We start from the raw sequence: 72,089 nt of genomic DNA, 5'->3' as shown, positions 1-72,089 counted from the left end.
GACCCTTGAACAACATGGATTGACAGGTGGACAACAGGTCCACTTATACACAGGTTTTTTTCAATGAATATGTCCTACAGTACTACATGGTCCATGGTTGGTTGAATCTGAAGATGAGAGGCCACAGATATAGAGAGCCAACTAAAATATCTACAGAGTTTCCAACCTATACAAAAGGTTGGCATTCCTAATCCTCATACTATTCAAGGGTCAACTGTTTTTGTTAAGTGAATTAATTCTGAAAATTCTAATTCCTTCCCCATGTGCAGGTCTAATTTTGTTACTCAGATTTCATCCCATTGTTTTTATCTCTTGGTCTGACTCCCTAGGAGCTATGCTTGGCTAGCACAAGCCACTTACTGGTTAAAACTTACATGGTTTGGAGGATGCTATCACACTTGAGTTTGTTTTGTTGCCCTGTGTTAAATCAGGGACAAGTAGCTACGAGAATCCCATTCTGATCTCTCCGAAGACAAAGTAGCCTTGGATACACACTGTGACCTAGTTTATTGGTGATTTCTGTGATTTTATTTTTACACCTACCTTCCAAGGAGCAGCCCCAGGGAAGAAGAGCTTGTTGTTCAATATATATTTGATCAGAGTTTATGTTTAAGGCCCTTATTGCAATAAGGGTTCTGCCCTGTATTGACGAACCTTGTGTACCCAGCTTAGGGAAATACTGCTCCAATTGCTACTGAATGGTTACAGCCCCAGAGCATGTGGCAACCTTCCTGACTTCCAGAACTGACTATGGTCCCAGTAGGGCTCTTCTTGGCTATCTTTTTCCCGCATTCCATTAACGTTCTGGTTGCTCTTTCTTAGTTGCCCTCAACAAGAGGTCCACATCTTAAAATCACCCTTAGGTACAGACTTCTCCATGCTGTGCTCTAAATAAAGCCAGTTTCCTCAGCCAGAACTGCAGAGCTCGTTGTCTTCATGGGCTGCCTTTCCTCCTGGGCTGGACCTTGGCACCATGTCAGCAGAGCTTTGAGTAAGGACCTGCTTTTCCAAGACTGACAACTTCGTGTATGAGTGGCCTCAAGGCGGAAGGCAGGGTGGCTTCCCTTTGTTTTCTTGGGTTGCTCCTCCTGACATGGGCCCCTGCCTTATAAAACTGGGGTCCTAGCCTACGGCATTTGAGGTTGAATTCCTGCTTTATGATCAAGGATTGGATAGAGAAAGAGAGACCTATTTCTCTCAGCCACATCTGCGTTGGGTAGGCATTCTGCAACACTGGGCTGGGACAAGGGTGAGAAATGAAACTGCAGCCCCAGACTGGAAGCTCAGGCAAGAGGGAACCCACCTCTTCTGACGGCAGTACCCAGGGATGAGCACCTGGAATAGAGCTTCTGTAACACGGAGCTAGGGGTAGAGTTAAGGGGGCGGGTTATGACTCAACTGCCACAAGTTCAAACTATTCCTACTGAGATTTAGTACATTTTTTTTTTCTTTTATTTTTTTTAAGTGGACATTTCTTCATTCACTCTCTGCCCTTAGGACAATTTCCAGAGACTTAAAATTACTTTTACTTACAATTTTTACCAGTTAAAATGGTGTTTTGCTGGGAAGAGGGTTTATCAAGTACCTTACTCTGCTATCTGTAAGTCCCACCTGCATCACATTCTTTAGCTTGACATTTAACCAACTAGTATACATATATACTCTGAATGGCATACCCTTTTCAAATTTCCTTTCCTACCTTACAAGGTAAAAGTATGAAATGAGAAAAATGGCAGAAGCCTTGTCCCCATAGAGTGCATTTTAATATACAGATAACTCTCATGACAAATTGCAGTCCTCCACACAAATATTATAAATAGGATGGCCATATACCCAATCAGAAACAGGAATCTAAACTATTTCTGTCATGACTTGTCTGTAGAGGCCCCTTCCAACTTCTGGGTTGCCCAAGGCTGTTTAGTAGTAATGACACATAATTTTATCCTATGATTGTGTTTTTCTGTTGTTTTTTTAAATCTGAGATTCTTTCAAATTGATAAATATTTTCTAAGATTGATGGTATTTTCTAACAATGATAATGCAAGTTTGGCTTTTTTTTTTCTTTTACTTTTTTTCAAGAGAATCAAAATACATTAAAGATCAACTCAGCTGAAAGGCATCTCTAGCTAGAATCAATATCCCCATGTATTAAAGATGCTTGCTGACTACTTATTAAAACACCAGCTCACATCTTTGGCAGAATTAAAATGCTTGGAAATGCTTGAAGGAGCCAAGCAGGTATAAGTTTCTACAGAGGGTTTGTTTAGCCATTAAGTTAGGTTGGCTGCCAAGTCTGGTAACCCAGCCTTTAGATTTGTAGAACACTGTATGTTTTGCAAGGACACTGTCTACTCAGTCTCTGTGGAAACCATTTACTCCAGAAATGACTTAGTATAGTTATAAGTGACACCAATGAAACCATGCAGCAAAAGAAAACTCATATTGGTTCTTCAAAGGACAGCAGTTCATTAAGTTTAAAACTGATAGTTCAAATGCAATGTTACTGAATGTTGTATCAAATATTACTCTAAAAATATAAAATAATTACACTTAAGCAATATGGTTATAAAGAACTACTTCTAACCAACAAAGTCATGTTGGTATTTGTCATTACTTATTCTACTAAATATTTACTCCTAGATTCCTGTGAAAATTGATATTCACTGGCAACACTTATATTTCCCACTTTATCTAATTACATCATGTCTCATCAATTGTGGTTGATAAGGCTTTACTTCCAATAGTGCCTTTTTCATGTATTCCTCTATGATTTTAATTACTTTGAAATGAATTTTGTGCTTTAAAAAATGCTATTAATATGCTAATAATGACTGTATATGGTAGTAAAGTATGTTTTTTCCATTTTCTAAGTTTATATAGAAATATTCTTTAATGTATTAGTATTTATTTGCACATATAAACACAAGTAACCAGTAATAATAACAGCAAAATATCAAATATTTATGAACTACATAGTAAAAAATAAAATATGCTTTGCAAAATCCCTTAGAAATGAGAAGATATGCAATGAAGTTTCTCTGGTTTCTTTAAATGAGGCTTTAATTCAACTCTTGGTACACTTTTTAAATCAGCACGGTTCAGTGGAAATTTAATGCAAGCTATATGAATAAATTCTAATTGTCTGGTAGCCACATTGAGGCAGGCTTTTAAAAAAGTAAAATTAGTCATTGTCTTTTCCATTCTTTCCATCAAGAGTTTCTATACAAAAATTCGTCATTTACGAGATCAGATCCTATTACAAGTCATTTAAAAGCTTGTTATGCACTGATTTTTTTCATTTCAGCTGATATGTTTTGTTTATTCTTTTTTTAATTTTGACTTCACACTCCTAATGTCATTGATTTTTTTGTTAAAAGGAAATATCAAATTTACCATCAATTTGTTGAAATCGTCCATTTTATTTTTTTTTTTAATTCTACACAACAATGAAATAGCTTTTTGGTTCTGCTCCGTCCCAGTGACTTGCAATTGCTGTTCACTATGCAATTTATGACCTCTTTTTTTTTCTGCTTTACTATTCTAATTTTAACATTTCCACTCAATGCTACATCCACCGTAAGCCTTCATTTCAAATTTGAAAATCCATACTTATTTTTAGGTAAAATAACAATTACAATTAAAATAATTATTAGTATTTCCTTTTAATTGCCAATTATGAATTACATAGGTATTAATGCATAAAATCTCGAGTAAACATGTCACAATTTTACATGGATGTATAGAAAAAAGTCACATCAAATTGAGTCAATCCATGGATAGTAACTACATGCACACACCCGATCTGCAATCAACAAATAGCAACTGACACAACGCAACAGTTAAAGTGAAATGTCGTTCCACCAAGACAATGAAGTTGTGTTTCATAGAAAAGCATTTTACACTACTTCAGTTCGGAAATTTAAACTTCAGTAACTTAAAATTATAAAATTAAAATTTAGTTCCTCATCACAGTGGTTAAAAGTTGCTACAGTTCCATCTAAATGTTCACCAGATCTTATTCATTAAAACAGTTAAATATTAGACTGAGATATGCCTAGTATTCCTTACGTTATCACTCTGCACTAGGTCTCAGGGCAGAACCACAGAGAGTTTGCTATTAGATCTGGCAACTGCTAAAGTCCTGGTGCAAGCAGACAGATTTGGGAGCTTGCAGGAGAATTTGGGAAGCGAGGCATATTAAGCTACTGATGTGGGACCATGTAATGTGGTCAGGGCCAGTAGTCAGGAGGGTGAGCAACGGACATTGAGGAAAAGCTGGAACATGCCACCACATCTATGTTTCTGACCACACCTCACACCCGCCATCAGAGAACTGCAGCCACTATTGGACTTTCACCTTCCATACACCTCTCTCTGGTTGATTCTAAACCAAGGCCACAGAAGGAAGGGGGTTTGGAGAAAATTAATTCCAGCTTAACCAAGTGTACCCAGTGTAAACTACCATAGACTCTGAGTTCAAGAGTCTCCCCTAAAATAGAGAAAACACTATGGTATTTTTTCTGCTTCATTATTGGAAAAGACAAAATTGCAGTGTCAACCATGGTGTCAACAGAAGTATAGCTAAGGGTTTAATTCATGGTCTCTTACTTGAAAAAGACTAAAACTCCATGCTTCTTCCCAGTTAAAAAATAATTTTAGTCATAATTCTTCAAAAATATTCTGCCTAAAGGACAGATAAATCAGGGAAGAAATCTAAAATCATCCCTTGGTCGGGTTATTACTGTTGAAAGAAGAGCAAGATTGCCTGTCATGGACAATAACTCCTAATCATTGCAACACAAACATTAGCTTCTGTAGGACAAATATAAGTCATTTATCTAAGTAGTACAGAAATGCTAACATAGGTCTAAAAAAAACTATGTAAACAAGATCTCTAAAATGAGATTATCTGTAACAAGCAGTACATACTTCTCCAGAGAGGCACCTGATCTATAATTGACACACTTCTCAGAACATTATAAGTACATTATTAAAGACCAGACTTATTAGCATTTATCAAAGAGATCAAACAAGTCAATCCTAAAGGAAATCAATCCTGAATATTCATTGGGAGGACTGATGCTGAAGCTGAAGCTCCAATACTTTGGCCACCTGATGCGAATACTTACTGGAAAAAAGAGCTGGTGGGAAAGATTAAGGGCAAAAGGAGAAGGAGGCGACAGAGGATGAGATGGTTAGACAGCATCACCGACTCAATGGACATGAATTTGAGCAAACTTCGGAAGATAGTGAAGGACGAGGAAGCCTGACATGCTGCATTTCATGGGTCGCAAAGAGTTGGACACAACTTAGTGACTGAAGAACAACTAGCATGTGTATTTTTGCAGGAATGATATTTCAGGGAAATAGAGCTGAAAGCTACCTTCACCTTCAGAAAGAATGATACTGCAGGCTATTTTAGTTTTCTACCTTCAGAGATTTCTATTTAACCCCAAAGTTAAAGATTTGAAAGCTGCTGTGGATCTTTTAAACATAAATGGTCAGGAATTAGAAAAGCTAATGCATGGTTTCAGAGGAGTAAAAACTTTATTTCTATTTTCTTCTTTGGTTGGGGGAACAGTAAATACATAAAAGATTCTTTAGACTAAACATGCCAGGTAGGTAAAAAATAGTCTTTGGGTGAAAATTCTTCTGCCCAAAATATACTCCTATTCATGAACTAACATAATATGTCTAAATGGGAAAGAAGGACTTTTGCTACTTTGAGGTTGTTTTTTTGCTTTAATATTATTAATTCAGTGGTTTTGTCAGAGGAAAACAATGACTCCCACCAGAAAGACTTCTGCAAAGGGCCAGTGTCAAGGAAGGGGGAAGGGAAGTGTGGACAGATTGAGAGGTGCATGATCATCTCACACCACCTAGACTTCTTTACCCCTACCTACTGTTCATCTCTCCATGCCCTCTGCCATAATGATCATCACAATGGACTTCCTGATATTCCAAGAGCAGCTCTGGGAACACCATAAAGAAGATTCCACTTGGGAGCAGAAGCTACTAGGACTTTTCACTGGTGAAACACCGAGAATTGTCATTCTTTGATGCAGAAAGTCTCAGTGGAAAGATAAATCATATTCTCAACCTTCTTGGGAAGCAAGTAAGAATGGGAAACTAGTCAGCAGCAAGCATGAGCCATTAATTATGGAGAAGGAAAGGTGACTCAGAGAAAGAAGCCAAGAGTGCAGAGGAAAAGCCTCAGAAATCCATTTCCAAGGAAGCAGAACTGAACTCTAGCCGAAAGTGTTAATACGTGCCTAACTAAATTTCAATTAGATTTCCAAATTTCTTGGCACAAGTGACTGCCGTGTGCCTCCTATAATGCCTCTCACCACCTTCAGCACCTCATTTTGAAAAGCAATGTCTATTGTGGTTATTCTATCCCACCACTGGATGTTGGGTATTTTGAAGGGCAATTAATTTGTCTCTTTAGTTCACAGGACTTCAGATTGAAAGGAACCACACTTGCCTCATCCTGATTTAAATATCAAGATTCTGACCTCAAGCCTGAGTCTAAACTAATAATGGGTGAAACTTTGAGGATTTGGATGAAGGAGGAAGTTTATTTCCTAGTTGATCTTAATTCAACAAGGAGACCATTAGACTGAGGTGCCTCTAATGCCTTTGGCAGCCTACATAAGCAAACCAAAATCTCAGCCTATAAATCCCACTAGGTTAAGTCATGGAAACCAAGGACAATCAATCACCAACAGACAACTAGTCTTTTCCCAAACAAGAGAAACACTTAAACTACAGTCCCTCAAATAATGTCCTTGGTTTGTCTTTTCACCTTTTACATAGAAGCCTTTCCCCTAGGTTCTGCCAGTGAGCACTTCAACTATTTTCTGTTTGGCACTGCCCAATTCAAATAGATTTTTGCTCAGATAAACCCTTAAGGTTTTTAATATGTTTCAGTTTATCTTTTAATATTGGTGAGATTATGGCTATTATGGGCTTATTATGGCTATATTGGATGAAGAGAGGGCAATTAAAAGATTGTCGCACCTCTAATAAGTATTTTTAAAATATATATTATTCTCTACATTAGGAAATATCAGTTGAATCAGATCAAAATGGATAGAGTCAAAAGATATACAGGAGGAAAAAAAATTTTAAGTTTTGAAGACTGCTTGGAGATAAGTGTTGAAAGAAAACCAGTATTTTAGGATGACTCTATTTTAAAGTCTATACCTTGCAAGAACTAAGTGGATAGTGATGCTATTCACTGACATAAGGCGGGAAGAAGAAAACTGTGGTGAAACATGCAAGTTCAATTTTAGATATTGAGTTTAAGATGCTTATGAAACATCTAAGCAAAGATACTCAGGACACAATTACATACTGTTGGAATAAAAAGCACAGACCCAAGATAGAGTTACTTATGCTAAGCCCTCATCACCAAACCAAGACTGACTTACAGTTTTGGCTTTCCTAGAAATGGAATCTCAAATAAACCAACTAGGAGTTGCCAAATCAGAACTAGTAAGGTAGTCTACGTGATAATCCCCTACAATCCCCTAAAGGAAAGTAACCACACAAGAACCAATCCATTTTTGTCTAGAACCAGCTTTCTTGTTCCCTCTCTGCTTTGCCTATACAAGTCTCTCTTTTTGTACAGTTTCTCAGAATTCCTTTGCTAGGTAGGATGCTGCCAGATTCTAATCAATTTTCACTCAGACTTCTAGAAATTTTAATATTCTTCACCTTATCTTTTAATACATTGGATAAAACTCAGGAGAGATGTGGGCTACACATCAGTTCAGTTCAGGTCAGTCGCTCAGTCGTGTCTGACTCTGCGACACCATGAACTGCAGCACACCAGGCCTCCCTGTCCATCACCAACTCCTGGAGTCCACCCAAACCCATGTCCAGTGAGTTGGTGATACCATCCAACCATCTCATCCTCTGTCATCCCCTTCTCCTCCTGCCTTCAAGCTTTCCAGCATCAGGGTCTTTTCAAATGAGTCAGCTCTTCACATAAGGTGGCCAAAGTATTGGAGTTTCAGCTTCAGTCCTTCCAATGACTGTTTAGGACTGATTTCCTTTAGGATGGACTGGTTGAATCTCCTGGCAGTCCAAGGGACTCTCAAGAGTCTTCTCCAACACCACAGTTCAAAAGCATCAATTCTTTGATGCTCAGCTTTCTTTATAGTTCAACTTTCACTTCCATACATGACTACTGCAAAAACCATAGCATTGACTAGATGGACCTTTGTTAGCAAAGTAATGTCTCTGCTTTTTAACATGTTGTCTAGTTTGGTCACAGCTTTTCTTCCAAGGAATAAGCATCTTTTAATTTCATGGCTGCTGTCACCATCTGCAGTCATTTTGGAGCCCAAGAAAATAAATTCTCTCACTGTTTCCATTACTTCCCCACCTATTAGCCATGAAGTGATGGGACCAGATGCCATGATCTTAGTTTTCTTAATGTTGAGTTTTAAGCCAACTTTTTCACTCTCCTCTTTCACTTTCATCAAGAGGCTTTTTAGTTCCTCTTCACTTTCTGCCATAAGTGTGGTGTCATCTGCATATCTGAGGTTATTGATATTTCTCCTGGTAATCTTGATTCCAGCTTGTGCTTCATCCAGCCCTGCATTTCACATATGTACTCTGCATATAAATTAAATAAGCAGGGTGACAATATACAGCCTTGATGTACTCTTTCCCAATTTGGAACCAGTCTGTTGTTCCATGTCCAGCTCTAACTGTCGCTTCTTGACCTGCATACAGGTTTCTCAGGAGACAGGTCAGGTGGTCTGGTATTCCCATCTCTTGAAGAATTTTCCACAGTTGGTTGTGACCCACACAGTCAAAGGCTTTGGTATAGTCAATAAAGCAGAAGTAGATATGTTTCTGGAACTCTTTTGCTTTTTCAATGGTCCTGGATGTTGGCAGTTTGATCTCTGGTTCCTCTGCCTTTTCTAAATCCAGCTTGAACATCTGGAAGTTCATGGTTCACATATTGCTGAAGCCTGATTTGGAGAATTTGAACATTACTTTGCTAGCGTGTGAGATGAGTGCAATTGTGCGGCAGTTTGAACATCCTTTGGCATTGCCTTTTTTGGGGGATTGGAATGAAAATTACCTTTTCCATTCCTGTGGCCACTGCTGAGTTTTCTAAATTTGTTGGCATATTGAGTACATATTGGGCTACAGATATGGATTTTTAATTTTAATTGATTTCCTATGAATAATTCCTGTAATCATGGTAATTATTCACAAAGCCTAGAGGGAGTGTGCAGCATAAGTAAATCAAGCCTAAGGTGAACACTATTTAATACCAGAACTTAAGAGTATGGAAGAGAGAGAAAAGAAAACAGAAACAAGGAGTCAAAGAAGAGGAAGGTCATAGTACTCTGACATCATGGAAGACAAAAAATATTCTATGAAAGTGAAAGGCCTACGTCAAAGGGAAGACATAGAATCAAAGCGATGGTAGAGGGAACAAGATTAAATAGGAGAATAAGTTATCCATGGAAATAAAAGAATAGAATGGGAGAGGTACAGAAAATTTACCTACTAGTTTCTACTTTCTCTATGACACAAAAGTCATTGTTGTGTTTTGACCATGAAAAGCATGGGCAAGGGCAGAGATGAGGAAAGAAGAGAGAATTTGACAGAGAGAACTAGAAATAGGCAACCAAACAGAAAATAGAAAAGGCTAGTCTGAGAGCATTTGAGAATCAAGTTTGGGGGCCGTAAATATACAGTTTCACCCTTCCACTATGGAGCGTAAGAAGTGCTGAGTATAGTTAGTAATAGGCAGATCACTGTAAACTTGCAAGGGCCATTTCTGTAGACCAGTGAGAGCAGATCCCATGATTACAAGAATGTGCTCCGGAAACTACATTTCAGGCTTCATAATCCAGTTCTAAACTGTCCACTTTTGTGACCTCAAGCAAGAATTTTTAACCTAATGTTCCTTTAGTTTCTTCATACATAGGATGAAGATAAAACAATACCCACTATGGAGCTGTCAGGATTAAAGTAATAAGTACATGTAAAGAAATTCAAATAGGGTTGGGCATCCATGAAGGATTCAAAAATATTGACTATTTATAGTAGTATTGTTATTCCATTTAATATTAGTTTCAGTTTGGAATCAGTATTATTAATATAGTCTGTGTGAAGAGAGAGTGGTTAATAAGCTATGAAATCCAACCTCAGAAAGATGGGAGGTTACCAGGAAAAGCAGCTGATGCTTTGAGGCAAAGGAGAGGTTTGGTGCACAGGGGGATCAATTCTGAATCTCAACATTACATTAGGTTTGAATAACTGGCTAAATAACTAAGCTTGATGAAAGACAGAAGTTACAAGCAGAGAGCTACTTATTCAAATTAAATTATGTAAAAAATAAAGAATTTCCAAGTGTTGGTTATGTCGAAGGTATGGTCTTGGTAGTGAGTAGCTGAAGTGGGAGAAAAGGGAAGGATATTAGAAGTAAAGATGTGAGAAGTATTGGATGCAATATCTACATGAGTCTGTGGTCACCAAGGAGTATATTAGGACCTGTATATATAAACAATTGAAGGAGAGAATGCAAACTCTGAGTCTCGAAAATCAAATTGTTTTTTTTTAACTTAAAATGCCAAAATTTATTACAAATTTAATAATTAACACAATAGCACACTTGGGTTAATGTGCTTTGCCAGAAGAGGTGTTTCATAAATATTTGATGGCTTCTAAATTTTTAATTAATCTACTCTACTCAGCCTACTGTGAGTGCTTTTAAATCTTTGAGAGTTGAATCTCTAGCCTTACCTAATAATTTACTGCAATATTTTGCTTTCATAGTAAGGAATTTCTTCTGTGTACTTTTATTGATTCAACACATATTTATTGCATGCTTATCATGTGCCAACATTATTCCAGATGCTAGGTATGTACATCAGAGAACAAACCAGACAGATTTTCTCTTGGTTCTTAGGTTTCAGCAGGAGAAATAGATTCATAAATACAGTAAGTGTATGACCCTTTAGAAAGTGATAAATGCCATGAAAAAGGAACATGAAACAAAGCAAGACTACAGATGATGGTGGATGGGTGAGTCTAACTTTAGAATGGGATGGTCCAGGCGAGTTTCGTTATGAAGACACCATTTAAGTAGATACTTGGAGGTCCAGCAGCATTCTAAAAATGCCCCAACAGATTAGATTGTCCTGCACTTTATTGATGTATTTTTTATTCCTTTCTTTCTTCATTTTCCTTTTGATAACTGTGATACAATTTACAGATGAAAATAAAGAATGTTGATGAAATGTCCATCACTTAGAAATAGCTTAGATAGACAAATTCACTTGTGGGATAACTCAAACCTCATTTTTTTTTTCCCATTTGCCCTTCTACTGGAATCCTGATGAAAATGATTCTTGACCTTATAAACAGTATTCTCAATCTTTTGCTGTAAACTTTAAATAAAATAATATTGCCTTAAAGATGAATTTTATAAAATATAAATCTATATCCCTTGCTTGTTTTGCTGATAAGAGAATTGCTAATTTCATAACAGCTTCATTTGTTTTAAAATATCCGATCTGGATTATGCCATGGAAACCAGACACTTTTGCTCCTTGTTTGTTTAGGGTTTACTATTTGGTTTGGTTCTCAGTTACATATGTTTATCAGATACTATTTAGAAACTGAAAACCACCATTATGCATACTGAAAGGATTGTAGAGTTCCTGACAAGAAGGAAAGAAAGACTATAATAAAAACACTTAAAATGTTGATAAACACGCATTAGCCTAAGTAATGTTGCTGCGAAATATTAATTGCATACTTCCTGGTTTTGAATCTAATTTTAGCTAATTTAGAAAGATCAGTAGAAACAAATCTAGATATCTTTGAAGTCTACCCAATAACATTATTTCCCTTTTCTTTTTATTTATAGCTCTTCTTCCTTTTGGTTCAGGCCCCTTGTGAGTTCAAATTATACATGCATGAACAGCCTTTTTTCTGTAAAAGTAAGATCATTGCATCCACAATGCTCTGCAGCTGGCTCTCATCACTTTCATTTCAGACAAACTTCCTTTAACTGTCTTAGAAATTATTTGGTTAATAACATGCAAAGCTTGAAAAAAGTTCATACTGTGCAGTTTCATGTACCTTAAAAGATGTCTCATCACCTTGCAAACCCAATATCTATCCAAAGAACACGTTGCAATAATGCATTCTGTCCAACTCTTTGCAACCCTTTGGACTGTAGCCCACAAGGCTTCTCTGTCCCTGGGATTTTCCAGGCAAGAATACTGGCGTGGGTTGCCATTTCCTTCTCCAGGGGATCTTCCTGACCCAGGAATCGAACCCGTATCTCCTGTGTCTCCTGCATTGACAGGTGGATTCTTTACCCACTGAGCCATCAGGGAAGCTCATTAATTAATACATTATACATTAAAAACTCCAAAAGACCCGTCTGAGTATGTGCCGTGCAGTACTTAGTCACTCAGCCATGTCCGGCTCTTTGCAACCCCGTGGACTGTAGCCTGCCAGGCTCCTCTGTGCATGGGATTTCCCAGGTAAGAATCCTGGAATGGGTTGCCATTTCCTCCTCCAGGGGATCTTTCCAACCCAGGCATGGAACTGGGGTCTCCCGCATTGCAGGATGATTCTTGACCCTGGGCCACCAGGGAGGCCCACATGTGAGCAGATCACTTTTTAAGTGTCTCACCTTTTTGTATTTTAATCAAGAGATTTCACTTATTCATTTGTGAAAGGGTGTTTATTTTAGCATTGCTTGTAATATGGAAACAACTTAATGCCTAGCCACCAAGTCCATTTAAATAATGTTTCAGTCATACAACAGAACAATATAAAGTTATTAAACTAAAGCAGGTATGTGTGTGCTAGATCTCAAAGCTTTGTTATGTATTGTTAAGTAAAATCTCTTCCCCAATGTTCGTTATTATTAGGTTTATTATGGCTTCATTTTTCTTTTTAATTTTTGGGAACAGGTAGAAATATAACTGTTCTTTTTCCAAAGAACCATCATTTGGTCCAATGCCACATAATGATAATTATTTGAAGTCTCACGTTATTATTGTGAAATTCACATTGACATTGATCCTATTTCTTACTATATTCTGTTTCATTTATCCCAGAAAAATCTTACAAAGCTTTCAGTACTGTAAATTTTCCAAACAGATTTCAAAATCAGTTTGTCAAATTTTTAATAAGAATGCCATTTTTTTTTATTTTGAACATCTTTAAATTTAAAAATTTAGAGAGATTTGACACATTTATAGGGAGCCTTTCAATCCAAAAGCAAGCAATGTATTTCTACTTAGCCAAGCCTTCTCCCATAGTTTTTTTTTAATTTAGATTCATTATAATGTCTTAAATTTATTTCTTTATACTTTCAATTTATTATTTGTAATGAGGTATCGTCTCATATTCTTTAATGCATTGTTTTGTTTATACGAATGTTATTGATTTTTTATATCAGCTTTAGAACCAGAAGCTGTAGTGAAATATCTCTTTTCCATATCATTTCTCATTTAAAATTCAATTCTTTGGATTTTTCAGATAAATATTATATCAACTGCAAATAATAAATTTGCAACTTCCTTTCCAATACTTTGAGTTTCTCTAATCTTACTGATTAGAATTTATACAGTGATATATAGAGATGAGAGCTAATGGCATTTTTCTCCCTAGACTTTAATAGAAGTGAATTCATCATTTTGTCACTGCAGGTGACACTAGTTTTGGGTTTAAAATAAGTTTTTATTGTATATGTATGTGTTTTTTTAAAAAGGAATGAACATAAATTTTATCAATTGTTGTTTTATGATCTTCAGAGATGAATATGGTTTTCTTCTTAACTTAAATGGTAAATTATAGATTTACTAATAATGAATTGCCATTACTTTCTTTCTATGAATTTTACTTGGACATAATACCTTCTTGCTTTAATGTGACTATTTTATTTAGGATTCTGCAATGACTTTTTAAATGAGTCTGTTTTCTAATTTTCCTTTATTGTGTTTGTCATATTTTTGTACAAATGTTATGCTGCCTGTAAAAAAGAACACATTTTTCTTCATTGTCTATGCTTTGGAACACCCTAAAAACATCTGAGATATGTTAAAAAATGTTTGATAATGCTGAACAAGTCATCTGGGTTTGGAAACAAAGACAGTAACTGACAATTTTATGTCTATGTTAATTGGTCTGCTAAGCCTTTATATCTCTTCTTGGCTAAGCTTCAGTAACTTACAAAGTTCTGTGGATTTATTTATTATAGGTTTTTAAAAAGTTAATTTGCCTAGAGTTAAGCTAACCCACCTCTTTGATTTGGCAAAAATATTTTGTAACTATGGACATCCATGCTTTACACAGTACTGTGTTCATAGAAATTCCTATTTATAGGAGCTGTGCAAAATAAGACATGGTTCCTATAAATATATATATATATATATGCATATATATATATACACACACACACATATATAAAAACACATAAGAGCAGGGAAACGTTAGGAAGGACTATACAGAGAAATTTTCCCTGTTCTCACTTTTTACTTTGTACAATTGTGCTTTTTTTCCTTTTCTTGATTACATTGCTTCTTACCCAAAGAATGAGACTCTATATTACATATTAATTAAGCCATTTTCATTTTTATTATTTATATCCTTTTATTTTTATCCTTTCTATTTCTTCCTTCTGTTCACTTTTTTACCTTAATGTTTAATTAATTTTGCTTCATTCTTTCTTCTGTAAGAATTATTTAAGACTAGAAGTTTTCCCCATGTGTTACACTATTACACTGATTTTTAACATGCACGTTTTTTATTATTACTACGTACCTGTTCTTCTGCAGATTCAGATTAAATTCCACTTTGATCCAAAACTGCTGACTTCTCCTGTATGTGGATACTCCTCCTGTCTGACCTTCAAACTCTTACACATCTACTGGTGCTCTGCAAGCACATCCACAAGGGTTACCATTATTATTATTACTACTTCTACTATTATTAATTATTTCAACCTAACACATAGCAAAGAAGTGTGGAATGTCATTATCTGAAAATCTCAGTTCAAAGTAGGGCACTGTTTGATACTACACACGTGTACAAAATACTCTCAGAGTACCTACATTACATTGTGACCTCCGGTGGCTTATATTGTCCATCTGTGCCTTCTCTTGACTGGGTTCAAATCAAGAGAAGTATGACAAGTATTTTGATAAAAGTTGTGTACGTCTTTTACACATATGGATAATGCTCTTTTTTTCCTCCTGTTTACATTCAGTTCAGTTTACTTGCTCAGTCGTGTCGAACTCTTTGTGAACCCATGGACTGCAGCATGCCAGGCTTCACTGTCCATCACCACCTCCCGGAGCTTGCTCAAACTCACGTCCATTGAGTCGATGATGCCATCCAACCATCTCATCCTCTGCCATCCCCTTCTTATCCTGCCTTCAATCTTTCCCCAGCATCAGGGTCTTTTCTAATGAGTCAGTTCTTTGCATCATGTGGCCAAAGTATTAAAGCTTCACTTCAGCATCAGTCCTTCCAATGAATATTCAGGACTGATTTCCTTTAGGATGGACTGGTTTGATCTTCCTTGGCAGTTTTCCATTGTACTTATAGAGAACAATGAGGTATGAATGCTATTATTCTACCATCTTCAAAAGCTATTAATTCTGATTGTTTAATATTACTGGGTAGGAATAAACTTAAAAAGATCATCTTATATGTTTATAGATGAAGAATTCATTCAAAATGTCTGAATGAAATACTTTTCACTCTTTTCTGAACACCTATAAGAAGAAAATGTATTACCATACCCATTCAAAAGCAAAGTTATATTTTTTAAACATGACATTTAGAGTGGAAATCTTAAAAGAGAGCAATAATGGTAGAAGCATAAAACAAACATAACAAATAGATATCAATACCCCTGGAAAAGTTATCTCTACAAACAAAATTTAATAGATAAAGAAAATTCCACTCCCCCATTTTGGAGTACCTGATACCAGAATTTCCCTCTGCAAACAACTTAAAAGCTGGATCATCTCCTGTAGTTTCCAGACTTTTTCCTCATCATAAATTCAGCAAAGATCTAGCATTTTCCACATAGTATGCTTCTCCATTTACAAGTAGTCTTCTATTCTACAAGCTAGGCATCCCAATCACTCCAATTTATCCTTGCATGGCCTGATTTCCAGACTCTTACATGACCTCCTATTTCTGTGAATGTGCAAAATTCTTCTCAAACTATGACTGCTCAAATTGTGGATCATATCTTAGCGTTTATGTGACCACTGTGCAATGTGATGTGGGAAATAACCAAAGACATTAGTACCTTGTTATATAACAAGAACTAATCACTATTATCTCCATTTAAAACAGGAGGAAAAAAGTCCAAGCTGACAAAACCAATAAATGGCAAAACCAAATCTCTTCATTAATCATGATTTGCATATTCCGTATCTCCTATTCTGTGACTTCTTCTCCTGTAATTTTGGATCATGACAAGCTTAGAGATAATTAAATTCCAGAAGATTTTGCGTAGAAACTTTTGCAAAACCTGGATTCTCCTCTTCTTGACATATGATTGATTTCCCTTTTATAAATATAACCAGCTCCAATTACTCAAGCTAGCTCATCACACTGTCTATGCAAGTTTTCCACATCAAGATACAGTCAAGCACGTTATCAATGATGTTGTCAATGGGAATTCTGCTTTTGTCCTTTTTGAAATTTTACAGAGTTCTGAATGTAAACTTAAGGAAATATTTAGAACTCAAGTCTTAGCAGAGCTGGACAGAGTAGCAAATGAAATATATTTGTTTTTTTCTAATTAATTATAATGATTGTTATGTTACAGTAAATGTATTCTGTCCTTTCAATAAATAGCTAGCTTTTCAATTTACATATTGTTTCTAATGATTGAAGGATCTGTTAAATCAACTTTTAATTATAATTGAGCAGAGGAGGAGCAGTGGATAGTGGGAGATTAAAGCAAGCATACTAACCTATTGAAGGGTATCCCATTCATTGGGTAATTACTCTGTGTTAGATACTACAGGTAACAAGATTAATAAATTATGGTCCTGAAAGAGTTCATAGCACAACAAGTGGGAGAACTGTATGTATGAATAGTTATTTGTTTATATAGAGTATTATTCAATATTCAAAATTAAATTAAAGCAGAGAGACTGTGTGTTAGCTGCTCAGCTGTGTCTAACTCTTTGCAACCCCATGGACCACAGTCCACCAGGAATTCATGGAATTCTTCATCCATGGAATTCTCCAGGCAAGAACACTGAAGTGGGTTGCCATTTCCTTCTCTAATAGCACAGACAGGGGTAGCTCTATTAGCCTGGGGGCTCATGGTCATATCAACTATTATATAGCAGTGGGAGTACAAGATTCCTTTAAGGCTATTTTGTAATAAAAGTGCAATTTGGCTACAACCACACAGAATAGTAGAAAGGATCAAGGGAAAACTGAACTTGAATCCTGAGTCTAGCACTTTCTAGTCTTGGGATTTGGTTCAGAGGCTTCCATTTCCTCATCAGCATAACAGAAAACAATGCCTAAAATGGGGGATTGTGGCAGATTAAGACTTAAACCTAGCGTGGTATTTAACACATGAAAAGAGTCATGTCCAACTCTGCAATCCCCAGGACTTTAGCCCATCAGGTTCCTCTGTCCATGGAATTATACAAGCAAGAATCCTGGAGTAGGTTGCCCTTTCCTTCTCCAGGGGATCTTCCTATCCCAGGGCTCAAGCCCCGGTTTCCTGAACTGCAAGTGAATTCTTTACCATCTGAGCTACCAGGGAAGCCCAAGGCATGTACCTAAAACAATGGGAGATACTGATGACAATAAACAGATTCACGGGCAAAAAAGAAATGAGGAAATTTAACCCACTCAAGTAATGATTTTAAAATTAAGGACTTTGTTAAAACAAACAAACAAACCTTAAGAGACAACTTCTTTTCCAGGGAAGACAAATCTTAACATTTAAAATTTTAATGCCCCATTTTGTAATGGAGAGAACACTTTTTACTAACAATCATTCAGACTCATTAGAGAACTCCAGAAAAGTGAAAAGAGGTTAGGACATAGCTAGACTGAGCTGAGGAGTCCCTCAGATGGACAGCAGACCCTTAGGGAGGTCACAGGAGATGATTTGTTTCCATTGAAGCCCATCTGTGAGCACAAATTGCTTCACTCCAAGAAAGCACTTTGCTCTGGGCCACCACACCACGGAAATTAGATTATTAAGAATGTAGGTTACACAAATAAGAATAGGCAGCATTCTAAATCAGCTTAATATTCAGCTCAATTAAAGAAAAGCCAAGCATGTGTGGCACCATAGGTTTGTTTGAGAAATACTGCTGCAATTTTCTGTGTTGCTGGTCCAATGTGCACATTACAATGTGCTCATAAACTTGCAGCTTGACACGTGGATAGTTGCTCCTATAATTGTGACTTAAAATGTTTATTAAAGAGGGTTGTAGAGAAGTCTTAATCAGGCTGTTTTTGCTTAGCTGAAGTATGAATGAAAGTAATGGCAATTCAAGCTTAAAAAGATCAAAAACTAAATGCCCAGCAGTTGTCAGCATCAGGAGAATGCTGAAATTCTTACAAAATTAAGTTGTTTATGTTGATTTCAAATTCCTCAAATAAGCAAAACAAAAGAAAAATTCTCCCTAACCCTTATTAAGTCCCACAGTCATTAATTTATATATGCAATCCTTTTGCTATTTGCTTAGATTTTGCATACCACTTCTCTTTCCAAAAAGCAGACTATGTGAGAGAGATCAGAAATGTGAAAGAGAAACTGAATTCACAGCACATGACATAAAAATTAGCTGCATAATTAGTTCAATTTTCAGAAGTAGAATAAATATCAGGAGATTCATTGGGTTAAAGTCAGTTTAAATTTAATCTGAAAGAAGAAAAGAAATTTAAAATTTTCCATGATTGACAGACCAAAATATAAATCACTGTTAGTTTTCACTAAAAAGTGCTTTCAAAATTAAAAAACATGAGTAAAATTTCATTAATTCCTAACACTTAGTTTTTTCTTTAAAAAAAAAAATACCTAGGAAATTTCTCAAAATAGTCAAGGGACAATGTAATACTCTTATGCTATTGTTTTTTATTTTAATTATGAAATTCAGAAACCACTGATGTTCAAAAACTGACAAGCAAACAAAAGTACGTAACTTTGGTCTGCCACCATGCAACAATTAACCACAGTCAAGGACAATTTGGGATTCATACTTCTGATCTTTACATGTTATTATTTATCACTGTCAACACAATTACACATGCATTTTATTTTTTAAAAACGAATCATATAAAGGAACATGTTTTTAAAAATGGGGAATGTAAGTTTCAATACCTAGACTGTAGGAATGGTGATTCCTGAATTCCTGAAAACCAGTTTAGCATGGTCACACAGATCTAGAGTTTCTTAAAAATGCAGGCTTCCAGACCCCAATTTTAGACATTCTGAGTTAACAGGTCCGGCTTAGGACATGGAAATCTATTTAACAATTTCTCTAGTTCCTACTGATGTATAAGTGAACTTCAGAGCTGATAACATGCTTAGAAAGGCATTAATCAAGCAATTTCCTAAATCATGTCATGATGATAGTTTAAGGAAATATTAGAATACATGCCTCCACTCTACTTTTTCATTCTCAGAGCAAGATTCAGATTATAAACACAATGAGGTCAGGGATGATGTCCATCTGGTTTCTTATTCTTCCCCTAGGACCTAATACTGGTATGTAGTAGGCAATGTGTCTTTGTTTTCTTTTTAACTTTTTGTTTTGCATTGGAATATGGGTAGCACAGTGGTACTCTGCCTGCCAATACAGACACAAGAGATGCAGGTTCGATCTCTGGGTGATGAAGATCCCCTGGAGAAGTAGATGACAACCCTGCTCCAGTGTTCTTGCCTGGAAAATTCCATGGACAGAGGAGACTCATGGGCTACGGTCCATGCAGTCTCAGCGCTGGACATGCCCAAGTATGCGGGCACCTACAGAGGATCAACAATGTTGCAGCGGTTTCAGAAGAACAGTGAAGGGACTCAGCTACACAGATACATGGATCCATTCTCCCCCAAACTCCCCTCCCATCCAGGCCACAATCGGCAATATGCTTTTGATGAATGAACAAATCACTGAACTGTTAAACCATATTTAATTTCCAAATAACTTTCTCATGCTCCCAGAAATGACAGATCAAGAAATGGCATCTTAAAAAAAAAAAAAAGGAGGAAATTGCATTCTTTCATCAACCCACAAAACAAGTTATTTATCATTTATTTATACTAACAATGAAGCAGTGAATGAAAGTATCCATATTCCTTATTATCATACTCCTAAACACAGTGCTTATTTCTAATGAAAAATAAAGCCCCCCTTTTTTTTCAATCTCCAAAATGAATGGTATTCCTTGAGTACCTAAGTGCTTGCAAAGGTGATTGTGATGCAGGAGGGAGACACTGCAGTAAAATCCCAGGCAACATTTCACGTTCTCTGTGACTTTTATAGCCGAGATCTGGGATCCGGTTCATTTTCTCTGTGATCTGTGTGGGGACTAAATGCTCATTTTCTCAAAACAGAAAATGTGATTCTCTCAAAAGCAAAACCTTTAAATCCATGACTTCTTCACCAAAATACATTCTCTACCAGCTTTTTTATTTTATTAAACAAAAGGTTTAAGGGGAAAAAAAAAAAAAAAAACCCTAACACACATATGCATCAGTATTTTTCTAACCATGCATATGAAAGGTATCACATGAAGACTGAAAAGGATACCCAGGGAAGGTTGTTTAGATAAACAGAGTTACTATGGAACTGTAAATGACAGAAAAACAGTCAAGTTGGATGAGAATCTGATTTCCATATCAGAATCTGATTTCAGTCTATTTCCTATCTCTGAATTATTTTCATGGAAAACTGTTGAAAACAGATCTGGCATCTTATTTCCTTGAGAGGAAGATGAGCCATTTCCTCATTGCTTTCTTAGAAGATCCTCAAAGGAAAACATCTGCCACTAAAATTTTAGTTTTCTCCAGATTTTTAAGTCATTTTCATACAAATCCTAGGCTTTGATATGGTCCTATTCATCATTTTAGAAATTTTCTTGAGTCCCACAGCCCTACCCAGAGCAGCAGGATCTTGAATTTTTAAATATTTGAAGGAGTCCTAAACAGTAGACATGAGTAGATGATGACATTGTGAATAAGCAAAGCCAAATCAGTATGTCTATTATGTAAGTTTTCTGGTGAAAGTTTGAACATTGTCATATTCCTCTAGTTAAATATGGAAAAGTGAAGAAAATATATCTCACCTAATTCACAGTCTTGGTTATAAAGTGTATTTTATGTTAATGGGGAGGAGGGTAACCTAGAGAAGTGTTTAATAAAAAAGAGTATGACTATAATTTTAGAAAAAGAAACTTTCATATTAAAGGAACTTAGTACATCAGGTTAAATGCTCAAGGGATCATAGAGTTTGCAACAGGCAACAATAGTGTAAATTATCCTTCACTCAATTAAACCCTTAATTTTCTCTAGGGTGTTCACAACTCAGAAACTTTCACTAACAATTTCAGGAATATACAGTGTTTGATTTATTTCAATTTGAGTAACTAAATAATCATGCAGTATGTGACAATTTTGCATAACCTGAGCAAAGGAGCTGACATAACAGATGCAAATTCTATTTTACTTAGTTTATTTATTATGTTATTTGAATGAGAACTTTCAGATTTCTGAAGTAAGTGTTTATCAAAGAGCAAAGAAAACAATGACTCATTCCAGGTATTCTGAACTCTATTTTTATCTTCAGAGGGGGTATTAAGTAGGTGTGTTTTTTCCTTTGTTTTGTTTTGTTTTACAGTGATCTGTGAACACCAAATCAGTACACAGCCTCTCCTAAATCTCACAGCAGTGCACTCTGAAAAGCACCAGACTTATTAAAACATGATAAATAGATATGTTGGCTTGTAAATGTCATGCCCATTTCATTTCCCCATGCTTAAATAGATTTTAAGCAGGAAACCTACAACCTGAATTCTAAAGTAGCTATCTTCACAATTACTGGCAAAATTCGAGCTAAATTCAGGTCAGAACTTTAGACATTTTATAACTAGTGTAAATGTGAAAAGATAGGTGTCTCAAAAAGTTTCAGACCCACCAGAGAAAGTTAAAGTCCTGCTTGCTTGGAATTGTCTACAGTTGGTCATTTTAATGACACAGCAGCTAAACGTGACTTTGACTAATACAGAGAATATCTTGTTATGATATAATGGGTGCTTAGACCCCAGCTGCCACTGGAACCAAGGGAAAGTGGAGGAAAGCCAGGACACACTTCTCTCCAAACGCATTTCCCTCAGCCTCCGATAGAATGAAAAGAGAATGAGTTCAGGTCCTCAGAGATCAATGGTGAAGACTGAGTGAATGGAGGAGACAATGGAGGACCCAGGAAGCCCCCTGAGGTTAGCACTCTGTGGCAGCAGGGAGAATGTGAGATAGGCTGAAGAGGACATTGGAGATATGTTCAAATGAAGGGAAGGAATTTTCTTTGAAACCTAAAACAATGGTTTTGGGGAATGCAAAAGTAAAACAGTAAATTATTTGGTCTGAACAAAAATGTCCTTGGCTAGAGGCAATAAACCACCTTCACTTCAGATGATTCACAGCTCTGTAATCAGCAGAGCAACAGTAAGGATCTGTTTGAAATACAAGTCACATCATGTAGCTTGTCTGCTCACCACTATTCACTAGCTTCCCTTTTGAAGAGTAAATCCCAACTTGTTTTTGGCCCACCAGGCCTTTCCCTCATACTGACTGGTTGGCAAAAGATATATATCCAAAAGAAGATTAGGCTCTCCTGAGGCACAAATATATTCAAGAGACAAAATCTCTTTCCTTGAGATACTGTAAGACTCAGGAAAAATGTACATAACCAAGTGCTGTCTATGAATCTCTGTAGTGATTCTTGCTTGCAGTAACAATTTGGCTGTGGTGCAATTAAAGGTATCCTTAACCAGTTCATTTTTTCATTCACTTAATGAAAATTTACAGAGTTTCTACTTCATAGCTGGCACTGTTCTAGGTGTGAAAGATACAGGCATGACCAAAAAAGTTCCTCTTCTCAAAGAACTCACAGTCTAGTGGGTGGAAACAATCCACTAATAAACAATCAATAAACATATCATTTTATAAACTGTATAAGCATATGGACATTGGTAATAAGTACCAGAGGGGAAAATAAAATAGGGAAAGGGGATCAAGGTAAATATGGATGACTTGGATTAGGAAGTCAAAAGAGCCCATGTGAATTACCTAATTTTCCCATAGAAACCTGACAGAAATGAGTGAGCAAGCTATGGTGCCATCCTGAGAGAGTTAACTCAGACAGTGGGAGAGAAAAGGCAAAAAAAAAAAAAAAAAAAACTGATTCAAGAGAGTGTATGTGGTGTTTTCAAGATGCCAGTGTACAGGGTTAGGTAAAGGAAATGGAGACAGCTGGGTGCAGAATTATTAATGTTTTCATCCAGTCTCCCCAACTCCCAGGTAAGGTTCTTTGAATACAGGCCTGTTAGATACACACTTTAAATCTTCCATGGACCATGCTGTGCAGTTTTGCACAGAGTTGACAATTAAAAACCTAACTGTGACAAGGCATTGCTATTTATACACAAAGAAGGTTGCAACAAGTATCTTGGTATTCCTCAAATGAAAATAGTTTACCCTTTGAAATATGAATTTTAGGCCAATTGCATGACCCTATGTATTATAAATTCATACAACTTAGGCCAAAGCAGAAACTTTCCTAGTTATGCTCTATCTTTGACATATTTCACCCCAAATTACTGTATCATTCTAAATCTTTTTAATTGTACTTTTTAAAAAAACTTCTTTAATCCTATTTCATTTTTTTAATCAATCAAGGATTATACCCTTTGGCTCTCTATTTTTTCTTTCTTTATTCTTCAGACACACCGTTTGCAACTTTAGGCTGTCCTGTGGCACAAATATTAGTATGCAGTCGGCAATCTGTTAAACAGGCATGAATTGAATGTTAACTATACACAAATACATATCTAGGCATTGGGATGCAAAGACAGAGATGAGGTTTGAGCACAGATGTTGGAATTAGGAAAACCTGTCTGATTTGTAATCCCTTCACTAGCTGTGAGATTACAATTATGAAAGAATGATAGGAATAATAAATTTACAGACCTCTTGCAAGGCTTAAGAAAATTCATATAGAATTTTTACCATAAACCTGCAACAGAGTAAAGATTCAATAATATTTATTTTAAAAGAACCTTTAAATATATTTAATATGCTATGATTGTACTAATATATAAAAAGAATAACACGAGCAATTTAAAATTTACTCTTTCTACATTCCTACCTTGTCTCCTGACCTTTGTTCTCAGGTATATTTTTACATGAACCTTGATGCCAGGCCTACAATCAATGAATCCAAAACAGACCTTTCCTCTGCTTTGATACAGACTCTGCCTTATAGATACATAGTTATTGTTTAGTTGCTCAGCTGTGTTTGACTTTTCACAACGGCATGGACTGTAACCCACCAGGCTCCTCTGTCCATGGAATTCTCCAGTCAAGAATACTGGGGTCGTTTGCCATTTCCTCCTGCAGGGGAGCTTCCTGATTCAGGGATCGAATCAACATCTCCCACACTGGTCAGCAAGTTCTGTACTGCTGAGCCCCCGGGGCTTCCCATGGTACATAGTACTATCATCATTATACATGTGTATGTAAAACGCTCATAATGGACCCAATGCACAGAATTAGCTTTCTAAATGATCTTTCTGCCTCTGGCCTTCCTCCTTTCCAATGTATCATTGGATACAATGTACCTCCTCTCCAATACAAGATTCAATATTTGCTGTCTTCATTATTTACTGCCTGAACAAAGAAAGCAAAGCAAGTGATATGCTAGAAACATCAAAGTGGCATAAAAAAGAAAGTTTGTGAAAATATGGATGGACCTGAAGGACATCACGCTAAGGGAAGCAAGCCAGAAACAGGAAGAAAACTGGGTGCTCTCACTTATATAAAAAGGTTGAACTGATAAACCAGAGAATGGAACAATAGTTGCAAGGGTCAGGGGGTGTGGAGAAAGTTGGGCAAAATTTAAGTTGTAAATAAGTGAGTTCTTGGAAATTAATGTACAGCATGATAACTATAGTTAATAATACAATATTGCATGCTTGAAATTTGTTATGATCTTAGGTGTTTTCCCCACAGGAGAGAAAGAGTGAGATGGAGGTGATGGATGTGTTAATACAGTTGATTGTAGCAATCATTTCAATTACAATATACATGTTATATCATCATATATACCGTATGTAAATACATGTATATGCCATATAACACGGTGGCTTAGCAGTAAAGAATCCATCTGCAAGAAGCAGGTACTCTGGGCTTCCCCGGTGACTCAGATGGTAAAGCGTCTGCCTGCAATGCAGGAGACCTGGGTTTGATCCCTGGGTTGGGAAGATCCCCTGGAGGAGGAAATGGCAGCCCACTCCAGAATTCTTGCCTGGGAAATCCCATAGAGGAGTTTGGTGGCTACAGTCCAAGGGGTCGCAAAGAGTTGGCCACAACTTAGTGGCTATACAACAGCGTATATACACACACATGTATACACAAACAAATATTTTTTTGCCAAAAAAAAAAAAAAAAGAAAAGAAAAATGTCAAACTAGCAAGCTCACTGGGTTCTTAATTACTAAATGATATGCTTTTCTTTAACCTGGTTTCTCTGAGTGGAACTCTTGGAATAAGTTTCTCTTCAACTAGCATGCATAGTGACATAGGTGAGAAGATGCTAAACAGATCTCCCTTCCCTGGGGCTGTGTTGGGAAGGTTTTACTTTAGATTTTCTTCATCTTCTCCTTCAGGCACTTTTCATTTCCTTTAATTGCACCAAAAACCACAGTTATATTTTTTTGCTCTGCCTTTGTCACTTATTTAGAAATGTTATAAATAATATGCTTTACAAGTCTCATTTGGAAAGGTAAAATGACCATGCTTAGTACTCAATTGTTCCCAAAATCTCATGTAAGAGTCATAATTGAATATAACAGCAAAATATTTTGAAGTCAAAAGCTCCTAAAATGCCCTTTCTTATCTATAAAGTTAAAATATACCATTGTTGGCTTAAATGTCCTGGTCCTTTTTTGTTTGTACTACTTAACAGTGAATTAATATAAAACAAATTGGGACATGTGACACCACTGTGACAATAATGCATATTAATTTTTCATGTATTATGCTTGACTTAGGTTTTCTGTTTAGCAAAAAAAAAAAGGCTAATATAAAAAGAAACAACTTGAGAAAGTCTTGAGAACTATGCTGTTTTGAATTACTTTTAATCCTTCAAATACAGTTTATAGTTATCTAATTATAGTTTAATTAGTTATCCTATCATAGTTTTTTGGGTTTTAATCTAATAAACAATATGGAGATGACATACCTATTATTTCTTCATTCTATGTGATGAAAACAAGTTTTCACTTTTAAGAATGAATAGCTAAAACTACATATTATTTATTTTAGCTGTTAACTGATATTATCCATGTGTCAAAATTTTATTAATTAATTTCACTTTTTCCTAAAGTGAAAAAAATAAAATGCTTACTCCAGGCATCAGTTCCACTTTATTGTCACTTAGCTGTAATTATTCTGTTTGCTTTCTACTTACAGTGCCTCCTATATCCTTGTTGCCCTGCAAAGCATAAGATATGAACTTGAAATCCGAACATTTTTTTCGATGTGAAAAGCTCTGCCTTTTAACAAGGAGCATTGAAAGAAGATGCTGGTCCTAAGAAAATGTCCTTGAAAGAGGAATGGAATCGCTCTTCATATTTTTCCTGTATATAAAATATTTCTTGCTAATTTTATGACAAATATGTTATAGATTTTTTTAATTTGGAAAAGCACTTGTTTTCTTACAGATAACAGAGCAAGGGATTCTGTTGTTGAATGCTTGTTGATTTTGTTTCGTTTTCTGTTTAAATATGCTCTTAGGTTTCAATTGGTTGAAACAATTTCTAAATATAAGACAGGACTCCAACCACAGGTAACAAAAGCAAAATGAGACAAGTGGACTATGTCAAACTAAAAAGTTTCAGCACAGCAAAGGCAATCAGCAACAGAATGAAAACGTGGAATACAGGTGTGAGAAAATATTTGTACAACAACTATCTTAAAGGGCTGATACCTAAAACACATACCTAAAACATATAACTCAAAAGCAGAAAAGGTTAACCTGATTTTAAAATTAACTAGAGGCTTGAATGGACATTTCTCCAAAGACAATATATAAATGGTCAACAAGTTTATGACAAAAAGTTCAACAGCACGAATAATCAAGGCAATGAAAATCAAAAACTCAATGAGATATCACCTCATACTTGTTAGAATAGCTATTGTCAAAAAAGAGAGAGAGAGACAAGTGTTGGTGAGAATGTGGATAAATCAGAAGCTTTGCTCACGGTTGGTAGGAAATAGTAAATGGTGCAGCTACTGTGAAAAGTGTGGAGGTGCCTCAAAAAATTAAAAATAGAACAATCTTAAGATTCAGTAATTCTACTTCTGGGTATTTATCCAAAAAAAAAAAAAAAAAAAACTGAAATCAATGAGATGTTAGAGTTCCATGCTCAAGCAGCTCTATTTCCCAAGAGGCAAGATATAGACACAACCTAAATGTTCACTTGCAGAGGAAAGAATTAAGAAAATGTGCTATATATATACTCAATAGATTATTATTCAGCCTTAAAACAAACAAACAAATTCTGCCATATTAGAATACATGGATGCACCTTGAGGACATTAGGCTAAGTGAATTAAGTCAGTTACAGAAGAACAAATACTGCATGATTCAACTTCTATGAGGAATCTAAACCAGACTCCTAAAAGAATGGGTTGTTCCAATTTTTCTCAAAATTTTCTACCAAAGCAGAAAATTTATACAAGCAAAGAAGAGAATGGTGGTTGCCAGGTGCTGAGATAGAAAGGGAAATGAGGAGTTGCCAATCAACATGTATGAAATTTCAGTTATGTAAAATGAGTAAGTTCTAGAGACCTGTTGTTCAATAGTGTCCCTACAACAAAATTGTTTTGCAGACTTAACAATCTGTTAGGAGGATAGACCTCATGTTAAGTATTCTTACCAAAATAATTTTTAAAAAATTGTTTAAGAGGCTGAACAATAAAATAAAAATTAAAAAAAAAAAAGAGCCCAGCACATTTCTTTCCCCACAACCCTCCTCTATTCTCTAACCATGGAAAAAAGTCAGAAAAGTTAGAAAAGCTAACATTGTTAGCAAAGCTACAATCCTCTCAAAAGTGGCAGCAGCAAGCAATGTGTGGTATCAATTTTTCTCCAAATTTTTTACTAAATCAGAGTATTCTAAAGGTCAATAGAAAAGAGAAAATGTAACCACAGGTTGCTAAATGGTCATCCTGAAACACATTGTTACAAAATTCAAATTTTGTTATTTTGTAGTTTTCATGTGAATGTGGATTTTGCATTCTACTATTCTGCTCCAGAGTCTGTATAAACCTAGGTATGTGTGTAGAGCTATAAATAGGCTTGCTTCATACAACAACTGTTCAGTTTTCAAATTTACAATCCTTGAAAAATTACACCATGTTTTATAGAATTTTTTTTTCACATTTTCCCCCTAATTAATGCCTTTCATCTAAAACACACCAAGTACATTGTAAAAGTACTATTTCCAAGATAAGACTTTAGGCAGACACTCAATTGACTTTTTGCCTCAAGTTCTAGTCAGAATATTGACATACATACAAGGTAGACCCCATTTGAATACACCCCAAATGTTTTCCTTGGGTACATATACCAAAAAAAAAAAAAAAAGCAACAAAATGGTAGCACATAAACTTAGTACAAATGCTGTTTCCAAGCGTTTTGAAGGACTCACCTTTTTAGCCTGTATATTGCCCTAAAGGTATTTTTCTTTTTTACCTTTCTCAGTGAAAAAGAATGAATTCCACAGCAAATACCTCAAGAAGAGTGGCTAAATTCTTAAATTTCATTGTGCCTTACACTGATCATCTTTACAAATGTTTCTTAATGGCTAAAAGCTAAAACCTGGAGAGGAGAACTTCTTCACTAAATAGTCTTTAGAATCAGAGAACCTTAGTTTAGCAGAAAATGATGTGCATTCTGAACGAGAGTAAACTCTCTCAGTTCAAATTGTGTAAAATTCTGTCCTGGGAGAGAAGTGAGTCTGGGTGTTCTTTCAAACAAAGGGTCTACTGAAAACCCCATGCAAAGGCACAATTACTCTCCTCTGAACTTTTATGACTATAGTTAGTGCTACTGTGATAGCTTTTATCACACTGGGTCCGGTCATGGAATCAATTTTCTACAACCCAGGTTATCCTATAAGACACTTGGGCTCCTTGAGATTAGAGATGGTGTCAATTTTCTGTGTTGCTTCTTATCCAGGGCTTCCCAGGTGGCGCTAGTGGTAAGGAACCCACCTGCCAATGCAGGAGACCCAAATTTGATTGCTGGGTTGGGAAGATCCCCTGGAGAAAGGAATGGCAACCTACTCCGGTATTCTTGCCTGGACAGTCCCATGGACAGAGGAGCCTGATGGGTTCTAGAGTCACAAATAGTAGGACACGACTGAAGTGACTTAGCGCACACACTGCCAGGGTGATTTTGAGTTCTGGGAGGTATGGAATGATGGGATTGCTGATATGAACATCTGTGCTAGCCACTTCCCATTTCATTTTATGGAGAAACAGCTTTTCCTCCTCTATTCCAAACTACTACTTTAGCTTTATCAAATTTGTTTACTTAAGACTATAAGATATTATTTCTAACTTCTTTTGTTTTGGTCCATCTTCCTGTCTGTCTTTCGACCTCCCTCTGTTCTTGTTTTATGTTCTTTTCCTGATTCTTCTCCCATTTTTTTTTTAATTTTTTGGTATGGTCACCCAAAGGTCAGCAACTTTGTCTTTTACAACATTTATTGAGAATTTTCTCCTTACATAGTGTTAGCATGTGGCAGATTATCAGAAATACTTGTTAGAAGAAAGTCTATTTCTTTTTTCTAAAACAAAATTTTGGAAGAAATCTTTCCCCAGAATTCTAAATTTCCTCCTCTTTTTTCTTGCCCTTTCCCCTTTCAATACTATTTTGCCATGTGAAGCAATTTGTTTTGGTTTTGTTCTTTTTTTGGCTTTGTTTTTTGCTTGTTTATACAGAGACCATTCATCAGTGCAGTATCAATGAACAAATATATTCATTAACAATGTGATATGATTCTGTTCTACCATTACTTTGTTGTTCAGTCACTCAGTTGTGTCCAACTCTTTGTGACCCCATTGACTGCAGCACACCAGACTTCCCTGTCCTTCACTATCGCCTGGAGTTTGCTCAAAGTCGTGTCCATTGGATCCGTGATGCCATCCAACCATCTGTCACCCCCTTCTCCTCCTGCCTTCAATCTTTCCAAACATGAGGGTCTCTTCCAATGAGTCATCTCTTTGCATCAGGTGCCCAAAGTAACGGAACTTCAGCTTTCGCAGTCCTTCCAATGAATATTCAAGGTTGACTTCCTTTAGGATTCACTGGTTGGATGTCCTTGTTGTTCAAGAGACTCTCAAGAGTCTTCTCCAGCACCAAGTTCAAAAGCATCAATTCTTTAGTGCTCAGCCTTCTTTATGGTCCTAATCTCATATCCATACATGACTACTGGAAAAACCATAGCTTTGACTATACAACCTTTGTTGTCAAAGTGACATCTCTGCTTTCTAATATGCTGTCTAGGTTTATCACAGCTTTTCTTCCAAGGATCAAGAGGCTAATGTGGCTTAAAATTGAATACATACAACACATGGAATATGGTCAATATTATGGCAATAACTTTGTATGGAGGCAGATAGTTCTATACTTTTCACAGTGATCATTTCATAATGCATTTAAATGTTGCATCACTATGTTGTACACCTGAAACTAACAATATTTTAAGCCAGCTATACATCAATCAAAAAATAAATTTAAAAATAAAGTTAGCTAAAAAGCAAAACACATAAATACACACATACAGATGACTCTTGAACAACATGGGAGTTGGGGGTCCAATGCCCACAGAGATGAAAATCCATATAACTTACAGTTGGGCCTCTATACAGGTGGTTCCATACTCAAATATTAAACCAACTTCTCACTTTGTAGGACTTCAGCATGTATTTATCAAAAAAAAAATCCATGTATAAGTGAATCCTCACAGTTCAGCCTATGTTGTTTAAAGGTCAACTTTACTTCCTAGTTTTTTTAAATCTTCCTGCCTTAGATTCAGCTTTTATGTTGTCTGATCATTTCACTCAATGTCCTTTTCTGATCATCTTTTTTTATGAACATCTTCATGTTGGGAACAGTGATTTTAAATGTGAGAATAAAAATGACACAATATTTATCATTTTCTATTTTACCATGGATAATCACTTTTAAAAATATTTACTGAACAATCATTACAGATACCATATAAACAAACATATAATGGAGTTTATTCCTCAATTTCTTTTTCCAAAATTTTTCTTCTAACAAAAAGCGACTCTTGTTTATGCCCTCACTTCTTTCTTTCCTGCAACCTGGAGATATTTACTTAGCCTGATGAATATTATGGGGTTTGAAGAGAATTTTTCATTGGCCTGGGCTCACATGGATAATTTTATTAATAGGAAGGATGAAGCTAAGCTCTTCATATGCATTGTTTCTGCTTACCCTCACAGCATTCCTCTGAAGAAAGCACCATTACCCATTTTACAGATTGGTATAAAAGTTAGAAGTGTTAGGAACATGCCTGAGGTGACTAATATTCTGGTATATGACATTAGCAAGCTTATATTTATAACCATTGGGGCTTCCCCTGGTGCCTCAGTGGTAAAGAATTTGGCTGCCAAGCCAGAGATTCAGGGTTCAGTCCCTGGGTTAGAAAGATGCCCTATGGAAGGAAATAGCAACCCATTCCAGTATTATTGCCTGGGAAATCCCATGGCAGAGGCACCTACTAAGCTACAGTCCAAAGAGTCTGTAGGGTAAAAAGAGTCAAATGTGACTTAGCAACTAAACAACAAAGTTACTAACCATTACATTCTCAGACTCTTCTACATCTGCCAACCCACCACCCATTTTAGGCCACTCTCTGCACTGAGCTTGGGATAGGAAGTAAACCAGAAGCCACATTATCCTCTCCCATGGTATCCTACTGCACTGTGTTATTTTTCATTCACAAAATACATACACTGTCCAGATGTATGAAGAGCATGTGATCAGAATTTCAAAGTGACACAGAGATTAAAGTGAATCTACTCTGGAAAAACAAAATAATAAGTACATTGAGGAAGTCTGGGCCTCTGTGTATGTGAGAAGACATCGTTGGTGTAGTTAGCCACTCTTAATCAGGAAAACACCTTTCTGCAGCGAGAGGGATTCTTAAGTCATTGGAGTAGTGGAAAAGGAGGACTGCACATTTGGGGACTTGCCAGGGCCTGCATGTGTCCTGTTGGTATAGCTTGGAGAAAGTGGTCTAAGGTGTCACATGATGGGAGTACAGAGTCCCTGTTCCTTCTAGAAAAAGTTCCCATAAATCACTCCAGAGGAAAGCGTGTATAACTTTACGGAAGCCTGGAGCATGTTTTCCTCGTGAACTTTCTGGCATCTGGCAGAATGAATGCTGTTCCCCACCCAGCCATGCTTACAACATTCTTGCTACCGGGAAATACCCTAGATATTAAGAGCTCAGCAGAGAATGGTCTCTGCCTTATTTAGTCATTCCAAACAAGCCATTGACATCTGAAATTAGAAATAAAAGAGCTGAAGCACTTCAAAGAAGACAAATTCCACTGATACTCTTATTTCCCCCTGAAAAGACAAATAGTATTTCAGCATGGCAGCTGCTCCAGATTCCAAAACAGGCCACACGTTTTGTGACAGCTGCTGACACAAGCAATTTCCTCAGATTAAATCTTTCAGCATATTTCATACAGAAGGAGGCAAGTCTTCTCCAGCAGGCTGAATTTTAAGTAAAAAGGCGACCCCGTTATGTTTTCTCAATGTGTGTGTAAAGCAGCAAAAACAACAAACCCTATTAATGTATTTAAACAATTTGGAGATCGTGAATGAAGCACGCGATAAAAAGAATTGTTGAGAAGTTATCTAAAATGTTTCCTTCGGTGGTCCTAACAATAGAACCATGTGCACTTGTAAGAATTATATAAAACTCCACCTCTGAGAATCCAGACCTGGCACCTATGGAAATGTCGTTCGTCATTCAGTCACTAAGTCATGTCCGGTTCTTTGCAACCCCATGAACTGCAGTATGCCAGGCTTCCCTGTCCTTCACCATCTGATGGAGTTTGCTCAAACTCATGTCCATTGAGTCGATGATACCATCAAACCATCTCATCCTCTGTCACCTGCTTCTCCTCCTGCCCTCAATCTTTCCCAGCATCAGGGTCTTTTCCATTATGGCACTATGAAGCTTATTAATTCACTTCCCCATATCCATACCTTCCCACTCTTAACTCATACTGGTCAAGAACAAAAAACAAACATAATATTCAATTTGATTCAATTTTTAAAAGATGCTTAAAATCTTTTTAAAGGCACTGAATAGATTTCTATATTCCTTCTGCTCTAGAAGACTGAGAACCAACACATAATCAATGGAGGAAAAGAATGGTACTCTCTGGAGAAGAAAAGCACAGATGCCCAAAGGGAATAGAGGCATGTTTGCCAAAAATATGAAGCTCTGAATCACATCTTCCAGGAAGAAGACAACAGAAGTTCTTTGTAGCACAGGTATCCTGCTCTGGAGATGGTCCAGACAAACCCAAGTGGTGACCTTCTTGGAATCAGCCTTTTCCTTTTCTATGCCAGGGATGATCTAAACTTCTATTGGATGGCAACAGACTGAGAAACACCATGGTCCTCCCTACCTTCACTCTATCTCCAAAGTCTTGCTGAATTCTTTTTTCAGAAGGAAAGTAGTCAGTTTTGCTTAGTGACATGACGGCGGTGTGACTTCAGTCTGTACTGGAGGGGTCATCTTTATTCTGTAGGGTTCCCACAGGCATCCAGACTTTCCGTGTTTTATATCCATTTCAATGTAGAATACTATTCCAACATGGTTGGACTATAGTAAGCTTTGACTCAACATTTCATCCAAGAAAAGTATGTCTCTGTTTAACATTTAATGACATTTAGTACTTAATGAAATCTACAATGATACACCTAGGCTTTTGCCTTTTTTTGTTGTTGTTAATGGAAAGGAACAACACATCAAAGGTAAAGATTTGACTAGATCCTATGTGGCCTAAATCTTACATTACATCTCTTTCACACCTTGCTCTTTTATTTTGAATAATGACCTCTTAAAAAGAAATCATACAATCATTCCCAGCAATAAGCATCCTAATAAGAATTAATTACAAATCTCTCCTAATTTGAGTTAATTGAGGGCCATCTTGGATAAAGGGGAACAATGAAATGTGATCATTTGGCAATAAACTGAGTTCTGGGTGTGTGTGTTAGTCTCAGTCATGTCTGACTCTTTGAGACCCCAAGGTCTGTAACCTGCCAGAATTGTTTGTCCATGGGATTATCCAGGCAAGAATACTGGAGTGGGTAGTCATTTCCTTCTGCAGAAACTGAGCTGAGAAATATACAATTGCAGTTACTAAAATATACCATGTGCATGGCACACATATAGCTTGAAGGGTATCTGGTTAACATGTCTAGACTCATGTGACATAATGGAGGACACAAACCTAGGTTCATTCTATATTAGACTTCCAGGCTTGAACGTTTTCTTAAAGACCATCCAGTTCAACTACCAGTCTACAGTCTGAATCCCTTTTCTAGTCTCTTCATGATATTACCCATCATATATTTGAACACATACATTAGAACACTTTCTAGTTGCATGCAATACAAACCCAACTAAGTAGCTTAAATAATAAAAACACTTTATTGGTTTATAAACATAAATTCGAGAAGACTGAATTTCCAGGAAGTCTTACTCCACCAGCAAAACAAGATCACGATGCTCTCACCATATGTCCATGACTCTATTTGGTACTCCATGGAGTCAAGTCCTCCTAAAGGTAATTCCTCTCATTATTATCAAAGAGTTCAAAAGTTCAATAGCCTCCACAGCAACGTTACGTTTTTCTCATCCAGAAGGAAGTTTGTCCTGTCAATCAAAGCAAAGCCCCAGGCTTGCCATGATAGGCTACCTTATGTCACATGCTCATTCAATAGCCAATTACCATGGCCCAAGGGTTGAATCAGCTATTTGCCTTAGACTTGAGCATATGCTCCACTCTTATCTCTAAGAATGAAGTTCCCTTTTTAAGGACTCTGTGGATTCTCACTGATAAATCATGGAGCTGTGAGGGAGAGAGAAAACAGGGTCACAACCTTGAATGTGTCCAATGATAGGGATTTTACTACTTTCCTCCTGCCTTTGGGTATATCTGAGAGTCAGAAGGTATAAATAACATCTATTCAAATATGATGAGTAAAGTTCAAAATGATTTTTCCCACTTCAGTTTTCAAGAGGAAAGCATTAAAATTGTCATTCCTATGCTGAATTTTCATCACCCCAGGAAAGGAGTTCTCTTAAGTAAGAATGTGGAAAGGCTACATACTACTGTTTTTATCAAAGAGGCATCACTATAAAGATGAGGACAATGATGGGTAGGTAAATTGTGGGTGAGTTACTCATATATTTTATATAGTTTACCTCTATTTGAGCTGATGATAAAGCTGCAGCTGACACTTATTAAGTTGGATGCTAACAGTCAAATTTTAGTAATAGGGTAACAGATATGTCTTTTAAAATGTACTTGCTCCCATAATATCCAGAGAATGCCACATTTGTGCATGTGTATAGTTATTTCCACATACCAACTAGGGGTAACTCAGACCATCTAACTTGTTATTTACACATTCTTACATTACTTATGACTCTCATGTTACCAACAATTGTGCTTTTATTTGTTGCCTTGCCAACCAAAGATTTATTTTCATGACCTGTTAAGCTAGGCCATATCCCAAGTAATCTGAAAACCAAGAAAACTGAATCCTGTCCTTCCCATTTAGCCTTCAGATCTTCTCAGACAAAATTATTTGCCTGATTTATACTTTTGTGAACTTAAACTGAGGCTTCATTCATATGACTCACTTTCTCATTCAGGTCATCTTTCTCAGATACACTGTATGACTAAGTGCCAGGAAAGATATGACTAATTGAGAAAAGGAAAAAAAGAAGCAAAAAACCTGTTTTTTAAAAATAACTGTTAACCCCTCTAGATGAGGTATTCTTTAAAGTAAATTTTAATTGACAAAGCCACAGAAGCTTTGTTTCTTCAAGCAGGAAGCATCTCTTTAACGTATGTTAGATGAATAAATAAATCTGACAATCTATTGACATATTGTCAGTTTATTTAAACAGATTTCCTGCACTAAACTTGCTTGGTGAAAATAATCATTTGGTGATTTTCAATTATTTTTATAAGTACAAATGCCAAGTGGTTGAAATGCAAGAATATCTGGCCTATTATTTTCAATTATTTCCTGCTGCAATGAATTTCTTGAAACAAGCACTGGATAGCTTTGCTAGAGAGGATGACGAATCTTTTGCTGCTTTGGGGCTTGGTGTGGTCAATCTAAGGACATCTTTAAATGGTTTCTTTAGAAATAACATCTAAGTTCTGCCAGACATTATCCTTACCACTTGGCAGCATTGCTTTTGCAAATGGCATCTGACTTCCTCTAGCATCTATTTAAGATTCCTCCATATTCTACAACATGAGAAACAAATGGACCGTATTTGGAGGCAGGGAGATTGACTGCCGTATCAAGAAACAACATATGGAATAAAACCGCTCTCAATCCAAAGAAATACTTGATTTTAACAAGTCTATAGATGACAATGACTAGTCCAAGTCTTATTAAACTAAATGCTTTCAAACCCACCTCTCGTTCTAAAATTACATAATGTGATGTATGACCAATGGGCACCCCTGGTGGCTCAGCAGTCAAGAATCTGCCTGCAATGCAGGAGCCGCAGGAGATGCAGGTTCGGTCCTGGGGTCGGAAATATTCCATGGAGAAGGGCATTGCAATCCACTCCAAAATATTCTTGCCTGGAGAATCCCATGGACAGAGGAGTCTGGCAGGCTACAGTCCATAGGTGCTCAAAGAGTTGGATGTGACTGAAGTGACTTAAAAGCCTCTTGATGAGAGTGAAAGAGGAAAGTGAAAAAGTTGGCTTAAAGCTCAACATTCAGAAAACTAAGATCATGGCATCTGGTCCCATCACTTCATGGCAAATAGATGGGGAAACAGTGGAAACAGTGGATGACTTTATTTTTTTTGGCTCCAAAATCACTGCAGATGGTGACTGCAGCCATGAAATTAAAAGACGCTTACTCCTTGAAAGGAAAGTTATGACCAACCTAAATAGCATATTAAAAAGCAGAGACATTACTTTGCAAGCAAAGGTCCGTCTAGTTAAGGCTATGGTTTTTCCCGTGGTCATGTATGGATGTGAGAGTTGGACTGTAAAGAAAGCTGAGCGCCAAAAGATTGATGCTTTTGAACTATGGTGTTGGAGAAGACTCTTGAGAGTCCCTTGGACTGCAAGGAGATCCAACCAGTCCTTCCTAAAGGAGATCAGTCCTAGGTGTCCATTGGAAGGACTGATGCTGAAGCTGAATCTCCAATACTTTGGCCACCTCATGCGAAGATTTGACTCATCGGAAAAGACCCTGATGCTGGGAGGGATTAAGGGCAGGAGGAGAAGGGGACGGCAAAGGATGAGATGGATGGATGGCATCACCAACTCGATGGGCATGAGTTTGGGTAAACTCCGGGAGTTGGTGATGGACAGGGAGGCCTGGCGTGCTGCGATTCATGGGGTCGCAAAGAATCGGACACGACTGAGCGACTGAACTGAACTGAAGCGACTTAGAACGCATACACACATGGCCGACATTTTTACAAAGCTTGACATATAAAATAATTTGAAGCCATATTCAGTGAATGCATTAATTCATTGTTTGGCCATGAAACTGTGAAACTAAAATTACAGTGCAAAATTTTTCTTCTTATCTTACACCATTAAATAGACCATTTCATAATTTATAGTATACTAATAACAATATTTGATTACAAAGGTGAACTCCTGGTTTTATTTTTTAAGTGAAATAAAAATTGACTTTTGTTGTCCTTTCCATTTCTACCTCTAATACATGTGTATTAATAGCTTCAGTTGATAATATAGGGTTACGAGTTGCACTAAAAACCTGCCTGAGTGCGTACCATGCCGTCTTCCATTCTCCTTTGTAAAATCGCAGAATGTATCATTAGCAAAGTGTAAAGCTTTATTGTGTGAACAAATAATGCCTTCAGACATTGCCAACTCAACACTCATCCAGTGCATTTAATTCACAACAGTGATAGGAGGAGGAAGATTCTGAATTAGAAAATGAACTAAAGCAAGTTCATGCAGGTTTACTAAAGAGAATGTTTCTCACAGATGGCATTCCTCATAAAGCCTTATCTTGGGTGGAGAAATAAGAAGTTTGGAGTTTGGGGGCTTGAGGAGTAAGTGCAAGTAATATCACCAGCCATTTAACTGCCGGGTTCCAAACGTCCCGAGCAAACTCATTTTCAAGGCTTTGCACCTTTCTTTGCAAACTTATAACTTATTTGGGCCAACAAACTGGGCTTGCACTTGCAGTGCTGTCATTAATCCTGTTATATAAAAACAAGTTTGTCTGGCCCCTGAACAAGTTAAAGACAAGACAGAATCTCCCTTTAGTCAGTGCACAATTATGAAGCTGTGCTGCTCAGAACACTTGGACCTCAATGTCTCCTGCTGAATTTCTTTTTTTTTTTTCCCAGAGTATTTTATGTTCACTCAACTTGTTACCGCCACATTCCTGATGAGACATGTAGATGAATACATACAGAATAGGAGTTGATTGAGATAGATAGCTCTGGGAGGAGATAAAGCTGACTTAATGCCGACTAAATGAAGCCCTTGGGAGATTTTTCACAGGCTAATCCTAAATGATACAAGCAACCCACAGAAAGCGATCTAAGGCATTCTACTTTTTTCCTTAGATGCAAAGAGTACATTATATTAAGTCAGTAGGCTGCCCCCCATAAACCCTTATCAACGCTTATTCATAGTCACCAACCATGCGAACACACTATATTCCCTTTTTCACACAGGCCAATTCATAATATATTTATATACAAGTTTCTTACATGGTTTTTTTTTTTCATGTCTGTGTTAGTACTTTTACATTTTCTCCTCTTCATAATTGTAACTATATGAGGACAAAATATTTATCCACTTATATAGATTTAACATTGACTCTTTTCAGTTGTTTCCGATACTCTGCTACAGATAACATCTCGTGGCATGCAAATTTTTCTAATGTTAAATTCTTTCCCTTAAAATGAGTGTTTGGAATTGTTGTTATTTAGAAAAAGACTAATTAATTTTATGGCTCTTGAAAGTTACTGCCATGGTTCTTCCTAAAGGAGATCAAGTTCCCTGATAGAGTAATACAGAAGTGTTGTTTTCACTATGCTTTACCAGGGGAAGACACTTTGCCTAGAATTGCTCTTACTAAGAGCTAACATGCATTTAGGAATTATACTTATCAGACACTATAGAACATTTTGGTATATTATCTCACTTAATAATAAGTGCTATTTTTATCCCTATTTGATAGCTGAAGCAACTGAATCCAGAGGCAAAGTAATTTACCCAATTTCACAAAGACTTCAAGTGGAATGAAGGTACATCTCAGTTGTGACTGGCCAAAATCCATGCTCTTAACCTGTCAACTGTGCTGTGTATATTTCTTCATAGATATTGTTCAATTTTTTTTTTAATTTACTGGTCATGGTCTATTATTAATCTATACTTTATATATAATCTATATATACAGCAAATATAATCTATAAAGTACTAATCTATACTTTATATATAATCTATATACACAACAAATATATCAACCTGCTTTTTCCTTCATGTTCCAAATCACTGGTCTACTATTTTAAAATTTAAATTCTAAAATCTAGAATATAGACATCATGGGGGATAGTCAAAGAGGAAGTGGAGCTCACCTCTCACCACAAATACATCAAAAATAAACACATACACATTCCCCCCCAAAAAAAACCTTAAAAATGCATCTACATGTGAATAATTCTCACTGAAAACTAACTGGCAACTGGCAGAAGGACACCACCACCATCAAGCCCTCCATACAATCAAAGCCCTAAGAAAGATGTACATGTAATCAGGCAGAGAGGAAAGGAAAGCAATCATTTGGAAACTTTGCTCCTGGAAGGGGACTAAAAGGAAACGGGAGAATACCTGGATAAACAACCATCCGGGCAAGTGAGTGGTGCTTTTAATGGAAAGAGCAAGAGAAAACCTCTGAAAAAGAATGAAACAGTTCTAATTTACAAGTCAAAGAATTCAAAGCATTGGTAGTAAAAAAATGTTAACTGAAATTGGAAAAACAATAGATGAATACAATGAAAATTTTGACAAGGAACTAGATAATATAAAAAAGACCCACCCAAACAAAAATGAAGAATTCAATCACTGAAATTGAACACAGGAAAAGGAATAAATAGAAGACTAAGTAATACAGAAGAATACAAGTGATCTGGAAGACGGAAAATGGAAATTACCCTATCAAAACAACAGAAAGAAAACAGATTTTAAAAAACTAATACAGCCTAAGAGATCTCTGGCATAAATATTAATCACACCAACATTCTCACTGTAGAGGTCCCAAAAGGAGAAGAGAAAGAAAAGGGATCAAAAATATACTTAATTAAATTATGGCTGACAACTTCCCAAACCTAAAGAAGGTAGCAGATATCCAGGTACAGGAAGCACAGAGGGTTCCAAACAAGATGAATTCAAACAAACGCACACCAAGATGTATTATAATTAAAATGGCAAAATTTAAAGTTAGAGAAAATACTAAAGGCAACAAGAGAAAAAGAGCCATATACAAGGGAATCCCTGTAAGGCTACCAGTTAATATTTTCTGCAGAAACTTTGTAGGTCAGTGGGGAGTGGCATGATATATTCAAGAGATGAAAGCGGAAAACCTGTAACTTAGGATATTTTACCCAGCATGGTTATCATTTAGACTCGAAAGAGAAATGCTAAACTTTTCAAGCAAAACTAAAGAACTAAAGGAGTGTTTTAACTGAAAATACCCTAAATAAAAAGGGTTTTCCAGAAGTGGAAAAAAACTAATAATCTATAGTCAAGGAAAAATCCCACTAGGAAAGGCATTATACAGTGAGGACTGAGAATCAACACTTAAATAAGCCAGTACAAAGATAAAAGAAAAAAAAATTAAAAGCAACTATAACTACAATTATATTATTCATATATTATATTATCCTATATCATATTATACTATATTATATATAACATATGATATTATTCTCTGCAGCCAAAGCTGGAGAAGCTCTATACAGTCAGCAAAAACAAGACCTGGAGCTGACTGTGGCTCAGATCATCAGCTTCTTACTGCAAAATTTAGGTTAAGTTGAAGAAAGTAGGGAAAACCACTAGGCCATTCAGGTATGATCTAAATCAAATCCCTTATGATCATACAGTGGAGGTGATGAATAGATTCAAGGGATTAGATCTTATAGACAGAGTGGTTGAAGAACTATAGACAGAAGCTTGTAAAATTGTATAGGAGGAAGTGACCAAAAAAATCCTCAAGAAAAGGAAATGCAAGAAGGCAAAGTGGTTGTCTGAGGAGGCTTTATAAATAGCTGAGAAAAGAAGAGACGTGAAAATCAGGTGAGAAAGAGAAAGATAAACCCAACTGAATGTAGAGTTCCAAAGAATAGCAAGGAAACATATGAAGGCCTCCTTAAATGAACAATGCTAAGAAATGGAGGACAAACAATAGAATGGGAAAAAAAAACAGAGACCTTTTCAAGAAAACTGGAGATATAAAGGGAGCACTTCATGCAAGGATGGACACAATAAAAACAGAAATAGTAAGGACCTAACAGAAGCAGAAGATACTAAGAAGAGGGAAAGAATACACAGAAGAACTGTACAAAAAAGTCTTAATGACCCAGATAACCATGATGGTGTGACCACTCACCTAGAGCCAGATCTCTTGGAGTGTGAAGTCAAGTGGGCCATAGAAAGCACTACTATGAAGAAAGCTAGTGGAGGTGATAGAAATCCAGCTGAGCTATTTCAAATCCTAAAAGATGATGCCATTAAAGTGCTGCACTCAATAAGTCAGCAAATTTGGAAAACTCACCAGTGGCCATAGGGCTGGAAAGCTCAGATTTCATTCCAACCCCAAAGAATGGCAGTGCCAAAGAATATTCAAACTACAGGACAATTGTGCTCATTTCCCATGCTAGTAAGGTTATGCTCAAAATCCTTCAAGCAAGGCTTCGGCAGTACATGATTCAAGAACTTCCAGATGTTCAAGCAGGGTTTCAAAAAGCAGAGGAACCAAAGATCAAATTGCCAACATTTGTTGGATCAAAGAAAGCAAGAGAATTTCAGAAAAATGTCTACTTCTGCTTCATTGACTATGAGAAAGCCTTTGACAGTGTGGATTGCAACAAACTCTGGAAAATTCTTAAAGAGATGGGAATACCAAACCACCTTACTTGCCTCTTGAGAAACCTTTGTGCAGGTCAAGAAGCAACAGTTAGGACCTTACATGGAACAACTTACTGATTCAAATTTGGGAAAGGACTATGGCAAGGCTGTATATTGTCACCCTGTTTATTCAACTTATATGAAGAGTACATCACAAAATGCCAGGATGGGTGTGTCACAAGCTGGAATCAAGATTGCTGGGATAAATATCAATAACTTCAGACATGCAGATGATGCTACGCTAAAACAAAGAGAAGTTAAAGAGTATGTTAATGAGGGTGAAAAAGCTGGCTTAAAAATCAACATTCCAAAAACAAAAATCATGGCACCAGGTCCCATCACTTCATGGCAAATATGAGGGGAAAAATTAGAAGCAGTGACAGATTTTCGTTTCTTGGGGTCCAAAACACTGCATACGATGACTGCAACCATGAAGTTAAATGACATTTGCTTCTGGAAGGAAAGTTATGACAAAACTAGACAGCATATAAAAAAAAGAACAAAAGCAGAACCGGAAGCAGCCTGCAGATCTCTTCCCTTCTGTGGCCATAGCTGAAGCACCGGCGGCCAAAATGAAGTTCAATCCCTCTGTGACTTCTGACCGAAGCAAGAATCGAAAAAGGCATTTCAATGCGCCTTCCCACATTTGCTGGAAAATTATGTCTTCTCCTCTTTCTAAAGAGCTAAGACAGGTACAACGTTCGATCCACGCCCACCCAAAAGGATGATGAAGTTCAGGTTGTACGAGGGTTCTACAAAGGGCAGCAAATTGGCAAAGTGGTCCCGGTTTACAGGAAGAAATACGGCATCTACACTGGACGAGTGCAGCGGGAGAAGGCTAATGGAGCAACTGTCCATGTGGGCATTCACCCCAGCAAGGTGGTTATCACCAGACTAAAACTGGACAAAGACTGCAAAAAGATCCTCGAATGTAAAGCCAAATCTCGCCAAGTAGGAAAGGAAAAGGGCAAATATAAGGAAGGAACAATTGAGAAGATGCAGGAATAAAGTCATCTTGTCTATAGCTTTCATTAAAAACTGTTAAAATGAAAAAATAAAAAAAACAAAAGCATCACTTTGCTGACCAACGTTCGTATAGTCAAAGCTATATTTTTCCAGTAGTCATGTGTGGATGTGAGTGTTAGACAATAAAGAAGGCTGAGCACTGAAGAACTCATGCTTTCAAATTGTGGTGCTAGAGAATTCTCTTGAGTGTCCCTAGAACAGCAAGGAGATCAAACCAGTCAATCCTAAAAGAAATCAATCCTGATTATACATTGGAAGGACTGATGCTGAAGCTGAAGCTCCAACACTTTGGCCACCTAATCTGAAGAACTGACTCATTGGAAAAGACCTGAATGCTGGAAAGATTGAAGGCTAAAGGAGAAAAGGGCGACAGAGAATAAGATGATTAGACAGCATCATCAATGGCCATGAACTTAAGCAAACTCTGGGAGGAAGTGGATAAAAGGAAAGCCTATCATGTTGCAGTCCATGGGATCACTAAGAGTTGGACACAACTTCCTGACTGAACAACCACAACAAAACTATAATAAATAGCTAAGGGTTAAACACAAAAATGTAAAATATGACATTGGAAACAAAATGTAGAGGAGGAGAGTAAAAAATATAGATCTATTAGAATGTGTTTTAATTTAAATGACTACCAGTTTAAAACAAGTAAATATACTTTTAGGTCAATATGTACAAACTCCATGGTAACCATAAATAAAAAACCAGCAACAGATGCACAAAAAAGAAAGGAACACAAATATACAACAACTGAAAAAAAATCTAAACACAAGAAAGAAAAAGAAATTAACAGAGAATTTTAAAAACAACCAGAAAACAAGTAATAAAATCATGATAAGTACATACTTATCAATGTACTTCATGTATTGTCAGTAGACTGACACTCTGACTGAAAGATACAGAGTAGCTGACTATATTAAAAAAATAAGAGCTTTCAATTTGCTGCCTCCAAGAGACTTGTGTCAGAGCTAAAGACACACAGACTGAAAGTGAGAGGAGGGAAAAAGATATCTCATGTCAACAGCAATAAAAAGATAGTGGAGCAATACTCACAAAATACTCAGACAAAATAAATTTTAAAGCAAAGACTATAATAGAACAAAAAGAAATACATTATATAATGATAAAGGGATCAATAAAGAAGAGGATATTATAGTCATAACAAATATATACTCAATATCAGTTCAGTCAATTCAGTTTCTCAGTCGTATCCGACTCTGCAACCCCATGAACCACAGCATGCCAGGCCTCCCTGTCCATCACCAACTCCTGGAGTTTACCCAAACTCATGTCCATTGAGTCAGTGATGCCATCCAACCGTCTCATCCTCTGTCGTCCCCTTCGCCTCCTGCCTTCAATCTTTCCCAGCATCAGGGTCTTTTAAATGAGTCAGCTCTTTGCATCAGGTGGCCAAAGTATTGGAGATTCAGCTTCAGCATCAGTCCTTGCAATGAACACCCAGGACTGATCTCCTTTAGGATGGACTGGTTGGATCCCCTTGCAGTCCAAGGGACTCTCAAGAGTCTTCTCAAACACCACAGTTCAAAAGCATCAATTCTTCGGCACTCAGCTTTCTTTATAGTCCAACTCTCACATCCATACATGACCAGTGGAAAAACCATAGCCTTGACTAGATGGACCTTTGTTGGCAAAGTAATGTCTCTGCTTTTTAATATGCTGTCTAGGTTGGTCATAACTTTCATTCCAAGGAGTAAGCATCTTTTAATTTCATGGCTGCAATCACCATCTGCAGTGATTTTGGAGCCCAAAAAAATAGTCTGACACTGTTTCCACTGTTTCCCCATCTATTTGCCATGAAGTGACAGGACCGGATGCCATGATCTTAGTTTTCTGAATGTTGTGCTTTAAACCAACATTTTCACTCTCCTCTTTCACTTTGATCAAGAAGCTCTTTAGTTCTTCTTCCCTTTCTGCCATAAGGGTGGTTCATCTGCCTAGCTGAGGTTATTGATATTTCTCCCTGAAATCTTGACTCCAGCTTGTGCTTCTTCTAGCCCAGCATTTCTCATGATGTACTCTGCATATAAGTTAAATAAGCAGGGTGACAATATACAGCCTTGACATACTCCTTTTCCTATTTGGAACCAGTCTATTGTTCCATGTCCAATTCTAACTGTTGCTTCCTGACCCACATACACGTTTCTCAAGAGGCAGGTCAGGTGGTCTGGTATTATATAGGAGCACCTAAATATATAAATGGCACTGCATTCCAGTACTCTTGCCTGGAAAATTTCATGGACAAAGGTGCCTGATGGGGTTAGTCCAAAGAGTTGGACACTACTTTGTGACTAAACAACAATAACAAATATCTAAATCAAATACTAGCAAACATAAAAGGAGAAACTGACAATCATAGAATAATAGTAAGGGACTCTAATATCCCACTAATAACAAGGGTCAGATCATCCAGACAGAAAATCATTAAGGCAATGGTGGTCTTAAATGACGAATCAGACCATTGGACCCAATAGATATCTACAGGCCATTTTATCCAAAAACAGAAAAATACACATTTTTTTTTTAAGTGCACTCAAATATTATCAAAGATAGATCACATACTAAGCCACAAAATAGGTCTCAACAAATTTAAGAGGATAGAAATTATCTCAAGCATTTTTTCAAGCCACAATGGTATGAAACTAGAAATCATTTACATAAAATTGCAGAAAGAAAAACAGGAAAAGAACAAACACATAAATACTAAATAACAAGCTATTAAAAAACCAATGGGCCAATGAAGAGAATTCACCAAATACCTCAAGACTGATGAAAAAGAAAGCACTCCAAAATCAATAGGATACAGCAAGCAAAAGCAGCTGTAAGAGGGAAGTTTATAGTGATACAGGCCTTTCTCAAGAAACAAGAAAAACCTCAAATAAACAACCTCACCTACCACCTAAAGGAAGGAGAAAAAGAACAACAAAGTCCAAAGTCAGCAGAAAGTGAGGAAATGAAGATCAGAGAGGAAATAAATAAAATAGAGACCAAAAAATAACAGAGAAGATCAATTAAAAGAGCTGGTTTTTTTGAAAAGTTAAAAAAGAAAAATAGATAAACCTTTAGCCGGGCTTGCCAAGAAGAAAAGAGAAAGGACCCAAATAAACACAATAAAAAACAAAAAAAGAAACATACAAAATGATACCACAGAGATACAAAAAATCATAAGAATACTATGAACAGTTACATGCTAACAAATTGAATAATCCAAAGAAACTGACAAATTTTCTAGAAACATGCAACTTTTCAAGACTAAGAAGAAACAGACAAATTTGAACAAATTATCACTAGTAATTAAATTGAATTTGTAATTTAAATCACCCAGTAAACAAAAGTTTGGTACTGGACAGCTTCACAGAAGAATTCAACAAAATGTATGAAGAATTAATACCTGTGCTTTTCAAAGTATTCCAAAAAGTTCAAGAGGACAAAACACTCCCAGATTCAGGGTAAGGCCATCATTACTGTGATACCAAAACCACACAAGGACACTACCAATAAAGAAAATTACAAGTCAATATCTTTGATTGATATAGATACAAAAATCCTCAACAAAATAATAGTGAACTGATTTAGTAATATATAAAAAGGACCATACACCATAAGTTGGATTTACCCTAAGGCCACAAGGATGATTCAATATCACAAATTAATGTGATACACCATGTTAATAAAAAAGAAAAACTACATGATCATCTCCATAGATGCAGAAAAAGCATTTCACAAAATTTAATAATCATTCATGATAAAAAAAAAAACTCTCAAAGTGGGTATAGAGGGAACATAGCTCAACATAAGAAAAGCTATTTATGACAAACTCACAGCTAATACCACACACAATGGTGAAAGGCTAAAGACCTTTCCTCTAAACTCAAGAACAAGACAAGGATGCCCTCTCACCACTAATATTTAAAAAAGTATTTGAAATCCTAGACACAGCACTCAGACAAGAAAAAGAACTAAAGGGCATCCCAATTGAAAAGGAAGAAGTAAAACAGTTAAGTATTTGGAGATGACATGATACTTTATATTGAAAACCCTAAAATCACCAAAATTCTATTAGAACTAATAAATGAATTATAGTGAAGTTGCAAGATAGAAGATTAATATACAGAAATCTGTTGTGTTTCAATACATGAAAAAATGAACAATAATGAAGAGAAAGTTTTTTAAATCCCTTTTGAAATTGCATCAAAATGAATAAAATTCCTAGGAATAAACTTAACCAAGCAGGTCAAGGCTTATACTCTGAAAATTATAATACACTAATAAAAGAAACTGAGGTGATACAAAGAAATGGAAAGATATCCTATGCTCTTAGATTGGAAGAATTAATATCATTAAAATGGCTATACTACCTAAAGCCATCTAATTCAATTTAATGCAATCTCTATCAAAATATCCATGACATTTTTCATGGGACTGGAACAAATAGTCCTAAAATTCATATGGAACCACAGAAGACACCAAATTACCAAAGTAGTCTTGAAAACAAAGAATAAAGCTGGAAATAGGAGACTTCAAACTATATTATAAAGCTACAGTAATGAAAACATCATGGTACTGGCATAAAAATTGACACATGGGTCAATGGAACAAAGCAAATCCAAGAAGTAAATCCATACACTTACATTCAATTAAACTATGACAAAGGAGGCAAGGATAGATAATGGAGAAAAGACAGTCTTTTTAACAAGTGATGCTGGGAAAACTGTAAAACAATGAGATTAGCACATTTGCTCACATCATACTCAAAATAAACTCAAAATGAATCAAAGACCTAAATATAAGACCAGAAATCATAAAATTTCTGGAAGAGAATATAGGCAGAACACTCTCTGAGATGTATCACAGCATTATGTTTATGAATCTGTCTCCTCAGGCAAAAGAAATGAAAGCAAAAACAAACAAATGGGATCTAACTAAGCTTATAAAGTTTTTGCACAGCAAAGGAAACAAGAAATAAAAAGACAACCTATAGAAGAGCAGAAAATTTTTGCAACTGACATGACCTAAAAAGGGTTAATATCCAAAATATATAAATTGCTCCTACAATCAAAAATGGGCAGAAGATCATAATATACATTTATTTCAAAATATATACAAATGGATAATACCACACAGAAAGATGCTCAATGTTGCTAATTATTAGAGAAGTGAAAAACAAAACCAGAATCACCTCATACCTGTCAGAATGGCTATCATCAAGAGTCCACAAATAAAAGTTGGCAAAGCTACAGAGAAAAGGGAACCCTTGTATACTGTTGAAGGGAATGTAAACTGGTTCAGCCACTATGGAAAAGAGTATGAGGCTCCTCATAAAAACTGAAAAATAGAACTATTAGCGATTTCATTCCTGGGTATATATTCAGGGAAAAAAAACATGAAAACACTCATTTTGAAAAAGATATGTGCACTCCAATATTTGTAGCAACAATAAAGAGTCCCTCAACAGAGAGATGGTTAAAGAAGCTGGGATATACACACATACACAGGTTCAGGCACAGAAGAATATTACTTGGTCATAAAAATGGAAATTCTGCCATTTGTAGCAATATGGATGGACCTAGAGAATATTATGCATAGTGAAATTAGACAGAAAGATGAATACTTACATTTCATTACATGTGGAATCTAAAAGATAAAACAAATGTATAGCGCCAACCAAAATAGACTCACAGATATACACAAACTAGTAGTTAGCAGTGGGGAGAGAATATGGTGGAGAGTCCAGACAGGAGCATAGAATTAAGAGATACAAACTACAATATAAAATTGTATAAAATAGATTGCATACAATTGTATAAAATAGATTGCCAACAAGTATATATTGTACAGCACAGGAAATTATAGCCATTATTTTCTAAGAACTTAACGGAGTATAGTTTTAAAAGTAGTGAATCACTAGGTTGTACATCTAAAACTAATATTGCAAATCAACTATATTTCATTTACAAAATAAAATTTAATTTTAAAAAAGAGTGTAGACATTATTCCCAAATATTGCTGTTGCTTAGTCACTAAGTCATGTTTGACTCTTTGTGACCCCATGAACTGTAGCCCACCAGGATCCTCTGTCCATAGGATGTTCCACGCAAGAATACTGGAGTGGGTTGCCATTTCCTTCTCCTGCCATTTCCTTCTCCTTCTTCCTGACCCAGGGATCTAACGTGTGTCTCTTGATTGCAGGTGGATTCTTTACCACTGAGCCACCTGGGAACCCCACTCCCAAATATGTAGCAGACTTATTATTCAACTGTGGAAAAAAAATCACTTTCCTTCAGTCTTACTATAAGCATGGGTTGACCTACCTATATTCCTAATAAAAAATTTAGGAAAATTTTTCCTAAAATAAAATTTTATTCCTAAAACAAAATTTTATTCCTAAAATAAAATGTTATTCCTAATAAAATAAAATTTGGAATTCCTAATTCCAAAGAGAAAAATTATCTTTAAATAGTATATTTTATTCCCAATGACTTAATCTGGGGGTACTGAATCTAGATCTTAAAAGCAATTTATAAAAAAAATATATATATATATATAAATATTTTTAAAAAGCAATTTATAGAGTCTTCAAAAAGAAAGGAATAGAAGCAAGTAATCAGACCTTGATTTAATTAGCATTCTAGACTTAGTTTTGAAGCCCAGCAATAAATTCAGGGGGAAAAAAAATCATAAAAATAATACTCAAACAGAAGTATCTCAAATTTTCTATTAACTATTTCATGGAGTTTTCAATTTTATCAGAATTTACTCTATCTCAGTGGTTAAAGTTTCTTTTGATTTGTAAGTCAGATACAATGCTTCTTATACTAACATTTTGGACAGAATTTAAAATAATAGCCATACAGAAAAAGGAATGAACTTGACTCAGTTGCAGTGAGGTGGATGAACCTAGAGCCTGTTACACAGAGTGAAACAAATCAAAAAGAGAAAAACAAATATTGTATGTTAATGCATTTATATGTAACCTAGAAAAATGGTACTAATGAACCTATTTGCGGGGCAAGAATAGAGAGACGTACAGAATTGACTTCTGGACACAGCCGGGGAAGGAGAGGGTGAGACAAACTTGAGAGAGTAGTGCTGACATATTTACATTACCATGTGCAAAGAGACAGCGAGTGGGACCCCAGCATACGGCCCAGGGAGCTCAGTTTGGTGTTCTCTGATGACTGAGGGTGGTGGGATTGAGTGGGGCTCGGGGTGGGAGGGAGGTTCAAGAGGGAGGAGATATATGTATACTTATAACTGATTCACATCACTGTACAGTAGTAACCAACACTTACAACAATGCTGTTTACAACAACATTGTAAACCAATTAGCCTCCAATTCAAAAAAAATTAAAAAATAAATAATAGCCATATAGCTTATAATAACTTGTATTAAACTCTTCTAGCTGTTTCCAAAATGCCTATTGATATTCTGGTAAGCTCAGTAGAAACATGGGTATTTACCAATCAAAAAATGGGCCAAAGAACTAGACAGACATGTCTCCAAAGAAGACATACAGATGGCTAACAAACACGTGAAAAGATGCTCAACATCACTCATTATCAGAGAAATGCAAATCAAAACCACAATGAGGTACCATCTCAGGCTGGTCAGAATGGCTGCTATCCAAAAGTCTACAAACAATAAATGCTGGAGAGGGTGTGGAGGAAAGGGAACCCTCTTACACTGTTGGTGGGAATGCAAACTAGTACAGCCACTATGGAGAACAGTGTGGAGATTCCTTAAAAAAACTGGAAATAGAACTGCCAGATGACCCAGCAATCCCACTGCTGGGCATACACACTGAGAAAGCCAGAATTGAAAGAGACACGTGTAATCCAATATTCATCACAGCACTGTTTACAATAACTGGTACAGAGAAGCAACCTAGATGTCCATTGGCAGATGAATGGATAAGAAAGCTGTGGTACATATAGACAACGGAATATTACTTAGCTATTAAAAAGAAGGCATTTGAGTCAGTTCTAATGAGGTGGATGAAACTGGAGCCCATTATACACAGTGAAGTAAATCAGAAAGAAAAACACCAATACAGTATATTAATGCATATATATGGAATTTAGAAAGATGGTAATGATGACCCTATATGTGAGACAAAAAAAGAGACACAGATGTATAGAACAGACTTTTGGACTCTGTGGGAGAAGGCAAGGGTGGGATGATTTGAGAGAACAGCATTGAAACATGTATATTACCATATGTGAAACAGATGACCAGTCCAAGTTCGATGTAAGAAACAGGGCACTCAAAGCCAGTGCACTGGGACAACCCAGAGGGATGGGGTGGGGAGGGAGGTGGGATGAGGGGGACACATGCACACCCGCGGCTGATCCATGTCAATGTATGGCAAAAACCACCACAATATTGTAAAGTAATTAGCCTCCAGTTAAAATTAATTAATTTTTTTAAAACCTGCAAAAAAAAAAAAAAAATGGATATGTGAATAAACACAAGTTCCAAGAAGAGCTCTATGTAAGTAAAAAATTCTAATGGAGAGATGATGTTCATTGCAGTGTTATATAACTGCAAAATCCTAAAAACCAAATTTTGCAGCCATGAAATTAAAAGACACTTACTCCCTGGAAGGAAAGTTATGACCAACCTAGAAAGCATATTAAAAAGCAGAGACATTACTTTGTCAACAAAGGTCCATCTAGTCAAGGCTATGGTTTTTACAGTAGTCATGTATAGATGTGAGAGTTGGACTATAAAGAAAGCTGAGTGTTTCGAAGAATTGATGCGTTTGAACTGTGGTGTTGGAGAAGACTCTTGAGAGACTTAAGGGACTCTTGAGAGTCCCCTGGGCTGCAAGGAGATCCAACCAGTCCATCCTAAAGGAGATAAGTCCTGGGTGTTCACTGGAAGGACTGATGCTGAAGCTGAAACTCCAATACTTCGGCCACCTGATGCGAAGAGCTGACTCATTTGAAAAGACCCTGATGCTGGGAAAGATTGAGGGCAGGAGGAGAAGGGGACGACAGAGGGTGAGATGGTTGGATGGCATCACCGACTCAATGGACATGGGTTTGGGGAACTTCAGGAGTTGTTGATGGACAGGGAGGCCTGGCGTGCTGTGGTTCATGGGGTCGCAAGGAGTCGAACACGACTGAGTGACTGAACTGAACTGAACTGAAAGAACCGAATGCCCAAAGATAGAGCAAAGGTAAGTACATACTGGGAATATTCATGCAATTCCCTAGTATAGTGAAAATGAATGAACTACAGTTTTTCATCTCACATAAAAGAATCTTTATAATGTTTTAAAAAAGCAAGCACCAAAGAATACATATTACTACTCTAGGTAAATTTCAAAAATTGCATATCTGGAAAACACTGACATGAAATTATCAAGAAAGTAAGAGGATGATTAATTTCTGGAGCATGATGGTAAGGTGGAAAGATAGAAGACAGATACATTGGAGACTTCAAAATTCCCTTAAACAGGTTTCTGGGTTAGTACTATTCTACACTCTTCATGTATATCTTCTGTTTTATATGCATGCAATATTTAATTTCAAAAAATATAAGTTCTAATAAGATTCCATATGTGTGCAAAACAAGGCAGTTTAAATGGATTATTTCTAAAATAACTAAATATATAATTTAGTTATTAGGCAGTATAATTAAATTTAGGGAGTATAATTAAATAAACATTTGGAAAGAAAATTTAGAAATTTATCTTAAATAACAAACCAAATATATTATACTTCAGCTAGAGTAAAAATTTGAAAACCATTTTAGAGGGGTAATTTACAGAAATTTATAGAATGTTTATAGTGTCTAGAAACAAATGATTAATTTGTCAGCAGGAGAAGAAATTGCTTAAAGACATCACTGACAGTTTAAAATGTTAATGTTTTAAATTTCTATACTGTTATAAAAATAAATATATTAAGAAAATATTTTAACAAGATAAGCATAATGGCAAGTTCAGGGTTCCTTAATTTAAAATAATTTTTAAACATTCTATGAAACGAGTGGAGAATCTTATAGGAACATATATAAGTATTTAGGAGAAATTTAAAAGTTTGTTTCTTTTTTGAATTTACTTCTTCTGGGTTTTAACTTTCCAAGTCTATTTGTTTTCCAATAGAATTAAAATTAAAGAGCAAATAGAATTATAATTTCTTTATTATCTCATTTACACAGCTTCAGATTTCATCCACCCATTAAGAAGAAAAGTCAGTAAATACCACTGGTTCTTGCCACTAATCCAAAGAAAAAGCAGACCTATCATTTTGCATAATATCATGCTTACTTCTATTCCATTTATCTTGGCAGCAGAAAATATCCTTGTAAAGGGGATTAACCACAAAGATCACTTAAAGTCCATGACACATGCTGAAAACTCTTTCCATAGTTGTCATTAAATTGGATTAACAACAACATCAAAAAGAAATCACATTGGTGTTTTTCTTCATTATATCATAGATTGTTGTTGTTTAGTCACGGAGTTCAGACAGACACTTTTGCAACAACATGGACTATAGTGGGCCAGGCATCTCTGTTAATGGGATTTTCCAGGCAAGAATACTAGAGTGGGTTGCCATTTCCTTCTCTAAGGGGACCTTTCCGACTCAGGGATTGAACTCATGTCTCCTGCTTGGTAGCGGGGTTCTTTATGACTGAACCACTTTATCTTAGTGTAAAAACATTACTCTGTCCTTGAGAGGCAAAGTTAAATTATTATGATTATACAGAATGAACCTCCAATTTATATCTCAGAATTCTGAACTCCCCAGGAAAAAAATCAGCTGTAGGTTAAAAGGAAAAAAAAAGGTTACAAAACACTTTTTCATGAAACTTTAAAATTGAAATGCAAATTGAAGTTAATTATAAATAAACATATTGTTTCTCTAAGATTACTAATAGGGGTGTTGACAATATATAAAAATGTATCTTTGCAATTTATATTAATTCATGTTTCATCAATCTATGTATAGAACACACTGGAATACTAAATATTTTATAGATTAATTTGATTTTAATGCCATACCAACATTTCTTTGAATGTAGTATACCAAGCTATTAAACTATTCCTAATAACACTGTCACATTTGTCCTACTTGAGTAGTTGGGAGAGAAGAGCTAATATGCAACTTATCTAAATCATCCAGGGAAGTATTATTAGCATCAATTTTGACATTCAATGAGGTCTCACATTTACCTACAAATGAAGGAGATTCTAAGGGGAAAAACTTCCCCTTCATTTTTATATCTCTCTTATTGCCAAACATATGTTATTATTTTATTCTCCATGCTTTATAAGTGAACTACTGCTGTACAAGAATTTATTATGGTTGGGGTGGGTGGAAGGTAGAGGAAATAGGCTGAAGGATTGGGGTGGGATAATGAAGTTCATGATGACAAAGGATATAGTTAAGGATTGGGAGGTGAGTTGTAGAATATTCAAGGGGAAATAAAGTTTGAATTTTGACATTTCAGATCATTTATTTTTGACCATAATATACTGATAATATTTATATGTAATATATGTTAATGACATCTACTGATAACAAATTAAAATCAATTTATTAATTATTTTCACCCATTAACCAAAGATAGTCAAGAAGTTAGCATGAGATATGCTAGAAACTCAATACACATTAGCAAATATATGTTAATGGGCAAGCAAAACCTGGTGACAGAAAATCCATGTACAGATTAGTTTTTGAAACACCTACAGGAAAGGAAGTCATCAGCATGAAGAAAATCTTTCCTTAGAAGGCAAAGCACACGATTACCCAGCTTCAATAAGAGGAGAAAGTATTACACAGAAGTGGAGACGCACATGAAAGGGATTTTAGGATATTGAAAAGAGTTTACAACAGTGAAAAGGAGTTTATCAGAACAGACTATGGTAGGAGGAGATGAGCATGCCAAGACTAAGATTCCAGCGCAGGGATACAGAAGTGAGGATTTGGGTACACATATTGATGTGGCAGGTTGAGTTTCAAAAAGAGAAACATCCTACAGAATCATAAAATGGGAACCAGTCTAAATAGCATGGGTAAGCTGAAATACGGATAGTAAGGCTAGAACTCCTTAAAAACATCTCCAGCCCATGTTAAGATTAATACTAGAAACAATAGTGAGTATGTAGACATTCAGGATCAAGTATACTCAGGTACTGTGAAGAAGATGCGGAAAAGCTCACTGGATACAGCTTAATAAAAACTAAAGGTAGATCTTAAAAATCAAGTAGATCTATATCATCTCTCCTAACATGAAAAGTTCATCCATTTGTCTGCTCCACACCTTGTTCTGTGAATAATCAAGAGTTTCTCCTGTGATAAATCATAGTGGAAAAGAATCCAAAAAAGAATATGTATATATGTATAAGTGAATCACTTTGCTGTGTGGCAGAAATTAACACAACATTGTAAATCAACTATAGTTCAACTGAAAAAAAAAAAAAAAAAGAAGTAGAGTTTAACATACCAGTGGGGGAGGCAGAAGAAAACCAACAGAGATTGGAATGTGATGAACGCTTTCTTAAAAGAGTAAGTGCGTGTAGGAGGGGTACCCACCCTTGGGAGAGAATGTTTCTCTGAGGCGGTAACCTTAATACTGCTGGTAAACAGTCATCAGATACGGAAACAAGTTAGATAAGGCAAGTTTAGCTACAGTAAAAATACCTGAAAGTATAGCAAAATTATGGAGGTAAAATGGAGTGTTGAATAAGAAGCTTCTTTTTTAAATATTATTTACGACTTTGAGTTCAAATCCTCCTTCCACCAACATCATGCACAGCAAAAACAACTAATTTTATGATCTTAGAGGTGTCATTTTGTTCATTTTTGTCCAGGTTTTCTTATTGGTAAAATGGACAAAACATCTACCATACACATCTAAAAGATTTTCTTAAGGCTCAAGGTCAAAAATATGTAAAACACCATAAAACATGCAAGCTATTTTTATAAGGCTGCCTGTTATTGAGATATAGATCTACACAAAATTCCAGAATAGTTCAACATGCCTTTCATTTCAACCTCCCCACACAGAGAGTGGGAGAAGGGGGACTTTAAGGCAACCTCTTTCTGGGATGGTCCAAACAAGGGCATACATGTCTTAGAACTATCCAAATGACAGCTATTTCCAAGTTTAAAGATGGAGAATACCTCTGCACTCATACGCTTTATGATTCATATCCCAAGTTGAAGTCTCTTTTCAAGGTTTAGGTTAACTGTTGCTTGGACAAGAGTAACATGGCAAAACCAACAGATCCGGATGAAGAAATCAAAACAAGCTGTTGTTTACATAACTAACATCAAGTCTGCCTTGAAATTTATATAGGGCTTAATTACTTGCCAAGCATTTTTTCCTACATTAACTCACTTAGCCCTTCATCCAGTGTTTAAAGTATGGAAGACAGGTGTCTTTATTCACACTTAAAGAGTGACTAATACAGAATCTCCCCAAGTGACTTACACAGGTCAGACTGTGGTGAAGACTCTCTCTCTATATATATAGGCTGCTCGGGGTCTTCATTGGCATGGGCTTTTCTCCAGTTGTGGTGAGCAGGGGCTACTCTAGCTGCGGCTCATGGGCTTCCCATTGTGGTGGCAGCTCGGCGCAGAGCACAGGCTTCAGGGCAAACACACTCAGTAGTTTCAGCATGTGGGCTCAGTAGATGCCACTGCTGGCCTCTAGAGCGCACACTCAATAACTGTGGCGCACAGATTTAGTTGCTCTGTAGCATGTGGGATCTTCCTGGATCAGGGATCGAACCCATGTCTCCGGCATTGGCAGGCAGATTCTTTACCCCCGAGCTACCAGGGAAGCCCTACAACTATTTTTTGCAATTAAAAGTTCAGGGGTTGTTTTTTCCTACTGTGGCCAACATTCTGTCTAAATATTACTTAAATTATAAAAGAAGCAATGTACAGAGTTAAAATGCCATTTTCCTTTTAAAGTTCACTTAACTTTCTGCTTTCCTTTATTGGACAAGTAATTAATTCCAAAAGAGTTAAAGTGGATTAAAAAAATGCTTTTTTTTTTTGCAAATACCACTTCATATTTGTAAATAAACAGTGATCACTGTGTCATTCTTAGAGCTAACTTTTAAGAGAAGAATGTTTGTCTTATGCTTAACCAAATTCTATGTAGTCCATAGGAGTAGAAAAAGAGATGGATTTGGATCTTGGCCAATAATTTGTACTGTATTATAAAAGCCCAAGAGACGAAAAGACCAAACATTGATTTAAATGTCATAGATCCCAAGTGGATAAGAATTTGCATCCCAGTTGACACCTTTATAACCATATTTTCTGAAATACTTAAGTACCTTGGGAAGCAGAAATACTCTAACAGCTTGGAAAACTTTTATCTGCATCTTTATGTCTCATAGAATACCCCTGCAGGGGAAAAAAAAAGAAAGGACAACTAAGTATCTCTTGAGATGTCAAAATTTTGGCTTTTATGCAAGTAGATGACTCTCATTTTAGATTGCTCTTAAAAGAATCCACAAGCAAATAATTCCCAGAGTTAGACAAAGATATTTAAACCCAGTTCAGATAGGATGAACTGTACAGACTTGTTGAGGTCCTGGCTGAGTTTGCACGTGTCCTTCATTAAGTTTATGGATCAGCCTGAAGGGGAGTCAGTTCTGCTTGTGCAATTTAGTATGTTTCTACCTTTCTGTTTGACAAAAGGTTGTTTGTTGTTTAACTCTACCTGTTCGTGCAAGTCAAGGACAGATATAATTTCAAACTCATAAAGAAAAAATGAAATTGCGATATCCAAATGTAGAACTTGGTTTGTCATCTTATGTTTTCATCTAACTTTGAGACATCCTCTTATTCACCAAGGACTATAGAGTAAAAATAAAAATATGTGTGTTTCTAGAAAGCATCAGTGTATTCAAAATTAAACATAGAATTACTATATTATCCAGCAACTCCACTTTTATGTGTATACTCAAAAACGTGAAAGCAGAGATTCTAACAGGTGTTTATATACCAGTTTCATAGCAGTATTATTCATAATAGCTGGAAGGTGGGAAACAACACAAATGTGCCATGACTGAATGAATAAAGAAAATATGGCATAGAAATAGTGAAATATCATCCAGCCTTAAAAAGGAAGGTTATTCTGAAACATGCTACAACACAGATGAACCTTGAAGTCATTGTTAGGGGAAGCACACTGACTGAAACCGCCCACCCTGGCCAGGCCCTTTAGTAACCATCCACATGAGTTGTTTTATGACAGGAGATCCTGGTAAGGAATCCAGAACTAATAATCTACCACCAACCGGAAGAGTCCAGGAAAGGTCAGAAGGAGACACCGCGTGTCCGTCTACTTCCCAGAATCCCTCTCGCTAGCATCCATCTTGGCTGAGAGATGCGTGGGCCACCAGGAAAGACTGTGAATTAGAGTGATTGACCAAAGACCACCCGGAAACTAATCCCATCACCATAAAACCCAAGACTGCGAGCCACGCGGCAGAGCAGTTCTCCTGGGTTCCCTCACCTACTGCTCTCCACCCGGGTGCCCTTTCCCAATAAAGCCTCTTGCTTTGTCAGCACATGTGTCTCCTCGGACAATTCATTTCCGAGTGTTAGACAGGAGCCCAGTTTCGGGCCCTGGAAGGGGTCCCCCTTCCTGCAACAATTCTATTAAGTGAAATAACCCAGTGGAAAAGGACAGATATTGTATACAGATATTGGTACATTCCCTAGTCATATTTATGTTGTGTTCTTTTTCAACTTTTCAAAATACTATGAATTAATATTGTCTATTAAAGAAACCTTAGCAATACAAGTAGAAAAAGAAATCACCTCACTCCTACCACTCATACCCAGGCACGCTGACATTTTGAACTTTTCCTTCCAGACTTTTTCTAAACAGGTCTTTCTTTGCTTATCACAACATAAGTACCTTTTTCATCATGTAATTTTCATGTCTTAAGCACTCTTTTCCTATTTTCCATATATATGAGTTCATTTCCTCATTCATTTATTGCAATCAGAAATATGGATTAGGTGTGCAATACAGGCTGGTACTCTACCAGATGCTGGAAAACACCGTTTTTATGCACACAGGGAACAAGCCTGTGGGTGGTAGAGATGTGTGCACTGGAACTTACCATCCAGTTTGTTAAGCGTCAGAGGAAGAAAATTACAGGACATTATGGGGACACACAGGCAGAGTTAGAGACTTCCTGGTAAGAGGACAGCAAGTGTAAAGCACCAGAGACAAGACAGCACATGATTTTAGAAAATTGGAAATAAATTCAGCATGACTAGGTCTTAGAGGTTAACTGGGGAGACTTCAACAACAGAAGGATCTTCCCTGTAGCTCAGATGGTAAAGAATCTGCCTGCAATGCAAGAAACCCAGGTTTGATTCCTGGGTCGGGAAGATCCCCTGCAGAAGGGAATAGCAATCCACTCTAGTATTCTTTCCTGGAGAATCCCAAGGACAGAGGAGCCTGGCGTGCCACAGTCCACGGGGTGGCAGAGTCAGACACGACTGAGCAACTAATACCATTACTACATTAGTACAACAACAGAAATGACTGGCAAAATAACCTTACCAGCTCATTTTTATCACTAGTTAGCAGATATTTATTGAGCATCTACCTTATGCACCCGGGATATGTTAATGAACAAAGTACCAGCATGGTTCCTACCCTCACAGATCCCCAGAGGTCATAAATTTGTTGAGTCTTATCACAAGAGAGCAAACACCATTGCTGAACACGCAGCCAATCCAAATCTAATGTAAGGGATGAACAAGTATCTCAATACACATCCCTAGTGACTCAGACAATAAAGAATTTGCCTGCAATGCAGGAGACCCAGGATCAATCTCTGGGTTGGGAAGATCTCCTGGAGAAGGGAATGGCTACCCACCCCAGTATTCTTTCCTGGAGAATTCCATGGACAGAGGAGCCTGGTGGGCTACAGTGCACAGGGTCACAAAGAGTCAGACATGACTGAAAAGCCAATGTATTACTGGCACTTCCCTGGTGGCTCAGATGGTAAAGAAGCTGTCTGCAAAGCAGGAGACCTGGCTTCAATCCCTGGGCTGGGTTGGGAAGATGCCCTGGAGTAGGAAATGGCAACCCATCCCTGTATTCTTGCCTGGGAAATCCCTTGGACAGAGGAACCTGGCAGGCTACAGTTCATGGGGTTGCAAAGAGTTGGACACAACTGAGTAACTAACACACACACACAAGTATCTCAAAGAAAAAGTGGAACACAACTTGAACCTTAAATGGTGAGTCAGGTCTGGCCAGGTAACTGGGAATTAAGGAAAGAGAAGCCAGAAGAAAGAAGTATCTAGAGGCTTCTCAATCATGTCATAAAGCTCAGGTTTCATTGTAAGAGTTTCAGCATTTTAAGGAAACACATTACATCCTCCAGTTTTCATTTGGACAAAAATTGTGATGCAGAGATTGGATTAGAGGTGCAAGAACGGAGACAGAGGAATGGAACATGAGGTGACTGCACTGGTCCCGATGAAAAATGCCAGTAGCCTGCACTAGGGCTGTGCAGAGGGTTGGTCAGATCAAAAACTATCCAGAAGGCAGAATCAACAGAGACTGTAACTAACAACATATGGAGAGAGAGAAAGAGGAGAAGCTTAGGGTAAAGTTCACCCTCCTGAAAGGTAATGACTTGGGCCAAAGGCTGGACCATTCCAAAAGAGAAAAACAAGTGATAGGCTGGTATGGAGAAGAAAAAGGGTAGCTCAACTTGGTGTGTGTTATTTCTGAGGTTTTTTGAGACATTTGAGTGAAGTTGTCCAGTGTTATGCTATAATTATTAAAAATAAGCACAATATGGGTAACGCCAATACTGAATTCCCTTGCATCTCCAAGAAAGAAAAAGAAAAGTTGTCTTGCTTTCTCCTTTAACGGAGAAGTAGAATATGGCTAAGCAAGATTACGATCTTTGCATACATTTGATTACTAAGAGCGGGGACTCCAAGCTGTGTGTCTAGAGGTGTAGTGGAACCCTAAATAGGGCCCAAGTGGACTTGAAACAAAAGAGGTGCTGCTCTGCTGTCCTTCCCTGGACTGGAGAGCAATCAAGGATGTTTTCCACAGCACTGGTCACCTTTCCTCACAGTTCCTACTCCAGTCCACCGGGTCCTCAGCAAAGGAAAAAGCTGTGAGTTACCTTTTCCTTGCCCTTCCTGGATCCCCATGTCTATACCTGTCTGTGTCGTCCACGGGCCGACAAGGATTGCACTGACCTTTTAGTTTTGTGACTGCTCATTCGGCAGCATGACTTATGTGTATATATGGGTCTGAAGCTTAAGAGAGATCTTTTTTTTAATTAATTTACTTAATTGGAGGATAATTACAATATTGTGAGGGTTTTTGCCATACATCAACATGAATCAGCCATAGGTATACATATGTTGCCTCCATCCTGAAAACCCTCCCATCTCCCTCCCCACTCTATGCCTCCAGATTGTCACAGAGCATCAAGAGAGATCTTATAGTGTAACATCCACCTATTTTTGACATATGACTCATAATTATTATTTCTAAAAGTGTGAATAGGAAAAATATTTCAAAATCCTGTCAGTTTACTTATTGCAAAGTATCTGTTGTACTCAAAACATGATTATCTAACAATCTGTCTTGGAAAAATGTTTAAATGTACTTTTTAATAACAACTATTTTCACTTAAATTATAACTAATGTTAAGCTATTCCTTAAATTCACCTGAAGTTTTAACAACAATAAATAACACACACTACTTTATTTACTTGCTTGATTCTACTTACATGATTTGGACAACATTGTGTCTAGTTCAAAAATTAAACATAACAAATGAAAATGAAGAATACCAATAATCATTTCAACTTTTTAAAGAAAATGTAGGAGCACTTCATGAATCAAATCTAGTCAACTGAGAAAGTAATGAAATGCTTCCTTTACAATTACAGGAGATATTTCAAAGGCTATAAATTCTCTGAAATGTAGTGAAGGCTTAAAGTTAGTCCATTATTTTAAACTGTTTTATTCATCACACCAAAATATGAAGCTTTTACAAATAATTATATATGGAACTTCACATTTCCTGAAACTAAAAAGTATTAATTTTCAGAATAATTTTTAATATGACTTTTTATTCAGAAGGTCACATATGGCTGAGAAAAAAACAAATGTATTTTAGATATACTAAGAATATTGTGTATCTTCTTCCTCTTCTTTTTATTTATGTAATACATGAACATATTGTGCTAAAGAATCATAAAATTCAGTTATACAGAACAAAACATGAAAGTCACTTTGCACTATTATAAACTCCTGACTCTTACCTGGAAAAACTCACTATCAACAATTTAGGGTGTCCTATTCAGTCTCATGAGCTTCCCTGATAGCTCAGTTGGTAAAGAATCTGCCTACAATGCAGGCAAGCCCGGTTCAACTCCTGGGTCAGGAAGATCCCCTGGAGATGGGACAGGCTACCATATCTAGTATATCTGGGCTTCGCTGGTAACTCAGATGGTAAAGAATCTGCCTGCAATACGGAAGACCTGGGTTCCATCCCTGGGTTGGGAAGATCCCCTGGAGGAGGGCATGGCAATCCACTCCAGTATTCTTGCCTGGAAAATCCCCATGGACAGAGAGGCCTGGCTGGTTACAGTCCATGGAGTTGCAAAGAGTCAGACATGACTGAGCAACTAAGCTTTCATTCAGTCTCACTCCTCTTTTTCCCACCCCGATTTTCTTTAGCATTAAAGATTCATTTAACACAGCCATGAATCTTCAAAGAAAAGCATTTTTACACATTGATTGCAAATATTTGCACTATCATTTTCATTTCAATTTCTTAAAAAATTAGCATCTAGAATATGCAAATATAAACTGAAAAAGGAAATGTGTATTCACCCCTTGCTTAAGCAATAGTTACCAAAATATTTCAAAGCTTGTGGATACATTTCCCACTTGCTAATTCTTTCAACCTCTCATCCCAGAGGTAGTAGCTCTTTCGAAATGATTTCTCACATATGGGACAGACTTCCCAGCAGGTGCTAGTGGTAAAGAAACACCTGCCAATGCAGGAGACATAGAGACATGGGTTCAATCCCTGGATCAGAAAGATCCCCTGGAGATCATGGTTATCTGGGTCATTAAGATCTTTTTTATATATTTCTTCTGTGTATTCTTGCTACCTCTTCTTAATATCTTCTGCTTCTGCTAGGTTCATACCATTTCAGTACTTTACTCTGTCCATCTTTGCATGAAATCTTCCCTTGGTATCTCTAATTTTCTCAACAAAAGAGACCAAAATGCAGTACTTGGATGCAATCTCAAAAACAACAGAATGATCTCTGTTCATTTCCAAAGCAAACCATTCAATATCACAGTAATCCAAGTCTATGCCCCAACCACTGATACCGAATAAGCTGAAGTTGAATGGTTCTATGAAGACCTACAAGACCTTCTAGAACTAACATCAAAAAAAGATGTCCTTTTCATCATAGGAGACTGGAATGAAAAAGTAGGAAGTCAAGAGACACTTAGAGTAACAGGCAAGTTTGGCCTTGGAGTACAAAATGAAGCAGGGAAAAGGCTAACAGTTTTACCAAGAGAATGCACTGGTCATAGCAAACAACCTCTTCCAATAACACAAGTAATGACTCTACACATGGACATCACCAGATGGCCAATACCAAAATCAGACTGATTATACTCTTTGCAACTGAAGATGGAGAAGTTCTATGCAGTCAGCAAAAACAAGACTGGGAGCTAACTGGTTCAGATCATAAACTCCTTACTGCCAAATTCAGACTTAAAGAAAGTAGGGAAAGCCACTAGGCCATTCAGGTATGACCTAAATCAAATCCCTTATATTATACAATGGAAGTGACAAATAGATTCAAGGGATTAGATCTCATAGACAGAGTGCCTGAAGAACTACGGACAGAGGTTCGTAACATTGTACAGGAGGCAGTGATCAAAATCATCCCCAAGAAAAAGAAATGCAAAAAGGCAAAATGGCTATCTAGGAGGCCTTCCTTACAAATAGCTGTGAAAAGAAGAGATGCTAAAGGCAAAGGAGAAAAGGAAAGATATACCCATCTGAATTCACAGTTCCCAAGAATAGCAAGGAGAGATAAGAAAGCCTTCCTCAGTGATCAATGCAAAGAAATCAAGGAAAACAACAGAATGGGAAAGACTAGAGATCTCTTCAAGAAAATTAGAGATACCAAAGGAATTTCAAAGGTTACTATTTTTAACCTGAAATTTGAGAGTTCGTTTTGCTCCATACAGTCAAAAATTGTTATTCTCAGAATTTATTTCTCATCAATTTGGTATGTAAGAAATGATTTTAATATATATTTTCTCATTATCTTTGTTAAACAGTATCTTTCAAAGTTAAAATTTAATGCAAAAACCTATAAAGGTCCAATATTTACTAATCTCTTTTGCATAAAAGAAGAAATGAGTACATTAAATACAATTCTATGTTGCTTAACATAGAATATTTAGATAGCTGTATACCTGATTGTGAAAGACCAAGAACTATATTTTTTATATGACCAGTATCTGTCTTGGATATTGCTGCTTCCATTTCACAGATTACTTTTTTGTGGTCCAAAATTCTACAAGAATATTTTAGAAATGTAAAATAACATTACTTCTCTGTACATCTCTTTTGTGTGGATTAAATTCTGAAGAGAATTATCGAAAGCAAGAGAAATCTACATGACATGACAACTGGGAATCAGTGTCCATAGAATTACTTTTTATTTATTTATTTATTTTTTTAATGACCCAGCAATCCCACTTCTGGGCATACACAGAGGAAACCAGATCTGAAAGAGACACATGCACCCCAATGTTCATCGCAGCACTGTTTATAATAGCCAGGACATGGAAGCAACCTAGATGCCCATCAGCAGATGAATGGATAAGGAAGCTGTGGTACATATACACCATGGAATATTACTCAGCCATTAAAAAGAATTCATTTGAACCAGTCCTAATGAGATGGATGAAGCTGGAGCCCATTATACAGAGTGAAGTAAGCCAGAAAGATAAAGAACATTACAGCATACTGACACATATATATGGAATTTAGAAAGGTGATAACGATAACCCTATATGCAAAACAGAAAAAGAGACACAGAAATACAGAACAGACTTTTGAACTCTGTGGGAGAAGGTGAGGGTGGGATATTTCAAAAGAACAGCATGTATGCTATCTATGGTGAAACAGATCACCAGCCCAGGTGGGATGCACGAGACAAGTGCTCCGGCCTGGTGCACTGGGAAGACCCAGAGGAATCGGGTGGAGAGGGAGGTGGGAGGGGGGATCGGGATTGGGAATACATGTAAATCCATGGCTGATTCATATCAATGTATGACAAAACCCACTGGAAAAAAATAATAATAATAATAAAAATTAAAAAAAAGAATTACTTTTTAAAATACATCTATTAAGTAGGAGTTTTGTCCATTTGTTGCATTTCATGAGCCATTTGGATTATTCTTACAAGGCATATTCTGTTTCTGACTGGATATGGCTTTGAGGGAAAAAAGAAATGTGATGATCTATTTATTTTTGAAGCTCTCTTTCTCTCTTTTTTCACAGGCAATTATTCATTTTGAAAAATAACCACATTTTCCAGTTTGTGTACATAGCCATGCCACTGTTCATCTAAGTGCTTTAGGAGAATGAAGCAAGTGTTGACAGGCCTAATAACAGGATGCCTCTGAGGACCAGCAAACAGCAGCCTTATCTTTCACTTTGAGCTTACATTTCCTTGTTAAGAAATCCCCCAAGTGCCCCATATTTTGAACGGTAGCCCACCAGGGTCCATCCACAGGATTTCCGAGGCAAGAATACTGGAGTGGGTAGCCATTCCCTTCTCTAGGGGACCTTCCTGACCCAGGGATTGAATCTGGATCTCCTGCATTGCAAGCATATTCTCTACTGTCTGAGCCACCAGGAAAGCCATCCACATACTAATGGTTAGCTACTCTGTGGGAATATTCTCTACATTGTTATATTTATATAAATATATATATAGTACACTATGTGAAAGTGAAAGTCGCTCAGTTGTGTCTGACTCTTTGTGTCCCCATGACTATACAGTCTATGGAATTCTCCAGGCCAGAATCCTGGAGTGGATAACCATTTCCTTCTGCAGGGGATCTTCCCAACCCAGGGATTGAACCAGGTCTCCTGCATTGCAGGCAGATGCTTTACCGGCTGAGCCGCCAGGGAAGTCCAAGAATACCAGAGTGGGTAGCCTAGCCCTTCTGCAACAAATCTTCCCAACCCAGGAACTGAACCAGGATCTCTTGCATTGCAGGCAGATTCTTTATCAGCTGAGCTACCAGGGAAGCCCCAGTATTCTATATACCTATAGAATATTTATACTAGAGGTTGTGTAGTCAAATATATGTACTCTTATTTTTGTTTTTCTATATCCTACATATTTTTCAGTATTCTTACACTCTATATAAACGACAGCCTATGGTACGAGTAATCCTTCTTATAAACATTTTACCAGCAAGATGAGGTTCCTATGTAACTTTGTTACAAAGTTCATATCTATAGTCAATACAAAAATAAGTATTCCCAAAGTGTATTAAAGAAAGAAAAAAAAAAAAAAAACCTCTTCGGATGTTTAAAATTAAAAACTTCACAATGTTTAAAAGTGATACAAACAACTTTTCTTGTGTGAAAATTGGAGTAATACACAAAATAACAAGGGCTTTGCTCAGAAATCACATAAAATATATATATACACATATATAACATAATATTTTACACTTTTATTTTGTGATAAATGTACATTGGTTTAAAATTACATGCAGCAAGAGTTTCAGGTTCCTTTACACCATGTTCTGATTATGTAATTCCTGACCTACTCAGGATATATGTTTATATTTTTCAACACTAGACCATTCATGTCCAGAAATAGCCTCCTGGTTATACTGCATAAACTGTTTTCAAATTTAGGCTTTAAAGATGGAGAAACAAAGTGGAGGAGAGTAGTGCTGCCACTTCTCTTTTCAGATACAACACAGAATCTATAAGCAAGATTTTGCTCAAGGTACCTTAAACATATACCTTCTGAGATCTCTTTTTGCTTCACCAGTACCACCCCCTATTCTCTTTTTAATTCAGTCCAGGATCTTTGAAGCCTTTCCTCTTCTAATTTAAGACTGCCCTTCTCCATACTTGTGGTTTAGCACAAATAAAAGGAAGAAATATTTTAATTGATTTTTATTCTTTAAAAAATTAGAGTAAAAAATTCCCTTATTTTATACACAAGGAAAAATTATAGAAAATTTCATCAAAATGACCCAATCAGAGCTCACTTTTCTTCTCTGCATTCAATCCCTGTCTCATAACACCTTGCTTGTGTGTGTGTTTGCTCAGTCATTCAGTCATGTCCAACTGCTTGCAACCCCATGAACTGTAGCCCTCCAGGCTCCTCTGTCCATGGGATTTCCCAGGCAAGAAAACTGGAGTAGGTTGCCATTTCCTTCTCCAGGGAACCTTCCCAACCCAGGGATTGAACCAGCATCTCCTGCAGCCCCTGCATTTGCAGATGGTTTTTTTCCCACTAGCCACCTGGGAAGCCCCACAATGCCTTGCTGTTTGTTTTTAAATATAGCATGTCTTCCCAACCTCTGCATCATTCTAAAGCTTAATAAAAGCCCATGAAATCAATATACCTAGAAACTCATTTTCCTTCTTTTATCTAAGATCATACATAATTAATTGTAAGAAAATTATCAACTGATTTTCTAATCAGTAAAATTGGAGTATTGATACTTGCTTTAGTCCCTCATTGTATAAAAGAGATGATGTACAAAATTAATCACCACAGGGCTTCCCTCATGATCCTGTGGTTAAAAATTCACCTGCCAATTCAGGAGACACAGGTTCAAACCCTGATCTGGGAAGATTCCCCCTTGCCATGAAGCAACTAAGACCGGGAATTGCAACTACTGAGCCTGCACGCTGCAACTACTAAAGCCCACACGCCTAAAGCCTGTGTTCCGCAACAACGGGAAGCCAGGGCAATGAGAAGCCCACGCACTGCAACTAGAGAGTAGATCCTGCTCACCACAACTAGAGAAAGCCATCAAACAGCAACAAAGACCCAGCACAGAAATAAATAAATACATAAATCTTTTTAAAAAGTCATCACCACGATTGTAACCATTTCATGAACAGTATAAGAAAAAGCCGTATGTTACATTCCTGGCCCCCGCTATGATATTCAGTTCAGTTCAGTTGCTCAGCTGTGACTGACTCCATGAGTTGCAGCACACCAGGCCTCCCTGTCCATCACCAAGTCCCGGAGTTTACTCAAGCTCAAGTCCATCGAGTTGGTGACGCTGTCCAGCCATCCCATCCTCTGTCATCCCCTTCTCCTCCTGCCCCTAACCCCTCCCAGCATCAGGGTCTTTTCCAATGAGTCAGCTCTTCACATCAGGTGGCCAAAGTATTGGAGTTTCAGCTTCAGCATCAGTTCTTCCAGTGAACACCCAGGACTGATCTCCTTTAGGATGGACTGGTTGGATCTCCTTGCAGTCCAAGGGACTCTCAAGAGTCTTCTCCAACACCACAGTTCAAAATCATCAATTTTTCAGCACTCAGCTTTCTTCACAGTCCAACTCTCACATCCACACATGACCAGTGGGAAAACCATAGCCTTGACTAGATGGACCTTTGTTGGCAAAGTAATGTCTCTGCTTTTTAATATGCTATCTAGGTTGGTCATAACTGTCCTTCCAAGGAGTAAGCATCTTTTAATTTCATGGCTGCAGTCACCATCTGCAGTGATTTTGGAGCCTAAAAAAATAAAGTCTGACACTGTTTCCACTGTTCCCCCATCTATTTCCCATGAGGTGATGGGACCAGATGCCATGATCTTAGCTTTCTGAATGTTGAGTTTTAAGCCAACTTTTTCACTCTCCTCTTTCACTTTCATCAAGAGGCTTTTTAGTTCCTCTTCACTTTCTGCCATAAGGGTGGTGTCATCTGCATATCTGAGGTTATTGATATTTCTCCCGGCAATCTTGATTCCAGCTTGTGTTTCTTCCAGCCCAGCATTTCACATGATGTACTCTGCATATAAGTTAAACAAGCAGGGTGACAATACAGTCTTGATGTACTCCTTTTCCTATTTGGAACCAGTCTACTAAGCCTATGTAAATTTGAGAGTTCCATCTTGGCTTGGAATACATGAACTAGAATACACTATCCATAAACATGCTTCTATTTGGGAAATTGAGCACATGGGATGTACATAATTTATTGAAGATCTCCTGGAAGCCTCTACACATTATATCCATCATATCAACCTCTGATAAGTTCATGTGTCACCAGTGAGCAGCTGTGTCACCTCATGTCCAGGTGTGAGTTATTCACATCTTTGATGCTGGACTACAGCAGAGTCTTGTAAGATAAACCCGCTGTCCTCACATCTCGATGAATTTCTGTCAAAGAAACTACAAAGCACTTTTATACCAGTCTATGATTTACTGCCTTTTTTTCCTTCCCTTCCTAACAAAGAAAGAAAAAAAAATGAGTAAAAGACATCAGATAGGAATGTGGATTCAGCAAGAATATATTATCAGTATGATGTGAAACTGTTGAGTTTGATGTAATTGTCAAGGATTATAAACTTGATGATCATAATCATCTGAAAGAAAAATGATGTTTTTTCAACACTATGCTTCAACACTAACATCCTTACCATGTCTATCACTACAAAGTTACAAATGAGTTCATTTAATTTTTTTTCCCCTAAGGATCATGTTTCCTGAGAAAATAAATGGTATTCCTAGCCTACATTTCTAAATGGGTATCATATGGTATCTACTCGGGCAGAGCTAGACATTAGCACAAGTCACATAAAACAACCACAAGAGTTTGACTCAAAAATGAGGGACAGCTATACCAAACTTTATAGCCAAAGACCTGGTCAAAGACTCAGACATGAAAAAAGTTCACAGCAACTGGGCTTGACTGCCTTTGTCCTCTCAGACCTCAAAGTTTCCCATGTAAGGGCTAATCCTCTGTAGACCTAACACAGTGGTGGTTTCATTGAAAAGGGCATTTGATAGATACTCATCTTTAAGCCAAAGATAGCCAACCATCTCACTGGTTTCAATCATCTCACTATTTCAGTCCAAAGCCAAACCTGAGAGTCTAGAGGCCCTTCAACAATCTAACCTTCAACTGAAAGTAACACAAGTTTAGAATAGCTTTTGACCTACAAGCAAGTTTTGCTATTGATACTTTTGTGAGATATACTCACATAGTGTTGTCAAAAGCATCTCGTAGTCTAGGAGATAGTGCCTTTGAATGACTATTTAACTTCAGCTGACCTTCCCAGGTTTTAGCACTTATTTCCTTGCTGATCATCAGTGACTCAGCTTACTGAAAGTGAAATTATCTGAAAAGGAAATCTGAGAAACAAAGACACTCCCTAACAATATTCACAGGCCAAAATTCCAGCTAGTACAGAAATCTCACATTCTTCTGTTTAATTATCAATACACATGAAAAAAAAAAAGGAGAAGGGGTCTCTTCTAGATTTCTCAGCTGTGACAAAATTCCTAAACTTCACCATCAGTTCATAGCTGCAAATATTTAAGTGAAGTCTTCTCTCTCACTCTATGTGCTCCCTCTTCCTATGCATGCAGTATTTCTGTCTTCCCCTCTCAAAATTATCATTTCCTTGCAGATGAACCCAGAGCCAAAGCTGGGGTCTTTGTAGTCCGGAAGTGTAACATTGTCTGCAGTAGAGTATATAACCATCTATGGGGAAAGGAATGACTTACTTTTATTTGCCTTTCCCCATTTGAGGCTTGGAATTTCACTTCTATTATCACTACCCACAAGTAGTTTGAACTTAATATAAGTTACTCCTCTCTGTATGATATGTTTCAAATGCCATTTCAGGACTCCTGAAAAATATTAATATATTTCCTATGACAGTGTGACTTGTTTTTCAGCAGATGAGTTAAGCTGCTAAGATCCCTGGAGGGTGTAGTGGAAGGAGTACTGGGTGAAGGAAAGGCAAAGGTGGAGTGTTGTGTTGTGGGGAAACACAACACAAAAAATCAGTGTTGTGGAGAAGGGCAGTGAGCCCTGCGGGCAAAAGACACGAACGGTCTCCACACCTACTGCTAACCTTTCAAATTCAGACACACACCCTTAGCTAAAGATTGGTTAAGAAGTGAAGCTTCTTTTTTTAAAAGAACATAACCTTACTGAAGGCTAGTGGGGT

General features: G+C 36.8%; 1 pseudogene; it reads left to right on the top strand.

Annotated features, from left to right (window-relative positions):
* Positions 1-43,354: 43,354 nt before the first annotated feature.
* LOC133072762 (large ribosomal subunit protein uL24-like) lies at positions 43,355-43,811 on the top strand (annotated as a pseudogene).
* The last annotated feature ends 28,278 nt before the right edge of the window (positions 43,812-72,089 follow it).

Source organism: Dama dama, chromosome 18, assembly GCF_033118175.1.
Source record: "Dama dama isolate Ldn47 chromosome 18, ASM3311817v1, whole genome shotgun sequence".
Taxonomy (NCBI): Eukaryota; Metazoa; Chordata; class Mammalia; order Artiodactyla; family Cervidae; genus Dama; species Dama dama.
This window is presented reverse-complemented; position numbering and strand designations above follow the sequence as displayed.